The sequence below is a fragment of the Carassius auratus genome, unplaced genomic scaffold (assembly GCF_003368295.1).
Source record: "Carassius auratus strain Wakin unplaced genomic scaffold, ASM336829v1 scaf_tig00216167, whole genome shotgun sequence".
Classification (NCBI taxonomy): domain Eukaryota; kingdom Metazoa; phylum Chordata; class Actinopteri; order Cypriniformes; family Cyprinidae; genus Carassius; species Carassius auratus.
Genome location: NW_020528438.1, coordinates 2,281 through 73,996, shown reverse-complemented (window position 1 = coordinate 73,996; position 71,716 = coordinate 2,281). Strand labels below are relative to the sequence as shown.

General features: G+C 37.1%; 4 protein-coding genes and 1 pseudogene across 9 annotated transcripts; 2 read left to right on the top strand and 3 right to left on the bottom strand.

The window, feature by feature from the left end:
* Window positions 1-35,578, top strand: part of LOC113097267 (collagen alpha-1(XXVII) chain A-like) — a 54,886-nt pseudogene extending 19,308 nt beyond the window's left edge.
* A 3,421-nt stretch (window positions 35,579-38,999) lies between these two features.
* Window positions 39,000-41,187, bottom strand: LOC113097271 (60S ribosomal protein L28-like). The gene is made up of 5 exons (XM_026262502.1): window positions 41,105-41,187; window positions 40,365-40,458; window positions 39,699-39,822; window positions 39,346-39,464; window positions 39,000-39,147 (listed from the first exon to the last, which is right to left on the bottom strand). The coding sequence occupies exons 2-5, from the start codon at window positions 40,446-40,448 to the stop codon at window positions 39,058-39,060; spliced, it is 417 nt and encodes a 138-aa protein (XP_026118287.1). The 5' UTR covers window positions 40,449-40,458; window positions 41,105-41,187; the 3' UTR covers window positions 39,000-39,057.
* A 239-nt stretch (window positions 41,188-41,426) lies between these two features.
* LOC113097270 (polyadenylate-binding protein 4-like) lies at window positions 41,427-43,699 on the top strand. 3 transcript variants are annotated; one of them, XM_026262501.1, is made up of 7 exons: window positions 41,427-41,670; window positions 41,792-41,865; window positions 42,000-42,112; window positions 42,199-42,298; window positions 42,654-42,775; window positions 42,868-42,962; window positions 43,116-43,699. In XM_026262501.1, the coding sequence occupies exons 2-7, from the start codon at window positions 41,792-41,794 to the stop codon at window positions 43,155-43,157; spliced, it is 546 nt and encodes a 181-aa protein (XP_026118286.1). In that variant the 5' UTR covers window positions 41,427-41,670; the 3' UTR covers window positions 43,158-43,699. The 3 variants fall into 3 exon arrangements, with proteins under 3 accessions (XP_026118286.1, XP_026118285.1, XP_026118284.1); XM_026262500.1 differs by having other exon boundaries at window positions 41,754-41,865; window positions 42,654-42,715; XM_026262499.1 differs by having other exon boundaries at window positions 41,754-41,865; window positions 43,116-43,698.
* Window positions 43,700-44,207: 508 nt separating this feature from the next.
* LOC113097269 (protein transport protein Sec16A-like) lies at window positions 44,208-63,619 on the bottom strand. 3 transcript variants are annotated; one of them, XM_026262498.1, is made up of 32 exons: window positions 63,466-63,619; window positions 58,791-61,185; window positions 58,278-58,715; window positions 58,030-58,163; window positions 57,669-57,763; window positions 57,455-57,572; window positions 57,183-57,372; window positions 56,929-57,097; window positions 55,453-55,595; window positions 55,060-55,121; window positions 54,807-54,945; window positions 54,454-54,693; window positions 54,033-54,130; window positions 53,861-53,942; window positions 53,655-53,772; window positions 53,461-53,572; window positions 53,227-53,332; window positions 52,316-52,456; window positions 52,116-52,229; window positions 51,122-51,296; window positions 50,642-51,033; window positions 50,309-50,356; window positions 49,666-49,821; window positions 49,505-49,585; window positions 49,360-49,416; window positions 49,143-49,263; window positions 48,253-48,393; window positions 48,084-48,178; window positions 47,253-47,306; window positions 46,793-46,852; window positions 46,313-46,390; window positions 44,208-45,248 (listed from the first exon to the last, which is right to left on the bottom strand). In XM_026262498.1, exons 2-32 carry the CDS (start codon window positions 61,134-61,136, stop codon window positions 45,189-45,191), a joined length of 6,363 nt encoding a protein of 2,120 aa, XP_026118283.1. In that variant the 5' UTR covers window positions 61,137-61,185; window positions 63,466-63,619; the 3' UTR covers window positions 44,208-45,188. The 3 variants fall into 3 exon arrangements, with proteins under 3 accessions (XP_026118283.1, XP_026118280.1, XP_026118282.1); XM_026262495.1 differs by having other exon boundaries at window positions 58,278-61,185; XM_026262497.1 differs by lacking the exon at window positions 46,793-46,852 and having other exon boundaries at window positions 58,278-61,185.
* Window positions 63,620-64,263: 644 nt separating this feature from the next.
* LOC113097268 (phosducin-like protein) lies at window positions 64,264-71,157 on the bottom strand. Of its 2 annotated transcripts, XM_026262494.1 has the most exons (6): window positions 71,047-71,143; window positions 70,097-70,136; window positions 69,077-69,260; window positions 68,781-68,962; window positions 67,095-67,382; window positions 64,264-64,978 (listed from the first exon to the last, which is right to left on the bottom strand). In XM_026262494.1, the coding sequence occupies exons 3-6, from the start codon at window positions 69,249-69,251 to the stop codon at window positions 64,694-64,696; spliced, it is 930 nt and encodes a 309-aa protein (XP_026118279.1). In that variant the 5' UTR covers window positions 69,252-69,260; window positions 70,097-70,136; window positions 71,047-71,143; the 3' UTR covers window positions 64,264-64,693. The 2 variants fall into 2 exon arrangements, with proteins under 2 accessions (XP_026118279.1, XP_026118278.1); XM_026262493.1 differs by lacking the exon at window positions 70,097-70,136 and having other exon boundaries at window positions 71,047-71,157.
* Window positions 71,158-71,716: the final 559 nt, after the last annotated feature.

Genomic DNA, 71,716 nt, shown 5'->3' with positions numbered 1-71,716 from the left:
GTGGAAAATATGCAATTAATTTAGCAGTACGTTGCCCTGGCATCGATATTGGGTTTTGTTCAGTATAGCTGTGGGCCCATGCGATTTTAAAATCACAACATGCAATTAGGAAATAGGAAAGGATGTATTTGCTCATGTTTTGATATGCTTGTGTTGTTTTCATTGATGGAGTATTGGATTTAATCAGAATAAATCTCCATCCTTTTGAAATATGCATCCAGAACCACAAGCCTTTGGTTTTTAACACATCTTGAGCTCATTGAAGTTGTTTGTACTGAAACATATAAAACGCTTCTTTGGATTACTTAAGTCTGATTGGTCAGGAAATGCATTCTGTGGTAAAATTTCACTTAACTATCTTTTTCTTCTCACATGATAAAACCATTCAAGAAGTCAAATCAATATTTCACATAATGTTATTTAGTCATCATTGCGAATAAACCCATTTTTCCTTTTTATGATCCAACCAAATCAATAAAAAAAGCTCATTTGTCAAACATTTACCCATTTCTATTTTCTGCATGAAGAAAATATATAACCTAAAACTATATAAAACTTTTTAATTAATGAAGTCTATGATAAGACCATTATAAGTTCATCGTGGTTCTTGTTGTTTTGGGCACAACATGCTCTTTGTGTTTTTGGATACTTACTAAAAGAAACAAGCTATTCTTTTTGATTCCATGTTGTCTGTTAAATGATGAGTGTTAATTAAATCTTAAGCCTGTTTTTGAAGCCTCTCTCTCTTTTTCTTCTCTTCCAGGGCTTACCTGGTCCAATAGGGCCTGTTGGGCCAAAAGGGGCTCGGGTGTGTACACGTCTTTTCCCGTTTGATGTGTGATTGCAACTTACAAAGCTGTCATTGTGACATTTGAGCTGTCTGAGTGGGACTATAGTTACCAGGTTATTTGCATTGATCTTTTACAAAGCTAAAAAAGTCGCTTAAGACTTAGAGTTTTAAAGCCAAGTGATTTGACCTCGACTCTATAAGAGAGATTTTTACTACTTCAGCTTCTCTTTTCTTTCGTTCCCCTGGATTCTCCTTTTTCAGTTTTTTTGAGTCAACAGAGACTCAAGCGTGACAAATTTGCTGCTGACAGCTCCCCCGAGCCATAAGTTTGCATTTATGTGCTTTTAGACTCCTACGGTCACATTAATATGTTCACATGTACAGCCACCTTCATTTATATTGCCCTGTCGTCTATTTAATGTACTCAGAAACAATTTATGTTTTATTCTCAATGTGCCACTTTATATAGCGTGCTCACACACCCGCTTTAGCTGTGGTGTTTGTAGTCAAGCTGTATTAAAGGCTCTTTATCAGGCTAGGCTCCGCCCCCATTAGCTGGAATTTCCTGTTTAAAATCAGACTGAGGACCTGCTGTTTTTATTCACCACATATTCACACGTACACATGTCTTCCAATCAGTGCTGTGTAACTGATTACGTGCAATCTGGATTACATAATCAGATTCCAAATATAAAGTACTTAAAGTTAGATTATATTACATTTTAAAATACTCTTAATCATATTACATTCACTTCTTTATGGATTAGAAGATTATTTACACAGTTGCAATAAACTATTCATAATTTATTGATTCACCCCAGTCCTTTTTTCCTGTTCTAAATGAACATTACCACTGAGATACAGTTTGGAAATGTATGTTTAACTGGAGGGCACCCTTGTGCAGAAACTCCAAATATGCCTCACAAAAGGCATCAACAAAATCTTTAATATGGACTGAATAAAAAGAATATAGAAATGCTTTAACTGAGCACACATGAAGACAAGAAACAAAAAACTGTGACAATATATGGTTTATCTGTGTTTTTCAATCCATTTTAGGTATTTTCATAAGAAATAAATTTTGACAACACTAATGTCAGCACGCAAAAGCACCTTGCATGGAATTTTTACTGTATGTGTGTGGGAGTGTTATTGTTGTACCCTTTGCTTGTGCATGTTGTCATCGTTCGTTCCCTGAAGTGAGCGTATGTGCCCTTGGACTACATTGTGGAGGCCAGCACCATGCAGTCCATGGGCATATACACTTACTTCATGGCCTGCATCAACACGAAGACATCCATCCGTTCATCCATCAGTGATCTCTCCATTACTCTGTCCGTCCGTGTGAACAGTTCATACGGTGGACGTCTGCCATTGGATTGCCAGGGATTATATAAGATTAAAGTCTTAAAACATGATTCGTTTTCTTATTCAGGAGATGTAAATATGAACTTGTCTCAGATGTTTCTCCTTAAACTGTCGATGTATGAAAAACACAGATCTATGAAATGAATGTGGATAGCATAATAATCAATCACTTAGAACACCTTAGCAACCACGTAGAACACCCTAGCAACCACTTAGAACACCTTAGCAACTATATACATAGTAGAAGCTACCCAGAACACCTTAGCAACCACCTAGAACACCCTAGCAACCACTTAGAACACCTTAGCAACTATATACATAGAAGCTAATCAGAACACCTTAGCAACCACCTAGAACACCCTAGCAACCACTTAGAACACCTTAGCAACTATATACATAGAAGCTAACCAGAACACCTTAGCAACCACCTAGAACACCCTAGCAACCACGTAGAACACCTTAGCAGCTATATACATAGGAGAAGATACCCAGAACACCTTAGAAACCACATAGAAAACCCTAGCAACCACCTAGAACACCTTAGCAACCATGTAGAACACCCTAGTAACCACGTAGAACACCCTAGCAACCACCTAGAACGTCCTAGTAACCAGATAGAACACCTTAGCAACTATATACATAATAGAAGCTGCCCAGAACACCTTAGCAACCACGTAGAACACCCTAGCAACAACATACATAGTAGAAGCTACCCACAACACCTTAGCAACCATGTAGAACAGCCTAGTAACCACTTAGAACACCTTAGCAACTATATACACAGTAGAAGCTACCCAGAACAGCATAGCAACCACATAGAACACCCTAGCAACCACTTGGAACACCTAAGCAGCTATATACACAGTAGAAGCTACCCAGAACACCTTAGCAACCACGTAGAACACTCTAGCAACCACTTGGAACACCTTAGCAACTATATACATAGTAGAAGCTACCCAGAACACCTTAGCAACCACCTAGAACACCCTAGCAACCACTTAGAACACCTTAGCAACTATATACATAGAAGCTAATCAGAACACCTTAGCAACCACCTAGAACACCCTAGCAACCACTTAGAACACCTTAGCAACTATATACATAGAAGCTAACCAGAACACCTTAGCAACCACCTAGAACACCCTAGCAACCACGTAGAACACCTTAGCAGCTATATACATAGGAGAAGATACCCAGAACACCTTAGAAACCACATAGAAAACCCTAGCAACCACCTAGAACACCTTAGCAACCATGTAGAACACCCTAGTAACCACGTAGAACACCCTAGCAACCACCTAGAACGTCCTAGTAACCAGATAGAACACCTTAGCAACTATATACATAATAGAAGCTGCCCAGAACACCTTAGCAACCACGTAGAACACCCTAGCAACAACATACATAGTAGAAGCTACCCACAACACCTTAGCAACCATGTAGAACAGCCTAGTAACCACTTAGAACACCTTAGCAACTATATACACAGTAGAAGCTACCCAGAACAGCATAGCAACCACATAGAACACCCTAGCAACCACTTAGAACACCTTAGCAACTATATACATAGAAGCTACCCAGAACACCTTAGCAACCACGTAGAACACTCTAGCAACCACTTGGAACACCTTAGCAACTATATACACAGTAGAAGCTACCCAGAACACCTTAGCAACCACGTAGAACACTCTAGCAACCACTTAGAACAACTAAGCAACCATTTACCATGTAGCAGCTACCCAGAACTCTTTAGCAACAACTTAGAATGCCCAAGAAATCGCTTAGCAAATACTAAAACACTTTAAATCACCTAGAACTCCTTAGCAACTATATAGCAACAACTCAGAACAGCCTAGCAATGACTCAGTGACTTAGCAACAGTACAGGAACTATCTAGAACACCTTAGCAAACACGTTAGATGTCCTAGCAACTACTTAAACACCTTAGTAACCATCTAGAACACCCTAGCAACAATATAGCAACAACCCAGAACAGCTTAACAACGACTCAAAACACCCCAGTAACCACATCATGTCAAGTATCCTGAACATCACTATTAAATTATTAAAAAAGTTTCTTTCCTATTTTCTTCTGCTCCATGCATCAATATTTAGCTTCCCTCTGTTTCTCTGTTTCTTCATAGGGTTTTATTGGAATCCCTGGACTCTTTGGTTTACCTGGAGCTGATGGTGAAAGAGTGAGTCTGTTCATGTTATGACTCATTTCTCAGCAGTCATGTGATCATAACAGACTCATCAGTTGGTGAATGTTCCGGCAAATGGCTGTTGTGTAATTCCACTAAAGTACTTAACATGATTGCGTTAAAATTCCCACAGATAATACCTTATTAATGCAGTCACATCATTGACACGATGAACCATAAAATAAGATTTCCTATTCAAAGTGTACTAAACACCAATCAATAATTACTAAAAATATGCAAATAATTCAGACTCCATTTAATCAACTTGCGTAAAGATCAGAAGTTTTGAAAACATAGAATGTTCAGCTTTCAAAATATAAATAACAGCAATGATGTCAATGTGATATTTGGAGACTGAATTTGATTAGATCAAATATGCCTTGAAAATATTTAGCTTTTAATAGCACCGTGACTTCTGCTGTGTCAAAAGCAAAAAAAAAGGCCTCTATCGATTATGCTCTATTATTTTCAATTATTATATAATTAAAAACAAACAAACAAAAACCTTGTGATGTGTAATGCGTTAAGCTAACTGAGACTTGTTATAGCACTTGCATATCATTTCTCTTTTGTTGATTTTGATTGCTTCCACTGTCCTCAATTGTAAGTCCCTTCGGATAAAAGCATCTGCTAAATGACTAAATGTAATGTAATGTAAGTAACCTACCCAGCATTGTACAGTATATATATATATGTAAATACCGATACTTTATTGTTCTTACAAACACAGTGTGTTTCCTGAAGAAGAAAAAAACTAATCTAGTTATCTTTTCCTGTTCTAGTTTTGAGGTTATTAGTATGGAAATAGATTAGTGGTAGATTTTTAAATCAAGTGCTGCCCACTACTGGAAGATGTATGACAGTAGATCCCATCATTAAATACATGTGTGTGTGTGTGTGTGTGTGTGTGTGTGTGTGTGTGTGTGTGAGTGTGTGCTGTAAAAGTGGAAACTACTTCCAGCTGGTTGTGGCGTTCAGCTGAGGGTGTTTGGATGAGTCATATGATAGCGGAGTGTAAACACACACACACACACACACACACACACACACACAAAGAGAGAGATAAACATTGCTTCTTTCTAATGGTATAAGACTTTTAATTATTATTAGCATTTATTTATGTGTCTGTCTCTTTCTCTGTCTTTTTCAGGGTAGTCCTGGTCCACCGGGGAAGAGGGGCAAGATGGGTAGGCCGGTAAAGTTTTGTCTCAACATACTTTATAGATACAGATGTGAATTTTTTAAGCATGTGTATGAAATGTAATGTATTCATTTGAATGTATGGCATGGCCCTGCAGTGTAATAACAAATACAAACATTCATGTAGTTTCTCAACATGAGGCCATTAAAGCACCGGCATAATAATTAGAAAATAATTATTTATTAAATATTACTTATTTTTATCGTGAAATTATTATTTTCCCTTGGGCTTGGTACACAATCGATACACACACACACACACACACACATACATACATATACACACTTACTAAGATGCAGAAGTTGTTTAACCTTGACATCTGACCTCGTAAACCTCTTGTTGAATCAGCAGGGCTCAGTGTGTTATCTGTGTGATGTCATCATTAGGGTTAGTGATTTGAACAATCCACAGTTTGGTGGGAACATGCTGGATTGACACATGCTAAAGACACTCTGAAAACTTAAGCTACCACATACCAATGACCTAGCAACCACTTAGAACATCTTACCAGTGCCCTGGCAACCATCAGAACATCCCAGCATCCACTCACAACCCTCGTGAACACCATAGCAACCATGCCCTGGCAACCACTCACGATGTAGCTTTGTAGAGGCCACTTTTGCTTCTAATAGAAAAATCTAATTGTTTAAATAATCAGAGACTGTGATGGTGATTTGTTGTATTCTCTCTCTCTCTCTCTCTCTCTCTCTCTCTCAGGGTTTTCCTGGTGATTTTGGAGAGAGAGGTCCACCAGGACTGGACGGGGAGCCTGTGAGTTTAACATTTGGTTTTTTAATGCATATTCTTTTGTCTTTTTCTCATAAAGCACATAAAACACTCATAACAGAGTTCATGAGAAATGTGCATGAACACTGTGTTCGCAGGCTTCCAAACAAGCAGTGGAAGTGTGTGTTCAGACTGAATGCCTTCAGTATGCATGTGTGTGTGTGTGTGATATCTGTGTATGTGTGTGTAAACCTCAGCCTTTACTTCCGGTATCTCAGCTGAACACAATTTTCCACTTACCACTTATACCCACACACACACACACACACACACACACACACACACACACACACACACACACAAACACACACACACAAACACACACACACACACACACACACAGACACAACATCAGTGTTGTATCTTCTATACACGTTTCTTTATTTAAGCTGGTATGGAAGACAAATATTATTTGTCAAACACAAACAAGGCTGTGAAGGGTATGCTGTATAGAAATAACTTTTACCAGCATAAGGTAGTCTCCCAGCCTGGTTGTGCTGGTCTGGTTTGATGGTTTTAAAGGGTTTTTGGGCACTTGTAAACTAGTCAGCTTGGGAGACTGCCTCAGACCAGCTAAGACTAGCAAACCATTTTAGGCTGATTTATTTATAGATTAATTTATGTATTAGATTATTATATTTTTATCTATTGGGATTTTTCATTTAATTCATTCGTTCATTCAGTTAATATGGATTTATTTTAGTATTTCAGTGGGGAAAGTGTTAGATTATGTATTTTTGTCCAGTTGAATTTATTTATTTCAGTAGTGAAGGCATTAGAGGCCAATATTACAATAATTCATTATCATTTCCAAAAATGATTGGTTGGAGCAGGTGACGTCATATCAGGAAGTGTTTGAGTCAAGTCTTTTTCACCTGAATGACTTTTAAAACAGGAAGTTGAAAGCCTTCTCATTTCCTGTTCTCCCTTTCCTGAAAAGAGGAGTGAAGTGCTCCTTTCATCCTTTCATCACACCAGGGGAACGAGAGGAAATGGCTCCTGCATGCTGCTACAGAGCCAACAACAAACCATCTCTGTTTCTACAAAAACGCTCACACGTGCTAGCTCTACGACACACGCTCATTTGAACGGCAATATTAATATCTCTGCATATGAAGAGAGTGCATTTACACAACAAATATGATAAATAACTCACATTTAGAGGTGCATGCATTCACTGGCAGTCTGTACTCGTTTCAGAAGGAAGGCGTAACGCTCTCTGTTTCTGTGTTTCTGTGTCAGGGTGTTATAGGAGCTCCTGGTCCTCCTGGTGTACCTGGATTGATTGTAAGTGAAATGGTTTACTTAAATTTATTTCAGAGACAAATTTGTGCCCAGAGGTGTCCTTGAAAAATGCTTCATGCATCATGAATAAGGTTTTTGTAGAGTGACCAGATGACCATAGGGAGAAAAACTGGGGCTGTAGAGGATCAGGGATGTAGAGCTTGAGATTATATGCAGGTGGAATGCAATCTATATTTGTTTACAATTTACAATTGTTTACAATTTTTTTTTTATTAAGAATTAAGAATTTTTAAAGAAATGAATTCCCTTATTCAGCAAGGATGAATTAAATTGTATCAGTAAATTCCCCAAAAATATAAAGCAGCACAGCAGTTTTCAACATTGGTAATAATCAGAAATGTTTTCTTGATCAGCAAATCAGCATGTTAGAATGATTTCTGAAGATCATGTGAAACTGAATAATGGAGTAAGTTCAGGTTTGTCATCATAGGAATAAATTACATTTTAAAATATATTCAAGTAGACAGTTATTTGAATTTTTTTTTTTTTTATTGTATTTTTGATCAGATAAATGCAGCCTTGGTGAGCTGAAGTGTATTTCAGAAACCACAAGCAATCAAATGAAAGTTTTAAATAATCTTCGGTATAAATCACATCTCACCTATAATATTGTCACTGATGTCAGATATGGTTTGTTAGAGTGGGATTTTATCAGGATGTCTGGTCACCCTGTGGTCAGTGTTTCTGTTTTTGTAGTACAGCTGAAATCAGTTTGACCTGAACAGTATGATGTTTAAATAAGATCCACGTTTGCTTTGACAAATGTTGATAGTATTTGTTCTTTCGGTTTGTACTTGGGTGAGTGCCGTGAGATCATGTGCTCCCTAAAGCCACTCTTAGAATGTTTTACTTCAATAAAACTCAGAATATTTATCAGATGAAGTTTTATAAGGAAGATCCTTTTCAAACTGGACATTTAAAAGCACATGCAGCACTCATTCCCGTCTCTTCTCCAGGGTGATATGGGCCCTGTCGGCATAATGGGTTTGCCAGGACCAGATGGACTGAAAGTAAGTCATGCACATATGTACCCAACACATATCTCCATCACTCACAGCCACCTTAGCGTATATATGTGTGTGTGTGTGTGTGTGTGTGTGTGTGTTCCAGGGCGTCCCAGGGAACATGGGCGAGCCCGGACTGAAAGGTGATAAGGTGATCTGAATACTCTGTTATTGGTCTGTTTTACAGCAGCATGCGATGGAAATTCCATCCTGTGTTGCACATGTTTTAAAAGCTCCAGTCTTAAGTAGCATGTAGTCAAAGAGATTTTATTTGGTTAGTCAGACAAAAATAAGAAATTTGGGTAGAGTTCTATTTAAGGTACAAACACTAACAGCTTTAGTCTGTGTTAGTTTAAACAGCTTTAAGGCATAATGTTGATTATAATGGTGAATAATTTTGTTAATAAATAAATACATTTATAATTAATAAACTGTTTTGTTTATTTATTTATTTATTTATGCAAAATATGCTAAATTCTATTGACAGCTTTCATAGCGAAATGTTGATCATAATGGTCAATACGTTTTTTTTATTAATAAACAAAGGCATACATACTGTGCATTTATAATAATAAACTATATTTATTTATTTATTAAAGCAATGTACGTTAAACTCTATCGACAGCTTTTATGACATTATATTACAATTTTTTTTTATTATTTATTTATTTTCAGTAAATATTTTTATTAAATAAATGCACATACATTGGAAGTCTAATGATATTATGATATATTATTGATTATTATGGTCAGTGATTTTGATTTTTAATAAATACACTTTTAATAAATTAACATATATTTAAAGAAAATGTATTTTCAAATAAATAATAATATCAAAAATAAATGCACAGACATTGGAAGTCTATAGGAAGCATTAAAAGTGGAAATGTAAAGCTTGCATTTTTCACTTGCCCTAACTTAACCATCATGCTTCGTCACTTTCTCTGGTCTCTTTTCTGACTGACAACTTGTTTCTCACTTTTTTTCTCTTGAACTTTTTCTCTCTCAGGGTGATGTCGGGTTTCCCGGAGAGCAAGGGGAAACTGGGTTCCCAGGAGACAAGGTATACCTTTCATTTCTCGTCAAATACACATTGGCACACCGGGACGTCCAGTCGTCTGATGTTTTGATTAGATCTGACTTTCTAATTGCCCCAATGTTAGAGCTTTCATAGACAGCTACACAAGCACTCATGCTCTTGAAGGAGCGTTTGTGCTAATATAATTAATATATAATGGTGTGCATTTATATATATTTGTTTCAGGGTGTGCAGGGTTTGCCAGGCTTACCAGGACCTCGTGGAAAACCAGGACCCCAGGTTTGTTTCTTATGTGTTTTGTATTGAATAGCTCACTCAGACTGAAAGTTCTGTCATCATTTAATCTGCTCTTTTAAACATTGTTCCATGGAAGTGTATGACTCACCTAGTTCTGTGTAACACAAAAGCAACAATTCGGCAGAATTGTATCAGTGGCCTTTTTTCTGTGTAATTAGCTCCCATGAGGACTGATGTTTTCTAGCTTCAAAAAAAGACTAAAAAGCACTCTGTCGTTTTCCTTGTTACTTGTGCGCTGTTTTCAAAGTCACTATTTTCTTCTGAGCTCGTATAGAATCACACATGTAGGATGAGCAGTGCGGTGCTGTTTACATCCTTTTTGAAGCATGACAGCCTCATTCTTCATTCAAATGTAATTGCATGTGAAAAAGCAACTTTACATTTATTCGAAAAAATATTTTTATGTTATGGAAGTTGTATTTGGGGAATCTGCAAATGAAAACTGCTGAATTGTTTGTCAGCTTTCTATGATGTTCATAGTGGGTTTTTTAGTTTGCAATTTTGAAAATGTATACTGTAAATGCGTGTTTTTAATACGGGTTTAAAGGCTTTAAAGTTGCACTGATAATGAATTGCATGGTTTTTAACTTCAAACTCACAACCTGTCATTTTGTTGCTAAATATATGTATTTTTTTATTATTTGCTTCCTGGAATAGCATAAAGAAGATTAATCTTTCCTTTAAAATAACATATTTTTTTACCCATAATCATGTATTAAAAAGCTAAATAAAATCCATACAAACTTACAAAAGTGTCATCGAATAACCTTAAATTAAATACAAATTCCAGGATTAACTTTCTTATATGCACAAAATATTAACATTATAACAAAACATTACATATAACACTCCTTGCATCATTTATCTGAGAACACATGCATGTTTTATGTCAGAAATTGTCCAATCATCAACAGTGTATGGGGATCCAGAGTACAATATCTAAGTTTAGTGTAAAAACTCATGATCTGAAGGTTCAGTTTTTTTGATTATGTGTGTATTTGTGTGTTTTGAAGGGCAAGACAGGAGAAAGAGGGCCCAGTGGATTAGCAGGCCCTCCAGGACCCGAGGTATGAATCAACATGTACCACATTACCATAAAACACTGATGATTGCACCAGTTTGTTCTATTGGTGATGTCATCAAATACAACTGATGCTGATTGGCTGATGTTCTCATTGAGGTACGGTTAATCCTTCACAGGGTTTTCCTGGCGACATCGGAAAACCTGGACTCAATGGACCCGAGGGCCCAAAGGTGTGTTATTTATAAGGACAAACAAGTGTTTTTAATATTTGTACACATATATTTGCAACTTCATGCTGTTGACAAATGTTTTCTTCATAGGGTAAGCTTGGAGACAGAGGTCTACCTGGGCCTCGTGGAGCGGCTGGACGAGAGGTGTGTGTGTTTTTGATAAGCTATAAACGTCTTGTGAGAATGCAATGAGTTAATCTTGATTTTCATTTGTAGGGTGATGAGGGTCCTGTCGGACCACCTGGGCCAATAGGACTCGAGGTGAGTTGGGAATCTGCATATGAAATCACGCTGTTTTTTTGCTGGTTGTTTGCTGGCTAGTGTGATTTATGTTTTTATGTTTTATGTATATCGGAAATGTGTGATTTTGATGTTGTATTAGAGGCTTTAAAAGTTGCATCGATGATGGTATTGCATCTGTTAATTTTAGACTGTTGCAAAAGTACATTTTTGGGTGAATGGCTATAAAAAAAAAAAAAATCTATAAATTCTCTTTATGCAAAATGAAATGTATTTTTCTCTTTCTGGTGCAGTCAGTCGTCATCTCATAAAATCTTATAACAAATATAATGTTATATATATTATATATATTTATATTTGTTATATTCATCTTATAACAAATCTTTTATAAAAGGTTTTTTGTTTGCATTTTTTATGTATATTGGAAATGTATGGTTTTGTTTATTCTAGCCTTAAAGTTCCATTGATGATGGTATTGCCTTCGTTAATTTAAAGGTGTAAAGCTACAATAACATTTTTTGTGTGAAGTGACCCTATTAAAAATATGTTCATTTTTATGCAAAATATTTTTTTTATGATTTGTGGTTGAAAAAATGACCAAGAGTCCAATTTAATGTTCTGTTTGAGTAAAATAAAATGTGCATTCACTGACGGACCACAAGGTGGCGCAATGTGAGATTTCAAGTTTGAATAGCTTTAATTATGTTCAATATATCAATGAATTATAGATGCTGGGAATTTCTTTTGTAAAAGACAAAAGGAATGAATAAATCCAGCATCATAAATCAGGGCGCTCAGAATCTGCTGCGATCGCCTCTGTATTACATAACATTCCCGCTCTGTCTCTGTTTTTCCTCTTTTCTTTTCTTTCGTTCCAAATTTTTCTAATTTAACCAAACTCAGTGCTTCTCTGGCACAAACTCAGAACATTTCTGTATGTTCTCCATTATTCTGTCCTCAGACAGGTATCTGTTTTCCTCATCTCTCTCTGTCTCTGTTGTGCGGTCAGTAATTGGAGAAGTCTTGGTGAGACTTTCAGTATGTTCTTGTTTGGGCTCTGACCGCAGAAATATTCATTATTTTCCAAGATTTAAGTCAAAGCGGTATTATAAAACACAACATTGGCTTTAGAAATGTCTGGAAGTAAATTGAACAATAATTCAATCCAGTTAAATAATGGTTTATATATGATATTTTCTGTGTAGCAATAAATAATATTCTAAAATAAGTAAGTGGTTACAGTTATTAATTAGATTATACAATGCATTATAGGTTTATTCTAAGGCAAAATTAATGCATTATGTATAAAGGTTTTAAGTAAGGTTTTACTATTATTTACTTAAATGTCTTACTTTTTTATTGTATTATTGATTTTTAGTCATTTTTTTAAAGCACGTTTTAATTATCACTCTGCATGAAATAATAATTTCATTGTAATGCATTATATATTTTCATTAAAAAGTTAAAATGCATTATATTTCCACATTTCTTTTTACTTATGAAACTGGTTGTTTGTTGTGTGTTTTAATGCATTACATTGTGTAACAATAAATAAGTATTATAATATATTATAAATGTATTATAATTAGACTGAAACAATGCATTGCACGGTGCATTACAAGGCATAATTAATGCATTAAAATAATTTTATAATGCATTATATCTAAAGGCCTGAAGTAAAGGGTTACCATTTTTTTATAGTTTTTTTATTACTACTTTTAATCATTTTGTAAAGCACTTTTTAATTACAAAGTATTAGTATGAAATGTTCTACATATATAATATATAATATATAGAATTGAGATCCGATGGTGTTCTCATTACACAAAAGCTTCTTTCTATTTATGCCAAATGCAGTTTCTTTTTTTTCTTTCTGAAACTGTTTACATGTACAGTCTAGTCTCTCATCATTATTTGTCTCTTTTCTGTCTGTGTTGTTTTTTCAGGGTCTGATGGGCAGTCAGGGTTTCCCAGGGGCTGCTGGACCTGAAGGGGACAAAGTGAGAACATAAGCAGAATATAAACACACACAAATCTCCTCCACACACACGGTCACTCAAACACTCTCTGATGTCTTTCAGGGCGAGCAGGGTGTCACAGGAAAGGCTGGACCCATGGGTGAGAGGGTGAGTACGCAGACAGAGTTATGAGCTTTAACCACACTTTGACCCTCACACTGATGATGTTGTGTTTGTAGGGTCTCGTTGGCTTCATCGGTCCTGCAGGGGAGACTGGACTCGCTGGAGAGAAGGTAAGACACACCTGAGAGTAGCAAGATCTGAAGATCATGTGACACTGAAGACTAGAGGAATGATGCTGAAAATACATCTTTGATCACAGGAATAAATTACATTTTACAATATATATAAATAGAAAACATTTATTTTAAATTGTAATTATATTTCACAGTATTACTGTATTTTTTGTTTAAAAAATAAATGCAGCCTTGGTGACCAGAAGAGACTTCTTTCAAAAACATCAAGAAATTATTTGAGCTGTAATGTAAATGTTCTGTTATGTGATTTATTTAGGGTGATCGTGGAGAGGTGGGATTGCCCGGACCTCCAGGAGAGAAAGGATCTACGGTACGGCACGCATACAACAAAATACTGCACAAAAATTCTCAGCGTGCACTTCCTCCCTTATTCTTGCAAATTATTTAACAGGAAGTTCAGCAGTCCATTATAGAAAAATGGCACACTTCCTTCCAGCTACTCAGCAAATGTCAAATGTTTGGACAAAAGGTTATGGCAAAATGAATTATTCAGAATTTATTATTTAACTTGCAATCTGAGAAATTGGAAATCAGGATTAGGCATAAAATAATGTCTTCAGAATCATTCATGCTTGCGAAAATTGTGAGAATTGAACTAATAGTTGTAATCTGTTCAGATTCAGATAGGAAGTGTATCTGTGTATCAGTTTTCTGCTGATAAAGGAATAAAACAAAACTTCACCTTACAAATGATCGTCAAAAGCAAAAATGATACAAAATCCATAAGATTTTGTGAGAAAGAGTGGCGTGCCTAAGTCAAAACAGACACGATTTTCTAATCAGCAGCCCAAAATTAGTAAGCATCAGTTATTTGATTTCATTCAGCAGATATGATGCAGGGTGGTGTAATTATGCCCTGCTATAGAATATAAACTGTAATCTCTAAATAATTTGTAATATTTTATACAGTACAAAATAAAATCTAATATTTTGAAATGCATTTTATAATATGTTTTACATGTTTCCCATCACTTACAGGGGCACCCAGGAACCCCTGGAGAGAGCGGCCCACCAGGACCACCAGGCAGTCCAGTGAGTCGACAGCAGATACTTCAGATAGTTTGGATGTCAGACGGAAGCTGATGGTTGTATCCCGGGCTTCACCTGCTGTCGTTAGATCACCGTGCTGTCGCTCGGCTGTCAGACACCTCTGTGTAACGTTCTGTGCTTACAGTATAGACGGACAAAACAAACACACACTGTTATAAGCAGTGAGAGAGACAGGAGCCTGTCTGCCTGACATTAATCACAATATTGCACATGTAAATGGTCTCTTTTTTATTTTATAGGGCCAACCTGGATCACGTGGACCTATCGGCATGAGAGGACCTAAAGGAAGACGGGTAAGTCATTTGGGCATCAGAAGTGTGTAAGCATGTGGAATTTAGCTTTTATCTTTAGTAAAAGAGGACAGGGACTGAACCAGTGGCCTTCTGATTACCAACCACCACACAGAACCATTTCTGTTATAGTAACTTGAACTGGTAGGTTAGTTGGTTAAATAGTTAGTAGACTGATAGCCTAGTTAAAGGGTTAGTTAACCCAAAAATAAAAATTAGCCTGTAAATGACTCACCCTCGAGTCATCCTAGGTGTAGATGACTTTATTCTTTCAGACGAATCCATTCGGAGTTATATAAAAAATTGTCTGTGATCTTTCAAGCTGTTTAATGGCACTCGGCAGGTATTGCAGTTCATCTGTCCAAAAGAAGTGAAATAAAAAGTGTTTGGGTGAACTAACCCTTTAAGTTATCTGATTTCTTTAAATAGTATTATAGTTAGTAAAACTGGTAGTTAGTCGTCCAGTAAATCGATTTGTATTAATTTAATTTAATTTAATTTAATTTAATTTAATTTAATTTAATTTAATTTAATTTAATTTAATTCAATTCAATTTAATTTAATTTAATTTAAAGTTTATTTAAAGTTTATTTTAAGTTCAAAAGATAGAGTCTTAGTTAATTAGTTAGACCATCTGATAGATCTTTATTAGTTAGTTAATCTGATAAATAAATTATTCTTAGTTAAACTGGTGGATTAGTTATTAGTTAGCAATTATTTATCAAATAGATAAAGTTTGTTATTTCAAATGTATACACGTGGTAAGTGCACTCATAATATGAGCAACACATTTTTGCCTTGTCATGGCGAGTGCATGTCATGAGATTATCAATAGCAGACGAAACGGGAATGTCATGTGATCGGCCCCTTAGTCAGTTACACTGACAGGCATGTTAGTCATTTGATAGATTCTTTGTTAGTTAATCTGATAGGCTAGTTAGTCGTGCGATAGATAGATTATTTAGAACTAGTTATTTAGTCAGGTAGTTAGTTAAATGGGTAGACTAGTCAAATATATAGATCACACATGGGAAATGTTTTCAATTAACAGACAGAATCAACATGAATTACCGGAGAGAAGACTGAGCAGACGGATGCAAAGGAAACAAACTTAGGAGAGTCTCTGTGCCGCTGTCTGGTCTTAGTTAGAGTCCGTAAATCAAGTTGTTTTCCTGATGATTCGGTGATTCAGTGGTGATGATTTAACCCCGTTTTTTGTTTCCTGCCTTCATCACTGAGAAGTCGAACGGGCCAAAACAGCATAGAGTGAATGTGATGCACTGACAATGACTGAAGAGTCATTATATATCAATGTCTTTATTTAAAACAGATGGAAATATATCTTTCAAAAAACACTTCATACAGGTAAAGGTCAAACTGTAACCAATTCTTTAGTGGTAGAAAAATGCATTTTTTATTAGGCATGCATTATGTATAATATTTTGTGTTGTTTTGTTTTGTTTTAGTTTTTATGCCCTCTTGCAACTTTTCAGTGGTATTTGCAAAAGAAAGTATTACTATTACTGTAGATATCTGAACAAAATCCTAACTCCTTTATTTAAATAAAGTCCCATAGACTTAACTTAAGACTCTCTGAAGGCTAGGCCTGTGATTGTGACCTATTTTCTTGTATATTTAGTGTTCAAGTTCTGTTTAATGTCCATCTGTTTAATGTCCTCAATAGAAAGACATGCACTAAAATTCCTAGTGACTGGATGTTTCTCTGTATTTGAAGCACACAAATGAAACCTGATTTACTCTGGTTAGATAACAACACGTGGTACATGCAGAAAGACACTATTTGTGGCACTAATAGGTGCTGAGAAGTAATGAGCCACTTTATTTTCTATGGTTTATGGATGTATAATGGGATGGCCAGAATATTAATAACAGTAGTAACCCATATGACGTATTACACATATTTTACTGAGTGCCTTCAGCTCCTCCAGTGTGTGTCAAACAGAGAGTGTCTGCCAGCTGGAAGAGACTGTGTGATGATATTGTTTCAACAGTCTGATGATTTTTGGCTGGATGCACACACCATAAATTAGTGTTATTATCAGCGTACACACGCATTCTTTGAGAGGGAGCGAACGAGTGTCTGGTCTTTTGATGAAGTCCTTGTGTTCAGATCTCTTCAGATTTCATAGGTGAGCCAAACCGCTGTTTGTGATAGCGAATATTTGTGTGCAACATAGTTCTGTGTCATGCTTAGACCCTCAAGAGCCTCTTAAACGTTGACCTACATGCACAACCCCAAATATCCCAACATATCCCACAAATCCTAAATCTACAGTATAGCTCCCCCTAGTGTTTAAGGATATACTTCCGGATTTAAAGTGCATGTTTGCATTCTGCCACACAAATCATTTTTGCAGTACAGGGGAACGTCAAACATGCTGGTTGGGATGTCACAAAATGGCTTAGATCATGAATATTATTTAGATTATGCTCAAGTTTTAAAATGATAATTTATTATTTAAAGAAATAGGCATGTAAGTAATACAATGATTCAATGAGTATATCCAAGTGCAATTTCTTTACGATAAAACTCAGTGTCATTTTAGTATCATTTATATACTATAGTATTTATTAATAATTTCAGTTAGATTTAATTTTTTAAGTTTAGTTTTAGTAATTTTGCGCTTTTGTTATTTTTTATTTGAGTTTTAGTTAAGTTGTTTTAGTACTTCAACTTCAACTTATTTTAGTTATTTGCCAAGGTAACATTTTTCAATTTTTGTTTTTCATCTAATATTAATATTTTATATTATTTCAGCTTTATTTAATTTGACACAAGCAATTTTTAATAGTTTTGGTTTTAGTTTAACAATTACAACAATAGAACTATAACAAGTCGAAATCTAAAATGCTAACGAATTAAAACATTTCATCAGGTTTTGTCATAAAAAGTTCTACAACACAGTGATTTGATGGAGCATTCATTCTTGTTGAGCAATTCAGTTTAATTTAATAAAAGTTCTATAATATGATTAAAGACAATGCATTCAACCTGACCATTCAAGTGTGATCAAAAGTGCGCTGTCATGTGATCTCCTTCGTAATTCTAAATATTTAATTATTATTATTATTATTATAATTAATGGTCCTGTAGCTCAAGTGGTAGAGCACTGCTTTGCCAAGCGCAAGGTTGGGGGTTTGAATCCCAGGGAACGCATGTTAGGAAAAATTGTTAGCCTAAATGCAATGTAAGTTGCTTTGGCTAAATGCATACATTTAATTTAATTCAATTTGACTGCCAAAGTTCACAAGAGCTCAGGGTTTTTGTGTGTCCTTTTATGTACTGATTAGCGCCTCTGTTTTAGGGTCCTAGAGGTCCGGACGGTATGCCAGGTGAACTCGGCTCGGAGGGCAAAAAGGTAAAGGCCACTGTCCTTCAGAGCTCACCTAGTGACCAAAAATAAATGCTGTACACGTCTGAATTCATGTCTCCTCACAGGGTCTTGATGGTCCTCCAGGAAAGATCGGTCTCTCGGGACAAGCGGTAAAAACAGTTTTCATATTCTCTGTGTGATTGTGTTTCTACAGTAACTGCTGCCGTGTCTCTCTGATCTTTTCTATCGTAACAGTCTCTATGTCTGTCCAATCACTGCAGGGCAAGATCGGGGAGCCTGGGGAGGCGGGGCCAAAGGGATTCCCGGTTAGTTTCCCTATTGAAATGTACATACTGTATTGTATACTGCATATTTTTAGGACTGTTCCTTAAAAATGTAAGTAATCATTTATGTTAAATGTAGAGCACATGCCATAGATACAATGCAGCTCAATTTGTGTCAAGGGACAAAATATAAATATGTTAAGAAAAAAACTGAACAATAAATTACAAATTAATTATTGATAAAAATGCTAATTTAACAATACTCCTTTTTTTTTAAATGTTAATTTAATATTTGTTATTTATTATCAGATTAATCATTGATTTATTTACCTGTTCTGTAGGGCATTCCAGGGCCATCCGGGGCTACAGGAGACAAAGGAATCGCAGGGGAGCCAGTGAGTGATGCTTTATTTCTGTTCTACACACAGAAACATTTTCCAATGTCTTCTTATTTAAACTGAGAGCTGGAAATCTATTTTACGTCCTCTGGGTGTTGAGCAACTCCAGAAGATGTGTTTTGAGCACTGTGTATTTCTGTCTCGTTCAGCCCTGAAATATATAGAATAATGTGATTTTCATGACCAAGTCATTACTCTTCTTGGCATTTAGTTGTCATATGTCGTTTGTTAAATGTTTGTTATTATGTAGCTGTAAAATGTAAGTAAGATTTGCCTAAATTTTGTAATGCACACACACATCTGCTTCACAGAAATGTGTATGTATTGTTGATAAATGATTTGTTTGTTTGGGACCAGGGACTTCCAGGGCCCCCAGGAACACTTGGGCCTACCGGAAATCCAGGGCCAAAGGTAATAAACTCCACACATACACAAACACACACCCAGGTTTTCTGCTGCTTCTGTCTGTTTAGGTTCCCTTGATTGTGAATGATACTGAGATTAAAATGATTTCCCTGTTTTATCCTGTTTACTCCTCTTTTCATTCTTTTTCATTAATTTTAAGCCATTTATCGATCTGTTCTGAAAACAAAAGACACATGAAATACCGTATTTTCCGGACTATAAGTCACACTTTTTTCATAGTTTGGCTGGTCCTGCGACTTATAGCCAGGAGCGACTTATTTATCAAAATTAATTTGACATGAACCAAGAGAAATGATCCAAGAGAAAACATTACCGTCTCCAGCCACCAGAGGGCGCTCTATGCTGCTCAGTGCTCCTGTAGTCTACACCGAAAACATAGAGCGCCCTCTAGCAGCTGTAGACGGTAATGTTTTCTCTTGGTTCTTGGTTGTAAATAAATGAGACTTCTAGTCCTGTGTGACTTATATATGTTTTTTTCCTCATCATGACGTATTTTTGGACTGGTGCGACTTATACTCAGGTGCGACTTATAGTCAGAAAAATACGGTAAAAAAAAAAAAAGGGTGCTATCTCTTTCTCTCAGGGCCCTGCAGGAAAAGTTGGCGATCCTGGACTTCCAGGAGAACCTGGAGAAAAGGTGGGGAAAGTGCTGGCTCTTTACACTTTGGAGTCTTGTTACCTTAAAAGCATTAAATGCATAAATCCAGTGTCCAAAACGGACAGCATTTATTTGAAACAGAATTCTCATATAATATTATAAATGTCATCACTCTCAGTGTAAATCAGTCGAATGCCTCCTAGCTGAATAAATGTATAAATTTTCCAAACTTTTGAATGTTAGCATATCATGGTTTACACAAAAATATCAATCAGTTAAAACTCTTTTCAACATTAATAATAATCAGAAATGTTTCTTGAGCAGCAAAGCAGCATATCAGAATGATTTCATCTGATGAATGATAACTAGTTAAGTGTTTAAATGATTAACTAACTTCGCTGTTGGAGTCTGGGCTTAGTTATTGTTTATTTATTTTTAAATGACATGAGACTTTGTGATTTCCGTCACTTGCCATACTTCATAGTCATTTTATAATAAATCCAAAAGTAAGAGGTGAGAAAACTAGGGAGTTGAAATGACAAATGAGCAAATGGGTGATCCTCTGCTGCCATCTACTGGATATAATGGTCATCCATGTCATTTTCATTTGAAGTGTTTGTTTTCCATCAAGATGCAATGTCTTCTTCATGAATAAAAGTCAACATTTAAAGGGAATTTTGGCAGAATTAGAAAATAATAAAAGATTTTTTTTTACAAATATAGAGGTTTTTTTGGGGGGGGGATGGGGGTCCCTATTAATCATTCCATACTTATGACTGGTAGTGTGTATATTATTTATATATGCTTATTTATTATGCTTATTTTTTTATTGTCTATTTTATGTGTATTGAACTAAATAGAAAATAACGAATAAAGGTTTTTAAACCACGTCAGATGTTCTTAATTTTAGCAGCAGGGGTTTGGAAAAGTTCCATACAACACTATTAAATAAATCGAAAATAACAGCCCATATGACATTTAGTTTGACTACTGGAGATTGCTAATCAGCAATTTCCTCCTTTTCCTGCCCATTTGTTGGGGAAAACACTACATTTTTAAGAGCTGTAGGCTCTATTTTTTACTCTATTCATGAAAAGAGCCTGAAATTAGTGTTAACCCATTTCCCATGATTTTCTTGCTTGAGGTGCTATTATGCTGCGCTAAATAACTGTTGCTAAATTCTCTTTTTGTTGGCAGTTCAAGGCCCCATTGAGTTTCTGTAATGAGTAACACAGTGCATGTGTCGCAATCGCACTCTGAAGAGGAACCATATGACTTTATTAGTATTGTTAAAGTAAGATAATGTCCGCCTGCGCTTGGCAGACCCAGATGTGCTGTCACACATCATTGGTTATAATTGATGTTTGCCTGACTCGACTTATGTAATTAAATAAAAAGAATGTGAACTTGTAATAAAGAATAAAACAACCTGTGTTTGGACTCTTATTATGTTTTTTATTGCTTTTGCAGGGGTCACTTGGGCCTGCGGGGAACGCTGGGGCAACAGGACTGCTCGGAACAAGGGTGTGTGTTCAGTACGTCTGTGAAACATTGATCTGATGTGTATGAATGCACAAAAACAACACTCATTTTATCATGTTTTTATTTGTTTGATACAGGGAGATCCAGGTTTAGAGGGAGAGGCTGGTCCGGCTGGCCCTGATGGTGCCAAGGTAATAAAATGTTCATAAGTATTCAAAAATACATGATTTAAACCTCTTAAATAATTTAAAGAACACAAAAAAAACATTTTGTACAGGGTGAAAAAGGCGACATGGGTGGAGAGGGCGAGCAGGGTGTCAGAGGTGACCCGGGAATCAAAGGGAAAGAAGGGGCTCCAGGCGACCCTGGGCTTACTGGCGTCAGAGTGAGTGATGCAGGAGTGCACAAACAATATCACACTCAGATTTTCCTTTATACTTCAAAACATGTACTGCATACAAGGCTTTCAGTTAGTAAATAGACGAGAGTAGTAATTATGGGGAGTTTGGGGTTGTCCCATAATAAAGGCATGTATATATTTATATATCAGCTTTGGATTCTGATCAGGAAAAACATTTTTTTTTATATTACATATGTCATCTATCACAAAAAACTGGTGCTTTGTAGAATTTTTTTTGACAGATCTTAACAATTATACCCTAAACATGACCTACAAAACTTTAACCCCTCAAAAAATTACTTAATGGGAAAAAGCTGTTGCTTTTGTTATTAATTATTATATATTTTTTATATATTTCTACTTCACTTTAATTTGTTTTTATTTTAGTTTTAGTAATTCAAGTAACCTTAACTTTGTGCTAAACTGTTTAGATTGCCTAATTTCTTTCTGGGACTTTTCCTGACTCTAACCTTTCCCTGAAAACTGCAGCTGTTAAGCCCCTTCTGAAAAAGAGCAATATTGATAACACCATTCTGAGCAATTATAGACCAATATCTAATTTTTCTTTTATAGGGGAAATTATAGAAAAGGTAGTTTATTATCAATAGAAACAAATACTTAAACTCAAATGGATAGCTGGACAATTTTCAATCTGGTTTCCAACCGCATCACAGCAGAGAGACAGTACTCATTAAGATAATAAATGATATTTGCTTAAATTCTGATTCTGGCAAAATAGCAGTGCTGGTATTACTAGATCTCAGTGCTGTGTTTGACATACTTCTGATACTACTTAACATACTTCTACAGAGACCGGAAAACTGGGTTGGGCTTCTGGGATGGTACTCAAATGGTTCACGTCATACTCAGAAGGGAGAGGCTATTATGTGAGTCTAGGAGAGCATAAGTCTAAGTGTATGTCCATGACATGTGGAGTCCCACAAGGCTCAATTCTCGCACCGCTCTTGTTTAGCCTGTATATGCTCCCACTAAGTCAAATAATGAGAAAGAACCAAATTGCCTATCACAGCAATGCTGATGATACCCAGATTTACCTAGCCTTATCTCCAAATGACTACAGCCCCATTGACTCCCTCTGCCAATGCATTGATGAAATTAATAGTTGGATGCTCCAGAACTTTCTTCAGTTAAACAAGGAAAAAACTGAAGTCATTGCATTTGGAAACAAAGAATGCATACCTTGACTCTAGGGGCCAAACAACTAAAAATCAAGTCAGGAATCTGTTTCAGTAGTCATGTCAAAGCAGTAACTAAATCAGCATACTATCATCTCAAAAACATTGCAAGAATTAGACGTTTTGTTTCCAGACAAGACTTGGAGAAACTAGTTAATGCCTTTATCACCAGCAGGGTGGACTATTGTAATGGTCTCCTCACCGGCCTTTCCAAAAAGACCATTAGACAGCTGCAGCTCATCCAGAACGCTGCTGCCAGGATTCTGACTAGAACCAGAAAATCTGAGCATATCACTCCAGTCCTCAGGTCCTTACACTGGCTTCCAGTTACATTTAGGATTGATTTTAAAGTACTTTTACTCGTATATAAGTCACTAAATGACCTAGGACCAAAATATATTGCAGATATGTTCACTGAATATAAACCTAACAGACCACTCAGATCACTAGGATCAAGTCAGTTAGAAATACCAAGGGTTCACACAAAACAAGGGGAATCTGCTTTTAGTTACTATGCCGCTCGCAGTTGGAATCAGCTTCCAGAAGAGATCAGATGTGCTAAAATATTAGCCACTTTTAAATCTAGACTCAAAACTCATCTGTTTAGCTGTGCATTTATTGAATGAGCACTGTGCAATGTCCGAACTGATTGCACTTTATTTTATTTAAAATCATTTTCTTTTTTTGACTGTCTTAAATTCTTTTTAAGTCAATTTTTTTTATAATTTTTAACATTTTTAGATTCCTTGTTTTATTTTTGTGATTTTTTTTTTCATGATTATTTTACTTTCTTTTATGTAAAGCACTTTAAATTACCATTGTGTACGAAATGTGCTATATAAATAAACTTGCCTAATCTCAACTTTGTTTCAGTTAGCTTCCAAGGCAGGAGGTTCAATATTATAGTTTTTTTCTTATATATTATATTATATAGTAACTATTTGAATAGTTTTGTTATTTTAATTATAATATGTAATTTTTTGTGAAATGATGGTGGCGTTTTTGCATGTGTGTTTGAAGGGTCCTGAAGGAAAACCTGGCAAAATTGGCGAGAGAGGGAAGCCAGGGTTTAAGGTAAGGCATTCGAGTTTAAAATAGCAAGTTATTTATTTCTCTTTAATCAATTGTGCACAGTAACCATATTGACTGCACTTTCCCATTGCCTGCAGGGTGCCAAAGGTAACATCGGCCACCTGGGAGAGACCGGAATCATGGGAAAGATCGGACCAGTCGGAACCACCGGACCAAAGGGCTCTCGAGGAACCATCGGACATGTGGTAAACAGATACATCATCTTGTTAAGTCAGTTTTGTAGTATATCCATCTGACCTTTCCTTTGACCTGTACAAGAAACCTGTCTTTATGTCACTTTTACAGGGCGCTCCCGGGCGTATGGGGATGCAAGGGGATCCGGGCATATCAGGATATGAAGTGAGAGCAAGAAACACGTGCAAATAGCATCACACGATCGTATTAGCACATTAACAATTGTTCATTTCCACATCAGTGCACTGATTTATCAGCTCAAGTCCGCTAGTGCTTGAAAGCTCTTTCCTTCTCTACAGGGTCACAAGGGACCGCAAGGTCCAATAGGACCCCCGGGACCAAAGGGTGCAAAGGTTAACTATATTTATGACTCATCTTGTTCAGAAATGTTTATATATGTGACCTGCACAAATATGTCACCCTTCATGGGTGAATCTATGCTAGAAGTAGACCTAGAATACACAAAGATTAGCTTTAAAATACAAAGAGATTACCTTGTTAAATGAATATAACAGTGAAACCGCATTATAATATGATCATATTTTTTTGTATTTGGCAAACTAATATAGGCACACAAACTACTCTCAGTCAGTTTTCTATAATCATCTGATGTTTTGCATTATGTGTTGTTCTAGGGTGAACAGGGGGATGATGGAAGGTGGAGGGTCCTGCTGGTCCTCCAGGACTCCAAGTGAGTCTCTTATCATCCTGTTTAAATCTGTCCGTGATTTTTTCTAATTTCATTAGCAGTATTTGCAGCTCAATGCAAGTGTCTGTGTATTTTCAGGGTCCAGTTGGAAAGCGAGGAGACAGGGGTGAACCCGGAGATCCAGGATACACGGTGAGATAATAAAGCATGCTGTCGTCTTAATGCATGTGAAGTGCATTAGCTGATTTGTTTATGTGCTGTCGGCGCACACCAACATATGACCATTTCCTATAATAGATAAACAGCGGCCAACTGAGATGCTTTAACGGCGGTTTTATATGCCAGTTGGCTTAACATAAAAAATATGTTATAGATCACATTAAGATTAAAACCATTTCAAGATGGTTTTGATTTAGTTTCTTTTCAAACTAAAATATCCGCCAGCAAAAATATGCTTTGAGTGGAGATGTATGTTTGAATTAGATTATAGAACTTTTGATAGAGACTTTATAAAATATAAGGTCACACTTTATTTTAAGGTCCAATTCTCGATATTAACAAACCATTAACTACTACTTTTGCCTAAATAAACTTCTAATTTGCCATTTATTAATAGCTAGTATAATAGTAGTTAAGTTTAGGTATTGAGTAGGACTGGGGATGTAGAATGTGGACATGCTGAATATGTGCTTTATAAATACTAATAAACAGCTAATAAAGTATTGATAGGTATGCTAATAAACAACTAGTTAATAGTGAAATTTGGTCCATATACTAAAGTGTTACCAAATATAATTAGCAGTGTTTGCTAAGGAAAGCATCACTGTTATCATAAATATTGATCATACTTTAGGCGTTTATACAGATCGAATGGTGAGATTGAACAAACAACACTCTTCAGATTTTCTTCAGATTTTTTTTTAGTTGTCATTAATTGTTAATATATAAAAAATATACATTATTAATTTATTAGTTATTTTAGTTTTTGTTATATATAAATATGTGTGTGTGTAAAATTCATATATAGTTTCATATATAGTTTTATAAAATCAATTTAAATAGGAAATCTAATAATTCATACATTTTTGGCTTTGTAAAATTTTGAAATAAATAGTTTTTTGTATTTTATATGAAGCTCAGTTAAAGTACATCGTATAATAAAAATGTTATTAATGGTGTTAGTTTTAGTTATTAACTATAATAATACTGGTTTGTATGTGCAGGGTCAGCAAGGTGTTGATGGTTTTCGAGGCAAACCGGGTGCTCCTGGTCTACCTGTGAGTAAACAGTAATGTGATTATCAGATCATGATTACAGACACACCTGCACTCAAATACGCAAACAAACACAATTTTGTTTATTTCTTTTAATGCATTTTTAGGGTGATCCTGGTCCACGTGGGATACAAGGCCCTAAAGGATCCAAAGGAGAACGGGTAACTCTATGATTGCAGCTTATATGCGTGTTAGCATGTGTTGTATCTTTTCCAGGATTTCGGTTTTCATTACTTATGTTTTGGAATGGCAGCCATAAACAACATGTGGTTGTGTCTTATCACATACTTCAGCAAAATGGGTTAGATGTATGTGTGTGTTCATGCTGTATACGATTACTTCTGTTCCTATGGTTTTCATCTTGGCATTACTTCTTTTACTCACATTTTGTTATTCTCTGTGTCTTTCTCTGTGCCTCAAAGGGTCAGAAGGGTAAACAGGGTCAGCAGGGAGAGCGCGGCAGCCGAGGCTCATTGGTAAGAGGACACAACGCTTTCATTTTAGCCTAATTTCAACTTAAATTTCAAAGAAATGATCACTGCCAAAGTCATGGGTTTAGTTCCCAAGCAGCACACAGATGCAGATAAAGTGACTTGAATGGACAGTAAGTGGAAGTCACTTTGTATAAAAGCATCTGCCAAATGAAAAAAATTACAATGCTGCATGAAAATTAAGACCCCCCCATCCCCATTCTCATCATTAATAATTTTGTTTTACTAAAATCAGAAAATCAGCACTGAAAAGGCATGCTATATGCAAAACAATACTGAGATGTATAATAACAATTGTACTTAAAAAATGTATATATGAATAATCTACAGTAGTAATCTATTATTACAGTATTTAAAAGGATGAGGGAAATATCTTAATGCAATATAATACATATATTATATAATATATATATTAAACAAATATGTTTTATATTATTTACATATTATATAATTATTTACATATTATTTACATATGCATTATATAATACTTTATTTTTATATAATAATGACCCCAATTTTTTTGACTATTTTTGTGAAATTCAACCAGCATTATCCTTCATAACTAGTACATTTGCTTAAGCTTTTCCCTGTCTTCCTTAATTACTGTTTTCTCTCATCAGGGTGTTGTTGGGTTACCCGGCCCGAGGGGCACCGTGGGTCGAGAAGGACAGGAGGGCGTTCCTGGCATGGATGGAATCCCAGGGAAAGATGGAAGCAGAGGAATACCAGTAAGAATTCATCATCAGATCTGGGATTCCTGATGTATGATCTGTTATCAAGTTCATTAAATGCATCTTTCTCTTACTCTTTCTTGTAGGGTGATCAGGGAGATGATGGAGAGTTTGGTTTGCCTGGTAAACCTGGGGCACCTGGAAAAGTTGGCGTTATCGGTTTACCAGGCCCACAGGGATCATTTGGTCCAAAGGTCAGAGGATAAAATTTTACCATGATTATCACTTATTTATTTATTTGTTTGTATGTTTTGTTTATTTGTTTATTAACATCCTAGAAATAAAAATAAAAAAATAATTGAAGAAAATTTGACTACAGGTATAAAAAAAAAAATATATATATATATATATTTATATATATATATATATATATATATATATATATATATATATATATATATATGTGTGTGTGTGTGTGTGTGTTTGTGTGTGTGTGTTTATCATAATACACAGTCATAATATATTTACATATTTATTTATAATAAAGACCTTTGAAAACAATATAATATTTATTACTTATTTATTTATTTTATTTATAATTAAGATTGAAAATATATATAAAAAAGTATATTCCATATATTATTATGTATCTCGACTGGATCATTTTGATGTATGTATTTGTTCTATTTGTGAATGAACAGGGTGAGAGGGGCCTTCCTGGTCACACTGGCCCTTCAGGAAAGAGAGGTTTTAAGGGAGGAATGGGTCTTCCTGGATCTCAGGGAGACCGGGGTCCTAAAGGTCAACCTGTGAGTGCTACTCCCAGACAAAAATACACTGAAACAGCCCATAAATACTGTTATTCACTCTAAATTCTCCTACTGACTGTATCCTGCTTACAACAAGAATCCTAATAATAGTAATCTTTGATTTAGGGTGACATCGGTGAACCCGGCTTTCCAGGGATGCTGGGAATGTTTGGACCGAAGGTGAGTTTTATCACCCACTGCCAGGTATCCGAATTAGACAGTTCTTCAGGGTGAAAAACAGAATTGTGTTCGTCCATGTACGCCTGCCCAAGAGAAACAAACAGAGATGAGATTTATCCTTTCTGAAAGAGTTCCTTCCTCTGGGAAGCGTGTTTTCATCCACACATCATAATTCACGCTCACACTGATGTGTATTTTTGTCACAGAGCAGGATTTTCTCTGAAAGACACAGCCATGAGCTCAAACAGGACAAGCATCTGTGGTTGATTCATTCATTCACAAAAACTGTGGTCCTGACACGTTTAATAATGTTCCACTCCATAAATGCTCTAGTGCTCCTCATAATACACACACTAGCATTAATGTTGGGTTAGGCACAGCTGTGTGTTTGTGTGTTTGTTCATGTGAGCTTGATGCTTGGCTTGTTCTTTCAGGGGCCTCCAGGAGACTTTGGACTAAAGGGCATTCAGGGGCCAAAAGGGCCGCAGGGCAGCATGGTGAGCACACACACACACACACACACACACACACACACACACTTTCTGTCTGACTTTCTGACTCTCTGTCTGACTGTCTGACTGTCTGTCTGATTGTCTGTCTGTCTGACTTTCTATCTGACTGTCTGTCTGACTTTCTGTCTGTCTGACTTTCTTTCTGTCTGTCTGTCTGACTTTCTGTCTGTCTGACTTTCTATCTGACTGTCTGTCTGTCTGTATGTCTAACTGTCTGTCTGACTTTCTGTCTGTCTGTCTGACTTTTTCTGTCTGACTTTCTGTCTGTCTGACTTTCTGTCTGACTGTCTGTCTGTCTGACTTTCTGTCTGTCTGTCTGTCTGACTGACTGTCTGTCTGACTTTCTGTCTGTCTGACTGTCTGTCTGACTTTCTGTCTGTCTGACTGTCTGTCTGACTTTCTGTCTGTCTGATTTTTCTGTCTGACTGTCTGTCTGACTTTCTGTCTGTCTGTCTGTCTGTCTGACTTTGTCTGACTGACTGTCTGTCTGACTTTCTGTCTGTCTGATTTTTCTGTCTGTCTGTCTGACTTTCTGTCTGTCTGTCTGTCTGTCTGACTTTGTCTGACTGACTGTCTGTCTGACTTTCTGTCTGTCTGACTGTCTGTCTGACTTTCTGTCTGACTTTCTGTCTGACTTTCTGTCTGTCTGATTTTTCTGTCTGACTGTCTGTCTGTCTGTCTGACTGTCTGTCTGTCCGTCCATCCATCCATCCATCCATCCATCCATTTATCCTGTCATACATAAGTATGTACCAATAACTAGTCTGCCAATTTTGGCAGATTTTCTAGTGTTTTTGTTGTAATATTTCCTGTTGTTCTCAGGGTAGAGGGGGTTTAGCTGGACCTGTCGGTGTGTTTGGCCCTATCGGTAGTCCAGTGAGTATAAGTCACTTCAACACACAACTATATTGAATAGTGAGTGTGTTCATACTGCTGTCTGATCCTCAGCTGACCTGTGCTCTCACACTGACGTCTCTGTAGGGCCCGAGAGGAGACCCTGGCAGCAAAGGAGAGATGGTGAGACATGATTTATCCTTTCTCTTCAGATCTTGATGTCACAGGAAATCTTACAGGTTTCTCATAAGCACATTATTTTTTTCACACAGGGTGTTCAGGGACCTCGAGTGAGTCTACAGCCGAAGACACAGCATTTCTCGTCATCAGCTGCTTGTTTATTTAAGGCCACTTGTTTGTTTCTAACTTGTTTATTTGCTTGTTTTTCCAGGGTTCTCCTGGACCCCGTGGACCTCCGGTACAACACACACTTCTTTCTTTTAATAAACTCTATCAGAAACACCCCCTCACACACACATACACACACACATACACACACACACACTTATCTCTACTTTGTTTAAGAAAAGGTCAGTAGAATTCATCATGATAGTTATGATCAATTGTTTTATTATGTCTTTCTCTACAGGGTCCGCCGGGAATCCCACTGGCTTTGGTGAGAATTTTCGCTAACTCTGTTTATGTAGTTTGATTATTTATTCTTTGTTTAATTATTTGTTGATTTATTTATTAATTGATTCTAACAATTAACAATTCTAACAGTTTTAACAACTGTTTATTGAAATTTTCTTCTGGTAACGGTAGTATAAAACAAAAAGCAACTGTGCAAATTTAGAACCCATCCCACCCCCTGGTAGACTTCAAAATAAAGAAGAAAAAAAAACATAAAAAAAAATTTAAACAATAATAATAAAAATATATATTTTAAGATATACTCAGTACATCTGTTTTTTAGTTTGCTTATATGAATGTATGTTTTAGAAACAGGATTTTGGTCTTGGATCGGCCCAGCCAGTTTTTATGGAGACACACACACAGAAAATAGAGGTGAGATCATTCAGACACACACATATATAGATACAGAGGGCACGGCCTGTGTATTTGAAATACTGCACATTTACAATGTTCTAAGAACATTTTTGTAAAATATTCCTATTAAGTAAAAAAAAAAAAAAAAAAACGAAATGCATCCAGTTTTTTTTTTTTTTTTTTTGGTTGTGTGTTTGTGGGGGGATTCTATTTTAGAATTAGTTTTTTCAAACATTATGGGAATGTTACTTTTAAATGTTATCTGAACATTCCGAGACAAAGAAGTAACATTTAAAAAATGTTAGATGAACGTCCAACTGACACCTTTCTGAAAAAAACAAAACATTGCAATTATAATGCAATGTATAAATAATGTGTTTGTACTAATGTTTTGGGAACATTAGTAAAGCCGAGATACATATGAATGAACATTCTATTAACATGACTAGAAGATTTGTTCTGTTGTTAGCTGTGTAAAACGTGTTTTAAAGGAGGTCTCAATACTCTCTCAGGCTCGGGGGCTGATGGACATGCCCATGCTGGATCAGGCTCCAGAGATCCTGCGGACTCTCCATTACCTGAGCTCTTTGGTCCACAACCTGAAGAACCCGCTGGGCACACGAGATCATCCCGCTCGATTCTGCAAAGACCTGCACGGCTGCCGGGACACGCTCTACGATGGTGTGTGCGTGTTGAGTTTCTTTGTAGTGCTAAATCCCACCAATGGCATCTGTAGACAGATGTAATAATTTTTAAATTGCATGTTATGTTTTTGCTACAATGTGTGTTTTGTAATTTTTCAGGCACTTATTGGATCGACCCGAACCTGGGCTGCTCCTCAGATTCTATAGAAGTGACGTGCAATTTCACCGGAGGCGGACGCACCTGCCTCAGGCCCATCACCACAGCCAAGGTTCAGAACGTTCAGCTTTCAGATCATCTGCATTGCTTTGTATTTGATAAATCCTTGTGGCTCGAGGTGATATGTTTAGAAAATAAGTTCATAATCTGTTTATAATCATGCTGCGTCGTCGGCTGGTTGCAGCTGGAGTTCAGTGTCGGACGCGTTCAGATGAACTTCCTCCAGATGCTGAGCGCCGGAGCGGAGCAACGAATCACTATCCACTGCTTGAACGTGACAATCTGGAGCCATGCCCCCTCTGAGCCTCCATCCCAGAATGCAGTTCGGTTTCAGGCATGGACCGGAGAGACGCTGGAGCCGGATGTGTTAGGAGACGACTGCTGGGTGAGTATTGCTTTCAAAAATCTCTCTCTAACTAACCAGAACACATTAGCAACCTTAACTTCAAAACACCCACAGCACCCTTTACAACATGTGCAAGAAACAGACTTGAACATATGGAACTAAGAACAAGGAATGAAAAACAAACACTTTTGATCTGCTTCCAACAAGATCAAAATAAAAAGATATAACATTATATGAAGTTACTTTTTCGCCTGATTATCCAAATGTAAATAAATTATACATTTAAATACATTTGTATTTTAATTGAAATAAATGTAAATAGATTTTAATAATGCATTTTTAAAAACATGATTATTAGATGCTTTCAATAGTTCTTTCCTCCATAAGACTGGCAAAGTTAGCAGGAAACCTCTGCTTTTGAAAACACACACAAACAAAAGTTTTGTTGCAACAATGTGACTTTCAGGTCATTTTTAGGGTTCTTTATTATAATAAATAATAATTAAATAAAACAATAAAAAAAATACATCTCAGCTAAATATATTGCTTACATTATTTTAACCAAAATAATTTAAAAAGGCCACTCAAGTTTAATCTAGTATTATTATAGTAAATAATTATTTCTGAGATGTACTTATGCATGACATCACTGATCATGTGCTTTGTATTACACAGCAACTAAACGGGCGCTGGCAACATGCTGACTTCCTGTTCCGGGTGTCTGACCCCGCCTTACTTCCTGTCGTACGTATAAACAACCTACCAAAGACAACGGCCTCATCACGCTTTCACATCGAAGTCGGACCTGTGTGCTTCCTTTAGTGTGTGTGTGTGTGTGTGTGTGTGTGTGTGAGATTGTGAGTGTGTGTGCACTCATCAAACCCCCCACAGCCTGCCCCCTTCAGCATTCAGCCACTGATTGGACTGCAGAAACAGAAAGAAGTGGTGTGGGCGGGGCTTTGGGGGAGTTAGCACTAGAGATGTCTACAGTCTAAAGGAAATCCTGCCTTTACCTGCCACGGATGTCCAATCAGATTTGACTCCTCTAGAAAACAAGCCAATCATCTCGCAGGGAGGAACACTCAGGACATCCGGGCTGTAGAAACTGTCAAGCTCTCTATCTCTTGTCTTTCTCTCTTCTCTTTCTGTCAGCCTGTTTCTTTGGTGCTTGATTTCTTTCAAATTAATAATAATAATAATAATAAGTTATTATAATACTCCTACTGTTACAATAAGTATCAACAGTTTATTGAAGAGAATTAAGATCATTGGGAGGTATAATATGAACATATACACTTATTGTTTAACTGATATTTTTTATTGTAATTTTGTCACAAGAAAAAGAAAGAAATGCTAACGTGCAATAGGAAAACAAAGAAAAAAAGATTATTGATTATACTATTTAGTGTGTCTCATTAAGGAAGGTTATTCAGGGGTGTTGTCATTCAAACGTGTTATTCTAACACTCCGTCAGACAGGGAAGTGTGTGTGTGTGTGTGTTTGTGTAAATGAGCTTTGAAAGTGACTGTGAATGTGTGTGTGTGTGTGTGTTTATGGGACAGATCAGTGAACTGGTGAAGGTGCATATACACCTGTGAATATCAACATACATGACCCTTGTTTATAAAACAGCCTGTCACTTTAAGGGGGCGTGTCTCAATCAAATGGGTTTGAGTCTTGTTGGAAGGGTTAATAAGGGTGAATCCCTCATGAGAACAGGTCTGGGTCATATTTCACCCAAAATGAGAAGGAAAGCACATTTTGAAGATCTGCATAGTGACATTTTTATGACAAGCACATTTTTACCCCCTGCAAAAAAATTCATTTTGACATATTTCATAGTTACTTTTGTAAACTTGTGTTTTGGTTGTTTTGCTATTAAGATTATTACAGTTATACAGAATTTTTGAATTGCTAAAAAACATTACAGTGTAACAGTCTTATTTAGACGTATTTCAGACAAAAATGTGTTTAATTGTCAAGAAATGCAAGAAGTGGACCCACAAGGCTTTCTTTTGACTATGCAAAATGTACTTTTAATTTCTTTATCTTTTGTAATTTAACTTTTTTTATTGAAGAGAATAATATAAATCACTTTTCGACAAAGGCATTTCTTATTGAAGCTTGTTTCTGATAGAAAATAAATAAATAAATAAAAATAATTGTGACTTTTTATCTTTTTAATGTGCCAAAAAAAAAAAAGAGTCAGAATTGGGAAGATGTTAACTTGAAATTCTGAGTTAAAAAGACAAAATATCGTAATGCTAACACGAAATTGCGACAAAGTTAGAATTCTGAGTTTGTATCTTACAATTTTTGTTGCAGAATAAACAAACAAACAAAAATAATTGCAACTTTTTATCTCAAAATTATTATTTGCAATATCCATAGTTATTACTCTCAAGCACAAAATATCACAGCAGCTTATGTATTTCTTTAACATTTTGGGTAAAATATGACTTTTTTGTGAGATTCACCCATTACAGGTTTATCTTGGTTACAATGGTGCTCATTTGAAGCTGTTGTAAAGTCAATGCTTTTGTTTAGTGCCCGTGTTATTCTGAATTATTTTAGTGTATTTTGTGTACTTGTTGTACTTGTGCTCTCAGAAATACCGGCCGAAATCCATGTTGAATCCAGATGTGGCATTCAGTCTGAGCGTTAGCTGCACATCTGTGCAGACCTGCATGTTGAATGCACTACACAATAAGCGTGTGTCCTCTCCTCTGTGGTACAGAACAGTTTTGTACCTTCACTTCACTAGCCCAAAAATCAACTAATGCCTTTTATAAGGGAAAACATTTCTGTAACTAGAACTGATGTCAGAAAGTGCATTATCATTCGCAAATAATGGTCAAAGCTTTTTTTCATGACCGTGTGTATAAGTCTGCAGGCTTTGATGTATACAGTGGGTCCCTTTTTGCTAATTTAATGTTATTTAAATGTTACAAACGCGCTTTTAACCGAATTCTCTGTTGTGACGGAGTTTCTCTCCAGGTAACTTAATTGTCCGTATGCTAAGTATTCGTACGGTTGATAGTTGATTTATTTTATTTGTAAATTTGGTGTTCCAGAGAACAATATATTGCATTTTTCAATCTGTTTTTTATTTTTCTATCCTGTTTATTTTTGTTTATAGTATTAATGATAATAATCTAAAGTCGTACTGTACCAAGACTATTGTTTTATATTATTTCTAAAGTTCTACGAGGAATTTTAAAACATGTGAACATTCCGTGTCAGAAGGTTGGAATTCTGATTACCTCAATGCTCTGCCATTTCTGTTTGTGAAAATTCACCTCTCAAATTCAAGGGTCAGTAATCTCGTCTCTGTCGGCTTCATCATAATCCGCTTCTTATCTGAACACGTCCTCCGTTTTGCTGTGTTGTTTTTCAGTTTTCCGTACTTGGTTAAAAATGTAGATTCTCAATTGGAATTGTTGCTTACATACCCAATAAAAATGTTCTCACAACAAAATCTGAATTTGGAAAAATTATAATTTCATGCCTTGTATTCATTTGTACATTTATTAAAAACATGCAACATTACCAAACAAAGTTAAATACACATTTAGACTTGATTTTCATTGATTGCATGTGGAATTGTTTAATATAAATTAATATAGAGACAGTCAGTCACTGACAAGACAATGAACAGTTAAAAAGAATTTAATACTAAAACTTCATCAAGAGTTTCAGCCCGATGTGTTGCAACTGCAGCAATCTGAATTAAAAATGAGTTGCATTAAAAACTTCTCTGACAAGAATGTGTAAGGTGAAAAAACACACACACTGGCCTCAAACTATCACCTGATAAACTACTCTGTACTGTCCTTCTTTTTTTGTCCAAAACCAAACTTCAGGATTGACACAGTGTTGATCCACATTGGATTGGATTCATCTGCTCTGAATGATTGTCAAATGTATTTGAATAGTCTCATCTCACTGTAAGTCTGCATACACACTTCATATAAGAAAGTGTGCAAGAACTATAAAAGCCATAATGATTAATGGGGCGTGTCCTGAACTGGAGGGGGCGGAGCCATGGAGGTCATGTCCACAGAGAGCGTGTTCCAACAACAGGTGAGTCTCAGGTGTGATGCCTACAAGAGTTCACATTTCAGTCGATCAATTACTGCACATTTGAACACCTGTTAAGTCATTAACAGAAAAAGCATTTTATTACCTTTGCAACTAACTGAAATAACTACTAAAATGACTAAAATTGCCATGCGTGTATGTATATGTATAGAAATCTAAAAATACAAATTTCAAAAAACATTAAATCACTTAGACAAATGAAAATAAAAAATTAAAGCTAATTCAAAATATGAATAATACTAGTATAAATCATAGTAAAATAGTGATAAATGATAACGGGGGTGTTATGAGATAATTTTAACACAAATTAACATTGCATTACATTTAATGTATTATTATCTTATGTTCATAGGCATCACTGAAGTGAACAGTTTCATGTCCTCTTCAAAAGCCTTAGATCTCTTACACTGCAGTTTTTAAACTCTGGTATTGCAGGACATCCTAAATCTTCTCTGTCACACCTGAATCAACTGGATCACAGATATTTATTATATAATATTTTATGTAATAAAATATTACATAATGAATTACAATTGCTTTAAAATATAATCTGCAACAGCAGAAACAGCATCAACTCAATCTTAAAATCGTATGCAGTAAATGATCATGTTTTTGAAATAAGTCTCTTCTGCATTTAATCGTAAACACAATTTTGTGAAACACAATGCTTTCCTTCAGAAATCATTCTAATATGCAGATTAGCTGCCCAAAAAACATTTCTTCTTATCAGTGTTGAAAACAGTTGTGCCGCTTCATATTTTTGTGGAAACAGATTCATTTCAAGTTCAATAGAACAGCATTTATTCGAAACAGAAATCTTTTGTAACATTATAAATGTCTTTACTGTCACTTTTGCTCACTTTAATGCAGGTAAGTTTATAAACCCCATTCCTCTGGGCTCTGTCAATCAATGATTCCCGCCCTTATATGGTCACAGGAAGTACACGTGCTATTATTGATGAGCAGTGTCCTGTTTCCATCGTTACACAATCAGTCGATATAAAGCAGGGGGACATAAAGAGGGCCAAAACTCTCAAAAATATAAAGATAACTCTTATTCTTATTTTTTATTTAAAGGCAGTTTATTAAAAGCATTTAATAACACATATGAGACTGAAACTCACTGTGCTGTGACCATTCCTCCCAGAGATGCTGAAGTTCCTCATCATGCTCATGAGTGTGATCTGGAGTAAAACACATCAAGAACAACTGTTTAATTACTCTGCACTTCAAAGAGGTAATGCATGAAGTGTTAAGAGAGTAAACACTTGAAAGAGTCCAGTACCGTCGCTGTGCTGGAACAGAAGCTCCCGCAGCTCTCGCAGGGCTCTCGTCAGGTTCTCCAGCTGGTCGTGGAGGTGGATGTTCTCCTCAATCAGAGCATGGATGGTGTCCTGCAGCTCAAACGCTCGACAGCACAAACACAGCAGCACACAGATACACAGACAGCGCAGAGCCAGCGAGCAATGCATCCTGAACACACACACACCTGGACATCAGAACGGCATCTTTACAGAAACACACTCACAGCGGACCTTGTGCAGGCTGAGAGTGACAGAGAGAGAGAAAGAGAGAGAGAGAGAGAGAGAGAGAGGACTGTTCTCTGCTTTATACTGATCAATTCAATCATTAAGTGAGCTCATGAATCAGAGCGCGGTCACAGATTATACTGATGCAACCAGATCAACTCCACAGCTGCACTGCAGTACCACCACAACTCACTCAGAAAACCAGCAATAACACATACTGTGGCTTAAAGGAATAGTTTCACACAAACACACAGATAAACAAACAGAGACACAAACACACACAGATAGACACACAGAAATACAGACACACACACACACACAGAAACACAGACAGACACAAGCAAAAGGCTTATAAGTTGTCCAAATAACTTACATCTTGTTAACTAAAACTATTACAAATTGTTTTTGTCAACTGAATAAAAACTGATATAAAATATAAATATTGGATGAAAAATATAAACTGAAAAAACTAGTTAGAAATGTTGCCTTGGCAACTAACTGAATTTTTTTTTTGATGAAGTAGAAAAATTTAAACAAACCAAAAAAAAATAATAATAAATAAAGCCATTTGGATAAAAATAAAATAATAGAACTTACAAAATTTTTTTAAATGAAAATATTAAGAAATAGTACTTAATTGCTGCTTAAATATCACTGCTAATTGATATCGGAAAAAGATTATGTATTTCTAAGAGGTTTAAAAAAAATGAAATAAAAGAAAAAAGCACATAATACAAACTACACTGAAAATCTAAGTATACAAGCTAAATCAACGTAAATACATACTATAAAACTACAAGAAATACTCTGTTATATTCCAAATGAGATTCAAGAGCTGCAGCAAAGATTCACTGTGAATTACAATTAAATAAGAACATATTGCATGTTTTAAGGACATACAGGTTTAGAATGACATGGGAATAAATAAAGACAGAAATAAGCTTTCTGGTGATTGTGGACTTTAAGACCCCAGTGGATAAAACTTCACATTTAAATTTAGTTATGCAAGATTCTTATATCTTTACTTTAGGAAGGAGAAAAAAAAGTCACTCTGCAATCACTTTAATGCCTGACACAAGCATGTATTAAATGATGATGTAGTGGTGAAAAATCCCCCAAATACTTAAGACATTCATCTGCTTTTTGTGCAGCATTTAGATGCATAAAATTAATAACCAAGCAAACTTTAAACCACCATTTAAGACGATCAAAAATTGATGACAAAAAAAGCATAGTGAGTAGACTCATACAAATGAGACATGGATAGAGAGAAATTTTGACCAAAAGCAATTTATTAAGTCAAAAGTTTTATATGCAACTATTTATGAACTCTTGGGAGCCCTGGAGCGCTTCTTCTTCACCACCACAGGCTTCTGACTCCTCAGGATGGCACTAACGCGTCTCAGAGCAGCCTGGAGGACAGAGACAGAGCAGTCATCTACTGAACAAGAGCATCAACTCCTTACTTGATTTTAAAGAACCTGCATGATTTCAAAACACACTGTCAACTTAAGAGCTGTAAAGCTTTTATGAATTAAATAACTCCAAACTGTAAAATGTGTTTCAGAGGAGGGTTTTGGACCCTGTCAGATCAGCATGTGTGAACTCACCATGCGCAGGTCTTTCCTGTATTTATTTTTGCGGATGATGTTCCTCACGCTGGCGAGGGTGGTGCGAGAGTTCTTGTTGATGGTGATCTTCTCATATGAGGTGGCAGGTTTACACTGACCTGAAACACATGCAACCTTTTAACTTTTAAAGAATGCCAACAGATGTTTAAAAACAGATTGAGAGCAGAGACGTCTAGATTAATGGCTGATTTCAGAAATAAATCACAAGAGACCTACAAAATAGACATGCAACCTTATGGCATCCTAAAAATATGCAACCTAAATTTACTGAGCTTCGATGGTTGTGAAAGTTCGAACCCCTGAACCTCCAAGTGTCCAGTTTGTCCACTCACCAGCACGTTTCTTCAGGATGACGACCACACCTTTACCATCAGCGGCTGGCTCGATGCCAACAGTCTTGCGGTGAATGAGGCCATTGAAGCGGAAAGCATTCCTGGCCTTCAGGTTATTTGGCTCCTGGAAGAGAGGAAGAAAATTTGAGATCATAAAGCGGTAATTATTTAATATGCAGCAAAATGAAAAACACAGGAAATATTAGTAATACAAAAGGGACAACTAAGAAAAGCTCTTAACTAGTTGATCTGGAATCTGTTCTGACAGTCAAAAAAATAAATAATCGCATTGCTCAGATAAAGTGAGACTTTATTTTTACCACGGTTATTTCAGTGAAAATCGGTGTTGCTTTAGTAAATCGTACTTATGCATATTCAAAAGTGTACATTTTCCTCAATATACTGGAACACAGCAGCTCATAAACAGCAACTGTAGCATCTGAGAGAGAAACCTTGAAGCAGATCCACTAGATTATGATCACATACGATTGGAAAATAATGATCATTTTCTGAACGGTGCTTAATCTAAGCCTGCATCCTTTCTCTTGAATTAGTATTTCTGCTTGCAACACCTGGATATACACAACACCAGCTTATTGATGAGTGCATTAAATATAACCCAGGTCTCAGGAGTGTCTTCATTGAAACTGAACAGCAGTGACTCACGGTGCTGTAGGTCTGCTTGTTCCTCTTGATTAGGAAACTGGAGGTGTTCCTGATGACCATCCACTGCAGGTGAGGCGATGCCATGATGACCGTCCTGAACGCACAAAACAAGGCAACAAATATCATTTATACGGATCATAATTCATAACAGTCACATCGAGCGCATATCCACCGAAAACTGCACCTAAATTTATCTATGTGTGTAACTTGCGTCATATATTTGCGTATATAATGAGTTTCACGTTTATTTTGAACTTGCAAAACGTACATTTAAACAAAAAATAAGGAAAATACTGAAAAATAAAGTTGACATTTTATTATATTCTGAAAATAAAATATTAATAGATTTTGTGCCCGTGATCTTGTCACATCACCAACTCAAAGACCCTCATACAAAACCGGAGCTGTAAAATAAAAATAAATAAATAAAAAACCTAGTTATTAACATAAACAACGCTCTGAATGTGAGTAAATCCAAATTTTATTTAACGGTCTAGAGTGTTTTTACCCTATCTAGCATTAGCAGTGTGGTGCTCGTCTCTCACTCACTAAAGGCCTCGCTAAGCAACACCGGCAGCGTTTAGAATGAAATATCCTTTTTATTGTAACTACACCGAGTGGTGTAACTCATAAACAACTTATATCATATTCGACACAGATATATACCCGTTTAATGCTGAAATTTGCGTTATAAAGTGTTTAATCGACCGTTGAACAGCGACACAAGTCGACCACGTTACCTTTTCAGCAGAGGAAAAGCGAAGGAAAGGAATGAGTTCCAGTTCCGGTGTAGCTTTCGTACTTTCTTACGCCTCTGTGATAATTAGTAACTTAGTCATTTCCCTTATTTGTCAGACTGTATGAAATTACGAAGATGTGCTTAAGATACATTTTCAAATAGTTCTCGGAAATGTATTTAGGTATCCTTCGTTAAATATACATTTTAAGCAGGACTATATGTTTGATGTACAGTGCGGAGGGAGACAAACAGTGCAGCAGTCAGTGGTGCAGCTGGTGTACGTCTAGCGCTCAATGTGCTCTACGTCATTTTCATGCGTCCTCTAACCACATCAACACAGCTCTCATGCCTGCTCTAAATACATTATTATGATTCATATTCAACCTCATTGAGAACAGTTATATCATATAATTGACGGCGGAGTATAGACATGTGATACTGTAATACGTATGATTTATTAAGTTAATGCTACAGTGATGGATAATGATGAAGATCTGGAGACTCTGGGAGAGAAACTGTATGATCTGATATATCCTAAATACACTGAGATGACAGCTAAACTTACAGGTGACAGAATCTATCTATCCATCCATCCGTCTGTCTGATATTGTGATGATATTAGTCAAAGTTCATTTTTGTGATGTTTGCAGGCATGCTGCTGGAGTTACCTATTTCTGTTGTATCTCAGATGTTGTATGATGAAGCTCTGCTGAATAAAGCACTGGAAAGAGCACTGACCGCTCTCACGTCATTGGACAGCAGGTATCACACTGATTTTTTTATTTTTAACAAAATTTAACATAAAATGCATAATACTAGACACAAATCTCAGAATAAAGCATTTGATATTGTGTCTTCACAGGACAAAGGAACATTATTATTTATTCTCTTCCCAGTGAACCTGTGTCTCACACTGATGATGCGGCGTCTGTGTCCTCCGACTCTCTGGGTGAACAGCTGTTTGACCTCATTGACCTCTACAACACTGGACACACACAGAAAATAACAGGTACATTTACTGACATGCTGCAAAAACACCGCAGGAAGGAATTCAAAGTCTGTTGGAATTGTTACGTTACTTTGACAACTATACAGGCATGTTATTGGAGCAGAAGAAGGGGGCGGTGATTCAGCTGCTGTCGGATCATTCGCTTCTCGAGGAACAAGTCAAGATCGCCTTAAAAACCTTGCAGGAGTAGGTGCTTTTGGATTTTTTAACAGCTGCATTGAAAAATAAGGATTAAGTATGAAATAATATCTTCTGAATCATTCCTACATGTGAAAATGTGCTGAGAATTGAACAATCAGTTGTAATCTGCTCCGATTCAGATAGGAGTCATGTCTGTTTGCCAGTTGAAGAATAATACGAGGAAAAAAAATGCTACGAAATGCATCATAATTGAGCAATTTTGTTAACGCTTGAGCAAAACAAGCATTATTTTTAAAATCAACCCTTAAAAATTAGTAAGAAACAACAATTGGATTTGTCAGATTTTCTGCAGTGTATTTGGCAAGTGTCAAACGCTCTGCTCTGTTTATCTGCGGCTCAGGCAGGGTGACGAGGCGACAGATGTGAGTGACAGCTCTGATCCAGGGGAAGCGGAATCCATTGGTGAGACGCTTTTCAATATTGTGTGCCAGTTAGACCCCACCCACTGCGCTGACATCACTGGTGAGCTACTCAGCTCATTTGAATAGTCTTCTTGAGATTGTTTTTGTACACACTGTGTGATATGCTGAATGTGTGAACATTTGTGTGTGTAGGGATGCTGCTGGAAATGGATTCTGAAACGCTGAAACAGATTCTGTCTGACCGGAGCATGTTGGAAATCGCAGTTCACAGAGCAAAAAGTGCACTGGTACTTTAACCAAATAAACACACACTTCCAAGGCTTTATTGCAATTTGTGTATTTTCTGATGAAGTATGCATAGAAGAGCAGTGAGTGAACTTTTACTTTTTGAGAAGTGACCAGCTAACACTTTAAATAATTTTTTTTCTTTTTGTCCACAGGAGGGCGCTTTGAAGCCAACACATACAGAAATGTCAGAATGAGGCTTGGAATCTCTGCAGACCACGTGACCGCAAGAAACGTGGGACTTTGAGGTCTAGATTGCTGTATTTTTTACTTTTATACAAGACATTGTTTACATGGATTTTTGCCACTTTTTTTAAATATGTGAAGTGGAGAGAAAGGGGAAACTGTGTCAGAATACATCACCGGCTGGATTCAAACCTCCTTCAACTGCATGAGCACCTCAGCTAAAAGCATCTAGAGCATGTGCATTTACCACTAGGTCATGGCTTTGACATTCCAGAGCTATCCACACATTTTTACGAGCATGTTTGCAATCTTTTCATGATTTGTGCCATAATCCGCCATCACTAATTTTTTTCCATAGTTTAGTTCAGAATAATATATTTGTCTGTAAATAATAAAATTATGAAAAGCTTCACTTTCTAGTTTTGTTTGAGATTCATGTATATTCATAAAGTGTAACATGAAGCCATGGCGATATTAAAGCAAAGATGAATTGGTTTTAAGCACATTTTCAATTAAAATTGTTTATATATTCAGCAAACATGCATTAAATTGATCAAAAGTCACATTATGGTCATTTGTTACAAAAATATTTCAATATCAAATAAATACTTTCTGTCAATGTATTTTTCACAAAAAAAAAAAAAAAAAATCACGAAAAAAAAACTATGATGCAGCACGTTTTCAGCATTAATAATCAATAGTTTCTTCAGCAGTATATTAGAATCATTTCTGAAGGGTCATGCAACACTGAAGACTGGAGTAATGATACTGAAAATACAGGTTCGCGCCAAGAATAAATTACATTTGAAAATATATTAAATTATAAAGAATGTATTATAAATTTTAATATTATTTCACAATATTATTGTTTTTCTGATCAAATCACCTGAGTGAGCATCTTGCCGACCCCAAATTTTTTTTTAACACGGTTAGTTTACATCAATCTGGAATTATTTTAAATAACATGTCGCTAATTCTTTTATAAAATTAGGCATGCAGATAACCTCATATTAAAATTAAGACATTTCATAACTGTACTTTAATAAAAACACTCTAAAGTATTAAAGAGCTCAAAAATATCTTTATTATCATTTTATCAAGAATTGTACAGTCAGCTTCTAAACACATTGGAAAGGTCCGAGCTTCCTTCAAACAGAGCAGACCTTTGGAATTACAAAACCCCGCTGTTACCATGGGAACAAGAACCCCGGAACGAGCGAAGGAATAATGGCGTGCGATTAAGAGACATGAAGACGACCGATCAGAGAGCGAGATGAAGCCAGAGAAATAATAAATGATATTTTATGAGCATAACACAACACATAATGATCACAGGATTTTGGTAAATCATAGAACTGTATGATTCTTCGCTACTGGCAAAATTAAGGATTCGATCAGAAGATGGAAAAACAGATGGGTTTGTTTAGCACGTCATACTATGCGTACACAAACTCATTCTGATGTACAGATCCTGTCTGGCAACAGCGTTTCGACTGTTTCATTTCGACAGGAAGCTTAATAAATATCTAAAACATTCTGGTACACTGCACTGTTCCAATGACAACAGGCCAGACCGCCTTCTAACTCATGCATTGGCTGCCTTCAATCAGCAAGACACGCCCACATCTCCTCCCCACACACACACACACACGTGCTCACATGCACTCGCATTCACCCTGTTGAAGTGAGCAGACTACAAGAGGAAATCAGACTACACAGGGCTAAAAATGGACATATTGCACTTATATTCACACTGCTCAGGTTGAGGAAGTGCCGCCCGGTCCGTACAAACACAGAACAAGAGGATAGCGTAAGACTGTGATGGTACGATGAGTCTAGAAGGAGAAATGAAGAAACCGAGTCTGATCCATTCACTCCGACTTCAGCACAGATGGGAAATCCATGATTAAGACAGCGACAGCATTATTCGGGAGGCTAAGGGCCACATGCCAATGTTTCCAGAAGTCCAGGCAGGAACCAAACTTTAGTCTGATCTGGTCTAGAGCCACAGATTGATCTAGAACTACAGCGATACTGTTATTTCACTGTTTATATCCTCTCTGTGCCAGACGACCAGGTCGAGTGCGGCTTGTGGGAACAGACTGAAAAAGACAGAGAAAGACATTTAGATGTCAGTTTCTAAAGTTTGTTTTATGCACTGGTCAGTTTTCATCCACAACTAGTGAAAAGAAAACATATCAAATACACCTTTAAGTGTTTCTTTTAATAGACTATATCTGTTTGACTCTAGATTTCAATTACAGTACATATCTTTAAAGTCCTAGATGAGTTTTGAGAAATCTCCACTTTAGTAGCACTTTTAGTACCAGACTTTTTATTCCTTTAAATCAATAAGCTTAAGAATTTAATAAAAGTTACATTTCATGAAAAGAAGAAGAAAAAAAAAACTGGTTATATCCAATGTCCAGATTTATTTTTTGAAAATGCATGCAATTTAGTACCTCATTTGCATATGTAACCATAACTTGTAATACAAAACAATTGTCTTAATGTCCTGTGGGACTTACTGATTCATTTTTTTTTACCTCATTAACCTGCCATAAATATTGCCATTTATTATTTACTATGTTTCTTTGTATTCGTCCAAATTAACAAATATCATTCTTCTTCATGTTTACTTAGTATAAAACATGCCTTGATTATTTTCAACTAGATTTTTACCATTATATTAGAAATTTCTTACATTAAACATTTTAATATGTTTGACAATGATCTTTTAGTCTTACTTATATCTTATTATAGTATTCTTTATTTTGAACTAGCTATTTTCATATTTTCAGTTTTCATTTTAAAGTATTTTTTAAATTATTTAATTTAAATCTAATAATACATTTTTATAAATTTAATAAATCTAAGTGCTGTGTAATTTTCTTTTTAATTAATACTGTTAAAATTTTTGTTTAGGCTTTATTTTGTGCTATTTCTAATCAGATTTAATTAATTTTTTCTTTCACTTTTAATTTTAGTCATTTTAGTACTTCAACTTGAATTTATTTCAGTTAGCTGCAAAAATAACATTTCAAATTTTCATGTTTTAATTGAACATTTGTATTTTATTTCAGCTTTATTTCAATTAACAAAAGCGATTTTGTAATAGTTTCAGTTAACAATAACAACACTAGTTTGGCGTCAATGTCGGTCTCACCTGTGCAAACTGGGAGGGGTTATAAAACGTCACGCCTCCTGCAGGTGGAGCTCCTTGTGCTGGCGGCTCCGCGGGAACCTATGAAAACACATTTACAGTTACCACAGAAACAGCAGAGCAACATCACCATGCATCTCCATGGACACAGACTAAATGACTAAATGTAAATATAGACGACCATGCCCACTGGAAGTCATGATTAGCATGCAGCATGTGATTGGTTATTGAATGCGTGCACCAAAAGGACCAGAGCCTCGATCTTCAGCACGCCTCTGAAATCCAAGAGCCCTTCTTATTGGCCGTCAGGGCTGCTGGTGACATATAAAGGTTTCGTGCTGGAGGTGTGGCTACAAGTGTGTGATGTTAGAAGCGTGCAGACAACGTGTGTGCACGTGATTTAGAAAGCACTGTTGTTTTATTATTTGAAGTGTCTGGAAAATGTGTGTGTGTGTGTTTCAGATAAGAACCAGCTGAAAGTACCTGATTTAAATGCTGACTCACTTCTCGAGATAGAGAACTCATTGAGCTAGAACGTGACAGCTAGAACAGCAGGAATAAACCAAACAAACAAACAAACAAATAAAAACACCACAAACCCAAATTAATTCCATGCAGCGCCATCTTAAATCACACATCTCTTGTCAATCATTACAGTAGGATTACATCATGATCAATGCACCTTGCTTTTAAACACACTCACACAATCATGCTCTTTGTGTGATCATAATCAAAGCCAATAATCATAGAATAGAGTGAGAGATGCAAGTTAATGTATGTGTGTGTGAGTGTGTGTGTGTGTTTTTCAGAGGTACCAATTGTACATATGAGCACACGTGCTGTTTTAATTGTGTTAATTCGCATTAATGGGTGAAGGAGCAGGGTGTGACAGGATGAAGTAGCTTTAGAGGAGAACTGGCAAGGTATTAAAGGAGCATCTGACCTCTCCAGACTGGGTTCCCTCCGGGCCAGGAGGCAAAGCATTCGGATTAAACATCTAGAGGGAAAACACACTCATTTAAGTGGATGTGTATTAAAAGCATGTCTACAAAGGATTAGGATAAAAAATAAAATAATTTACTAACTAATGAAATAGCTAATTAATTAATTAACCAAATGCTAGAGAGAAAAAAAACAAACAAAAAAATGGCTCCGATCAGTAAAAAAAAACTTCCTCTGGTGAATAAAATAAATAAAATAAAATAGGACTTATAAATGTTAAATGAATATAAATAAACAAACAAATACCGTATTTTTCGGACTATAAGTCGCACCTAAGTATAAGTCACATCAGTCCAAAAATACGTCATGATGAGGAAAAAAACATAAGTCGCATTTATTTAGAACCAAGAACCAAGAGAAAACATTACCGTCTACAGCTGCTAGAGGGCGCTCTATGTTTTCAGTGTAGACTACAGGAGCACTGAGCAGCATAGAGCGCCCCCTCGCGGCTGGAGACTGTAATGTTTTCTTTTGGTTCATTTCTCTCGGTTCATGCCAAATTAATTTTGATAAATAAGTCGCTCCTGACTATAAGTCGCAGGACACGCCAAACTATGAAAAAAAGTGTGACTTATAGTCCGTAAAATACGGTAAATAAAATATACAAAAGTGCGAATGAGCAAATCAAATTAAAAGAGAAGCCATAAAATGCCAACTGTGTCCTCTAACAACGTTTACCATCAGACATTTAGCTGTTAGACTCAAACTGCCAGTTATGATAGGAACAGAAGTCAAATTGTGGCCACTGTGTGTTGACGTGGATGTTGTGTACCTGTGGCACCGTGGCACTAGTCTGCGCTGGGTTTTCTCCACTGGCTTCTGGAACGCTTCCCTCCATCGGCTGCTGCTGCTGCTGCTCAGCTGGGGCTGGAAACAGCAGTGTTAGACGTCACACACACATACAGTGATGTACATTAACACACTGACGTACACATACACACCTGCAGCTGGTGTGAAGAGGTTGGCTGGCATAGCCATGGGAGCGAGAGGAGCAAACAGGTCAGCAGGAGGCGGTACTGCAGCTGCCGGTTTAGATCCTCCACGACCGGGATTCAACACGTCCACATAACGGCTCTTAGTACCTGAAACACACAAGCAAACTCTCTTACAAAACAGTAGTTATGACAGATTAAAAGACAAAGAGACATTAATAGTGTCTTTTATTTAAACCGCTTTAGCACAACATAGTAATTGATTGGGATTTTCTTGAATTAGTCATTTTGAACTGTCCATTTCAAAGAACTGATTCATCCGTTTGTTTGGCTCATCAAAGTCCCTGTGAGATTTAATTAAAATATAAATAGGTAAATATTGCCATTTACTACTTTGTTTTTTACTACTGGTACCTACAGTATGAACAAATATCATGCCTTCATTATTTTAACTACTGGATTTTTAGTTCTTTCATTTCTTGCAATAACATTTTAATGTATTATTTTAGTATTTATATACTATTTAAGTAATTATTAACATTTTGAACTAGCTTTCATTTTTATATTTTCAATTAAAATTTTCATTGTAGTTAGTTTTAATAAACTAAAGTGCCTTTGTCATTTTTATTTAATTTTTAAAAAAAAATATTTGTATTTATTTTTATTTTAGTTTTAGTCATTTTAATACTTCCAGTGATCTCTTTTTTTGTGTAAATATAACTGATATTTTATTAACTTTATTTAAATTAATGAAAATAATTTTTGGGCAGCCACGACTGGTCAAAACTGTGTGCAATTTTGCATTCCAGAGGAAACACACGTATATCATTTTACTAGAAGATTATTAAATGGACAGACTTCTCATTAGTAAGTAATTAGGAAGAGAAAAGACGACACACCCGCTCTCCTGGAGAACATATTCACAGGTGGCCCCCCTGGAGGACCACCCGCTCCTGGAGGCCTCATCCCTCCCATTGGAGCTTTGGGGAAGCCGGTGGGTGGAGGAGGAGGGGGTTTGCTCTGAAACACATACAAATACCATCATTCACAACGATACATGCACAATACACTACATCTGTACTTTTGTCCATCTGTACTTAAAATCTTGTGCTGTACCTCTTCCTCTGGTTCATCCAGATTCACCCATTTCTGCTTCTTTTCATCCCAGACAATCTGAAAAATCAAAGTTTTCTCTTAATCGATGCTATAAGACAAGACGATCATGAGAGAGAGCAGGATGTTGTTGGAGGTAGGTGCCTACAGATTTGTTCTTGTCGTCGGGCAGATGAGCTTCGTTCTTCCGCTTCGGATACAGCCAGGTCAGCCAGCCACCACTCGCTCCCTGACGAAAAACAAAATTGTGAAAGATTTTCTAGTGCATATCCAGTGGGTCTCAGTATATGTTTATATGCAAGCATGTACTTTTTGGGGAGAGTCTTTCTTGGTCTTCTTGGGTTCGTCCTGTGGCGGAGCCTCTGGGATAGGAGGGGGAGGTGGAGAGCCCTGATTGGCTAGAGAACTGCTGCGCTCCCGTCCAGAATGATTGGACGATTCTGATGTTGTGCGAGACCGAGGACCCTGTTTGTTTAAACACCAAAGTGTGGAGTTTTTTAAAATGCTTTTGAAAGTCACTTACGCTAATAGATGCTGCATTTATTTGATCAAATATAGGAAAACAGTAATATCGTTAAATATTATTAAAACTTAAGGTAACTGTTGTATTTGAATATATTGTGAAATGTAATTTATTGCTGTGATGCGCAGCTGTATTTTCAGCATCAATCCTTCAGAAATCATTCTAATAAGTTGATTTGCTTCTCAATAAACATTTCCTATTATTATTATTATTAATGTTGAAAACAGCTGTGCAGCTTCATATTTTTGTGGAAGGTTCAAAAGCACAGGATTTATTAGAAATAGAAGTATTTTGCAACATCAAAAAAAAAAAGTCTTTACTGTAATTTTTTATTAATTTGACGCACCCTTGTTGAACTTATGTAAAAAATAAAATAAATAAAAGCACTCATTGAATGGTACTATGTGTATGTATATGTATAGACTGTACCATTTGCACAGATGACTGGGAAGTGGTTCTTGATCTTCTGCCAGGGCCCTTAAAAAGTAACAGTTTTTAACAGATTTCATAGAATATAAGTGTTATATTTCATAAAAACGAAATATTAAACAATCTATTCTTTGTAAGAGTAATACAGTGTATTGCATTTAAAAAGCAATATTACCTGACGCTGGTGATAAAAGTAAATATGGAGTAACAGGCAACAAAATCCAAGAAAATATGAATCTAACATAACTTGTGTGTTATATTCCATTAAAAGTAACGATTCTACATTTTATGCAACAATGTAACATGACCTTATTCTAGCTTATTGTAACTCACCATGCGTGCCATTTCATCATAGAAGTCCTTCCCTTGTGGAGGGGGGGCAGAGAACGAGGGAGATGACTGGGGGAACTGCTGAGGAGAGGGAGGGACAGAGCCATGTTCGGACCGAGGCATTGGTGGGGGCATCTGAGGAGGCATTCCTGGCGGCATCTGTGGAGGCCTTTCTGTAGGGCTGTACGTTGGAATTTGTGGGGACATTTGTTGGGGTATTTGTGTGGGTATTTGGGGTGGCATGAGCATGTATTGGTCATGCATTTCAGGTAGGAAAGGTGCTGAAAATTTTGGCTGTGGTGGCCCAGGGGCTACTGGGTAGAACGGAACACTTTCACCAGAAGGCGGAGCCTGCTGCAGAGGGACCGCCCCATCCTGAAGAATAGTGGGAGGAGCTAAAGGAGACAGTAAAATAGATGGTAAATGATTACAGAATCAAAACAGATTCTTCTTCTTAAGTTCACATTCTATAATGAGTCGTACCTGGTGGCATGAGCTGAACACCAGCTGAGGGCATAAGGGAGGTCATGAGAGGATTGTGGGGATCAGGGTTCAGAGTCGAGGGGTCAGGTGGGCTGCAGTGGTCTTCTGAACTGGGTGTACTGCAGTGATAAAGCTGTGGGGTGCTGTGATCCGCACGTAAGGTGATCGCACCATCCTGAATGGGACAATAACATGCACGTGATCGGAACACAGTCTAATGTGAACATACAAGAATATAAGTGCATTACCTTACTGAACAAGTAACTCTGGTATGGCTGCATGATTGGGGGAAAATTGAATTCAGTTTTTTTTTTTAAAAAGCTTCAGAACTACACAATTTGGCCAAAAATGTTGCAACTTTACCAATATAACTATAAAATAATAATAACAATAATAATAATAATATTTATTAAGATTTTGATGATGATGATGACAGTTGTTGTTATTATTATTATTATTAATAAATAAAATATTAAATATAATAAGAAATGTTATAAACCTGATTTTTCCAGATAAAATAATGCAACTAATTAAAAAGTTTTTTGAGCTGTTTACACAACTGCACATTTTGGCCAAAATTTTGCAATTATACATCAATATAATTATGTAAATTATATAAATATCATTATATAAACTAATAAAAGTAATGATGAGGATGATAAAAAAAAAGAAATATTCATATTGTAATAAGAAATTCTTTCCTTAAAATAAGAGTATTTAAAAACGAATATTTTTCAAGCTTTTATTTTGTTGGAAAACCACAAGTTGCTCTTAAGGTTTTTCATTTTTGGTAAGCATTTATAAATGCTTCTTATTACAAAGCCATTATGATTTGATAAAAGACATGATTTGATAAAAGACAACAAGTTCATTTTTATTTCAATTAATCAGCCTTTTCTGGCTTTACGCTTTTAAATTAAAAAATCCTTAATTTACTGGGACTATGCAGGAACAGAGTAATGCATGACTTATGGATAAAAGAAAACACACACACCTTGATCTGCCCATCGAGCTGTCTAAGATGCAGTAACCAGTCAGGCTCTATAAATAACTCCTGCTCTGGTCTCTCCTTCAGCTGAGGGTCAAAGAACCTCAACCTCAGAGACATCTGTAATCACAAACGAGAAGAAAGATTAGACAGAAATGTAAACTCAGAGACAGACAGAATCGTCTGTTGCCTGTTGGTTTAAGGACCTGTATGAGCTGACTGACGAACACAGGTGAGAAGTACTCAGGTAGGCTCAACAGGGTGCGAGAGATGACCTCACAGTAATGTAAGGCCTGAGCGCAGAGTCCCGTCTCCGCCAGTCGACACGCGTAGATGAACTTGAACACCTGCACAGGTCAAAAGGTAAAGGGTCATGGTCTTCCTAGAATTGAGGATTGTTAATATTAGGGCTGCAAGGCATTGAACTATCTTTGAAAGAAATAATCGTTCTAGAATGACTGGGATGATTCTGTTGGGAAGTGCATCTATGTAGGAAAAATACAGTAAAAATACTTTTAAAAAGCAATTCTGAAGACTTCTCTGAGCACAAACCAACCTTTTATTCTTTAACAACATGGGAAAAACCTGGCAAATCTGGGATGTTCACAATTGGGTTTTCTCTAAGAACCAACTCAAATCTCCTTCAGTGCGATAAAGAAAATGGTTTATTTGTCTGCAAATAAATATATGCTCTGATGGTTTCAGAGTGAAGCATGGCACAATGTTAATTTACACGCATACAGCTTGTCATATGCTGTTTCAGCTTCTAAAATTGGTTTGATTTATAGTAAGTGAACCAAGACACTGAAACAGCAGATCAGGAGCTGTACGCTTGTAAAAAAAAAACACAGTGCCACACTTCATTCTGAAACCGGCAATGTGTATATTAATTTAATTATTGCAGCTTTCACAATATGTCTATTGCATTTAGCCATATTGTAATATTGATTTTTATTTTGATACACTGTACAGCCCTAGTAAAGATAGGCTCATAAAATATTGTTTATAAAACTGAATTTATTTATTTTTCTGTTTGACATGCCGCCAAATAATTGGTTGTGAAAACATCCTTAGTAGAGTAATGCAATGTGTGTGTGTGTGTTTGTGTTTGGCTCACCTGGAAGTTTGGCAGAGAGAGAGGCTGTGAGCTAAGAGACTGAGCGTATTCATATGATTCTGTACGCTGAATCGCCTCTGACGAGCAGAACTTCACAAATGGCAAGCTGGGAGAGATCAGAGTGAATGGGTGTTAATGCAAACAACTGCACTGTACAACTGCACATTTTATGTCCTTGATGTGTATAGTTGTGTGAATACATATGTCTAATCAACTGTTTGTGTTATTACACACCTGTGATTGGAGCCAATAAGGACCATCTTGGTGCTTTTCTTGGTGTAAACGCCAAAACCCAACTGAGCCATCAGGTAACAGAAATGGGCTGCATCCACTAGACCTTTAGATGCTGTGAACACATAGGACAGTCTTGACTACAGATCCAATGCTACTATAACATGGGTTTATGCTTTTCATCTACGTTTATATACCTAAAGTGTCCCCCATGGTGGAAATGGTGCGGGTGTCAAGATCTAGAGTGTGTGTGAGGTTGGACAGCACCATGGCCAGATGAGGGCGCCAATCGCCCCATTTCTCATCTCCGCAACACTGTCAGAAAAACAGAAGATGTATGTGAAGACAAGCATTGCGTAAATGACTAAATTAACACATCAAGTGCACAAAAACTCTCCCATACAGTAGCAGCAGCTGGCATCCGTCCTGACATGAGCTGGTACACCGTCTGAAGAGGGTCGTTAATAGGCAGGCTGTTGGCAAATCTGAAAACAACAAATATAAACACAATTTAAGCCTTGTTTGTTGCTTTGAAACTACGCAGCCATAGGTCACTGTAAGTAGATGTGGTCTACCTCGTCATGACACGAGCGTGTGTTCTGTTGTCCATCTTACTGGCCAGTAACAGCGCGTGACCCCACAGGCCTTTCTTCATAGCAGACTCCAGAGCATCCTAACAAACATACACAAACTTCTCAATTGTCTTTCCACTGTTTAGATATATAGCTTTGTCAGTGGGGACAAAGATGTAATCTACATCCACATAAAATAATATGCAGACTGGTTCCCCATGCAATACGACTAGACAATATTATTATTAAAAACATTTAGATTTGTTTAAATGAACATAACCTGCCACAAAATAAAACTGAACAGGATATTCAACCAGTCACAATATGGTCCAGGACTTCATGTTATCCACTGGAACCAATTGGATCATGAAAAGTGGTCTCTATGTGGCTGAAGGGGGAAAGGAATTCATGCATTTTGTCTCGCCTTCTTGCGGCCGAAAAGTAGTAGTTCTCTGAAGCGCTCCGTCTCCTTGCCGACATTCTCTGGCACGCCCATGAAAGTGTCTGACAGAAGGGATATTGGCCCCGCCTCTTTCTCCTCAGCATGCTCTATTGCTTCATTGTTGAAGTCGATGAGATTAGCCTCATTGGGTGATTTTCCCGGCAACCAGACAGAGCGATGCTCCTTCAGTAACAGGTCAGCGATGTCTGTGCCCACTACCGTCTAAAACAAAAACGAAAAACTACTCAGTATACAAAAAAAAGGAACTGGCATCAAACAAGCAATCAAACACAATACACACTCTTAGTTAAGGCTAGGGCTGCACAAACACTCACCCCATTCTGGCGACACAGCAGCACAATGAACTCCCAGATGAGGTAGGCGGAGTCTTTGTCGATGAGGTCATCGTTTCGCAAACACTCTTGGGCTTTGTTCTGAGCAAACTTTATGACATCCACCTTATGAGTCTCCTCTCTGTGGACATACACATGAGACGATGACTGAATTGTTTGTCTGTGTACGTGGCTCTAACAGTGTCAGGGTATTCACACGTACACCTTTATTTAGTAAATAAAGCAAGACTATTACTTGACGAGTGGGCCAGGGAATGAACGCATTTCTGACTGCTCTGGAGAATCCTGCAGAATCATCTGGAATAACATCACAGCCATATTAGATGCAAATAATGTAGTTGTCTAATTATCATGGACCTTTTCATAACCAAATCACAAAAGCAAAATCAAGGGAGCTGAGAATCAAGGGGAAGGCTAAAAGTTGAAAAATATAATTGCAAGGTAACTCAATTAGTTGCAAAGTATAATTTTTTTAAATGGTAAAACTTTTTTACAATGTAGGCAAGTACCTAGGAACATCTGATAAACAAGCTGATTATAGAATTTATTAACTGAAAAAAAAAGATATCGGTGATAACTTGCAATAGATTTATATATCAGGATATTTGCACGTTGATTCAAATGTTACCTCCATACTGTGGATTTCTACAAGTGTAGGCTGGCCAGCAGAGGGCAGGTTGGGTTGGACGAGGATCAGCTGACCAGCCGGACCAAACCGAGCACAGCGATGAGGAACAGAATACTTCTCCGGGGTCAACGGCCTTGGAGGAGCTGAGAAAGAAGAAATAAATTGAGAAAGACACAGGGGAAGATAATTCATGATCATTTTACTTCCCCCACAAAATCAGGAAGCTTTTATTAAAGGGATAAAAATGCAAGGCAACATTACTCATTTTTATTTAGTTTTACTTTAAGTATTAAAATATCTATAATAAAAAATAAAAAATCTAACTACTTTTCTAATCTTTTTGTATTAAATTTTTTCATTTATTATGCAATTTTGTGTGTGTGTGTGTGTGTGTGTGTGTGTGTGTATATATATATATATATATATATATATATCAGTCCCTCCAGAAAAACATAGATTTTTTTTTGTGATTGTTGCGGGCAAAAATCCTTCATTTTGCGGCACGTTTTCTTAAAAAATGCGATGGAATATGCGGGATATTTTTGCAATTTTATGCGATGAAATTGCAAAAACTGCGGTCTGATGAAAAAGAGAAAAAAAGGCGATTTCTCCAACACCTTTTTCTCACTAGGCTACTACCTTAATGTAAAGAGTAATTTCATATTACTTCCTATGATAAGGAGCATACTAAATCACAGAATATTTAAGTTGCAATCTCTTACTGCAACGTAAATTATTTTACATACTACTAATATAATTACAACTGTAAGTTTTTGGTACTGTTCTGTAACAAAAAAGTGCAATCTTACAACTGTAAAGTTGTATCAACTTCTGGATGAAACTACAACGGTGTTAGTAGCCTAGTGTGAAGGGGGTGTTGGGGGAATCACCTTTTTTTCTCTATTTCATCAAACCGCAGTTTTCGCAAGTTCTAGCAATATAATTTGGCTCCACTGTCATGTAACAAATCGGGAAACTGCTTCGCGCATTCTTTTGCGCTTATTTTTGTTGGCAAATAAGAATGATTTGCATGCTTCAAGTCTCACCCTGGTTTCACCGCGGGGGTTTGCAGATGATGTTCACGTCACGCAATTACGTCACTTCGTAAGGTTCCCATGGCAATAGGGGGAAAATGGCGCTTTACTTGTGTGAGGTAAACGCAACATTTTTCAACTTTCTGCTAATATATATGTGAGGTTTTTGCAACGAAAATACAGGGATTATGAAATCTTGCTAGCCCCGCATATTTTGCTTTCTGAAATCGACAATTTATGCGGCGAAAGAGCGGCGTATTTGAAAAAATGCGACCCCGCATAACTATACGGCCTTTGGCTGATTATGCATTAAATCAGGCGATCGCATAATTATGTTTTTCTGGAGGGTCTGATATATATATAGAAGGCTACGGCTCTAAAGAAAATCCCAATGTTAAATGGAACATTATGGTTGACATTGGGCTTTATGTGTAATACTTACGCTGCTCTGGGGCAGTCCAGGTGTTGTCTGTAGAGTAAGGTATCTGACTGTAATCTGTAGTATCTGAAGGGTTAGGATACTGGCTGTAGGTGTAATCCGCTGGAAGAGTTGTCCCAGTGGTATCGTAGACTGCACTGACCAAATCTGGTTGACTTCTATACACTTGACTCTGTATAAGGAAGAAATTTGTTATAGACACAATAAGATCTAAAACACACACAAACACACACACACACACACACACACAAACATACCTGTTGTGATCGTGAGCTGAAGCCACTGTGTTGACTGTGTGATGAATGCACACTGTGTGCTGATTGTTCACTGTGAACCGAACGGCGGTCAAAATCGTCAGCGTACGGATCGCGGCGTCGGTAGTCGTCATCAAAGCTTGAGTCATAACCAGGGTAATATCGCCATTGATCATCATAGCCCTCTCTTCCCCTAGCAACCATTACCATGAAAACTCAGTTAGAGAGGTGTCAGCATGTACAAAAACATTATTTGCACAAGTGTATTTGTGTACCGGTTTTGATATTGTTGGTTGTAGTAGGCATCTCCATAGTACCAGCCATATACTTGATCATAGTAGGCTCTGTAGCGTGGATCATAAGCAGCATTTGGATCATACCACCTGCTCCTGTCTGAAAACACACAAACACACACTCATAAGCAAAAAGCAGAAACCATATTTAGCCCTTGGGTGCATAGAGAACAAGTGTCTGTAGTGCTGTCTTTACCTCCATAGGCATCATTCTGTCTTTTATAGTAGTTTGCATAGTATTCATCATAGGCACTACGGCTGGTTCTAGAAACATCGTCTTGATACCCCTGTCTAAGATAAAAAATTAAAAAACAAGGGAAACATGTTATTGATATTAAAGACAAAAAGTACAAAATCCTCAATCTAAGGATGCTTTGAAACTAGGGCTTCTGATGCTGAAGAGTCACGATCATAAGTGCTGTATAGGAACCATTTTGTGCATGTAAAATTAGGGTGTAAAATAAAAAGTTCTAGGGATAAACAACTAGAAACTCAATCAACAGAAACAAAGTATGAAAACAGACTCAAAGTTTTAGAAAGAGAGTGAATGACCTGACCTGGAGTTGGGTCTGTCTGAGTATTGGCTGGTTCTAGAACTCGGCCTCTCTGGTTGACGTTCAGCCTCCCGGTAGCCAGGATTTTGACTATCATACCAGCCGTATCGAGGATCTCCTCTACGGTAGGGATCGTCCTACAAAATTAAAAACATACATTAAAATTTGAATATTTTATTAAGTCATGTTTTAAGTCTGTCTTTTAGAAGCTTTGATATGTGGAAACATACTAGGTCATTACATCACTGCACCTGATAGTAGCTTTGAGACCTGGGATCCACAGGGTACTGGGGTGGATACGGCAGTCTTCCATTCTGGTACTCAGGGTAGGGTCCCGGGTAGTACCCTGCGTAACCCGGACCAGGTGGCATTGCAGGAGGAGCACCATAACCTGACTGACCACTTAGAGATGAAGGAGGTCTTTGGGGTTCTTGAAGTGGCTGGGGGGCAGCGTTCCCAGACTGGGGTGGGTAAGAGGAAGGTAGGGCAGATCCGGGAGGAACACCAGGTTGTGTTGGAGGGGCCTGTGGAGGAGGCTGGTGTTGAGCTGGAGGTGGATGGGCAGGGTGGGAGACGTGAGCTGGATCTTTGTCAGGTTGGTTGCTGGAGGGTCGTGGGGTGTTAGAGATCTGCTGAAGGGGCAGAGTCTCACTGTCAGACTGCCCACCCTGCTGTGCATCTTTGGTGACCTGCAGGTAAAAGCCAGGTGTGTTATTCACCAAGCCCGCAGGATGGGCAGACTGAGAGACAGCTGGGACCATCACCTGATTCGTGGACTGTGGTTGATGCATGGAAAAATCAAGCAGCTCATAATTTGAAGGTTCACTGTGACTTGTGGCAGGGGCAAAAGTCAGAGCTTGAGAAACAGAAGGCAGAAGACACTGGCTATCACTTCTAAGAGACGGAGCCCTTGAAAGAACGGGTCGGGGTGCTTGAACAGAGGGCTGAACATCTTTTGCCTGAGTGGAAGAAGTGTTAAAGTTTATTGGTGTTTGAGAGAAAAGAGGCTGTGGCTGATTTGTTGGAGGAGAATTCTGAGGCATTTGATTGGCCACAGAAGACTGAGGGTGTGGGTGCACAAGTGTTGCTGTCTCTTGAGGACTTGTCTGATTGGAGGGTTGTAAGAGGATTTGAGAGGAAACCAAACTGGAAGGTGGCGCAATCAAAACAGGCTGGTTCAGGGTCTCTACTGGAGGTGAGGTCACCAGCAAGGAGGCATACCCCAAACTTGTCTGAGATGTGGAATCTGGGGGAATTTCCAGGTTTTCAGAGGCTGGTTGTGGATCTGGGTTCGCTGGATGCAAATCAAGAGGGCCATCCTCTGGTGGCTGGATGACTTCGGATGGATGTGCTGGAACAAATGTTGCAGCCAGCGAGGGTGCTGCAGGGGCTAACAGTATGTTAGCACCAAGACTGGCAGTGTCATTTTGAGCCCAGAGTGTAGTAGCGGGACTCTCGATGGGGCGTCGTGCTCCCTGAGCTCGAGATGAAGGTCGGCGTTCCGGTAAGTAAATGGTCTCCAAGTTATCTGGGGGTTGTTCTAGGTTGCCAGACTGTATGTCACTTCCACCCTTTTCCATGACCACACGTGCACGATCAACCTCAGCAGGTCGAACTCCTACACTGTGTGAGCGGACAGGCTCAAAGGAAGAATTTGCACTCGCTTGGAACACACCAACTGGTTTAGGTGGGCTAGGAGTTGGGAAAGTTGGACTTGCCTCTGCAGCTGGGTTGGAGTCTATCTGTTCAAAGTATCCACCAGTGGAGAGAGGCAAAGCAGGGTGATCTGGTGGGCGGGGACTTTCCTGTTGGATAAATGTTCCCACTACACCTTGCTGTCGCCGAGGGATGTGGGTGCCACTCTGAGGACCATGCCCACTGCTGTGACTGACATTACTGTAGCTGGATGAAACACTTGCAGAGCGGGCCAGATGAGGTCCAGTTTCAGGTGTCTCCAAATTAGGCCCCCCCTCAAAGGCTTGGCTTGGAGGAGGCTCACTAGGCAGCACTTCCTGGTTTGGAACGCATTCCTGATTCTCCACAGAATCACATGGCCCTGCCCCGGCTCGAATGTTACCAGTGTCATTCAGATATGGACCAGAGAACTCAGTCGTCGAATGGAAAGGGTGATGAATCCCATTTACACGTCCCTCCCCTGACAGTGTTTCTTCATTTTCAACATCATTGCCCCGAAAGAACATTGAAAGAGTTCCGGAATCACTGGGAACTTCAGAGTAGGAGACAGGGCAGGCACGCTGAGACGGATCCTGTGGGTTTTGATTGAACCATGGCTCTAAGGGTCCACCTGACTGACTGAAGTAATTTTGAGACGGGAAGTGGGAGTTCAGTTGCTCAGTCGGAGCAGGACCAGTAACATTTGGTTGAGCTGACTGACCTTGATTCTGAGATTGAGCCAATGGTGGGGCTGTGTGGGAAGAGGACACAGGGGGAAGGGCTTGAGCTTGAAAAGGCTGAGATGGCAGATCACTAGTTGGCTGAAAGTAGTTCTGAACAGAAGGTGGGCGGCTTCTGTGGTCAGGCACCCAGTGAGAAGGTAAGGGCGGCATTGGCTGGGACTGAAATGGAGTCTGGGATTGAACTGGAGGTGTTGGGGCAGTGGAGGGTGGATGTGATGAACCAGAACTGAAGGAAGAAACAGGGTTAGGCAATTGTGCTATATAGGGCATAGGTTCTTGGGAATTAAAGTATCCTGGCTCTGCAGGTGGAGGATTGAAGTTTGGTGCAGGCCCTGGGAGAACAGGTTGAGGTGTAAAAATTCTTGGTGGTGGGCCAGGAGAGGCTGTCTGCGCTGCTCCTGGTGGTGGCCCTTGTGCCGGAGTCGTCGGGTTAAACATGGGCAGGGGAGGACCTTGCATAGGAAGTGGGTTGCTGTTTGTTGTTGGAACTTGGCTGCCCACTGCCATGGGTGAAAAACTTTGTCTTCCAAAGGTAAAAGGATCAGTCACTGGATGTGTGGGTGGGGCAGCCGGTGTCATAGCAGCTGCAGCCCCATGCTTGTGAGGTCTGGTTCTTCTGAAGGCATTTGGTCCACCAGAGGGAGGCGGTGGTCCACTAGCTCCAGGAGGGGCTGTCCGAGGAGGGGGCTGCATTGTTTACACTCACAGGTCTCCAAAGTGTTTATACTTACTGGAGATCTCCCTGTAGTGAAAAAACACAGATTTAGGCCTATGTCATTTCTTGGTGCAAAGACTGTATGACCAAGCTTTGCCTGTTATCAACAAGCATCATGTGAACATACATCCAAAGTTCAATGAATACTGCTAATAGCTGCTCAGCTAAAATAACAATGTCTATTTTGCTTTAAACATTATATGGTGAGAATGTCAACATGGGCCGTCTATAAAACTACACACAAAAGTATCTCTAGCGGACACAAACAAAGTGACTCACCCATTCGTGAACAAGACATGCATTGGTTTTATACAGTATGTCAGTCTATTTTTTAAAAAAAGTGAACTGACAGATTTCGTAAGTAGTAGCATACATTTTGACTTTGTTAAAACTAAGTTTCTTCTCTTATACACAAACATTATCACACCATCTGAGATTCATAAGCCTTATTATGAGTGAGTTCTAAGACAGCAGTACTCCACTATGTTGGCATGTGGAAAGTCACCATGATCAGAAACCTGATATCAGGCACACTGCGTGCTGGGTGTAAGAAATGTGCATTACGTTACATTGAACTTTGAAACCAGTCAGACATTTTTTTTTAAAGCAGGGGGCTTTAAGTACATAGTTTAATCTACAACAACAGCACAGACGCAGTTTATCTGAATAAAAAACAGTGTTTATCATTAAACAACAATGTTCACAGTCACACCAGGTGTGACTAAAACAACACCACTGTGACAAATACAGCATTGGTCAAACATTTGGACAAGTTAAACAGAATATAATGTTTCCAATTGTTTTTTTTAAACATTTTGATTCAAATGTTTATGCTTAAATTATTTTCAAGACAAACATACACTACTGTACTATAAAAGTCAGTAAGGTTAATTATTTTTATTTTTTATAAAGATTTAATACAATTAATTAATTAATTCAGCAAGGATACATTGATCATAAGTGACAGAAAAGACATTAAAAATGTTATTAAATATTTCTATCTTAAATAAATGCTGGTCTTTTGAACCTTATATTCATCAAATACAGAAACAATTATTTAAAATTGTAATATTTCAAATTAATAGTGGAAACTAAATCTAAAATGCTCCAAACTTTTGAACTGTAGTGTAATTTAACTTTTTAGAAAGCTCTTTGCAGAACTGTAATCCAGCAAAGGGTGGTAACTTTGAAGAAGCTTAAATATATGTTTTTTGGTCTTTATATTGGTCTTTTAGTATTAACATACAATGGTGTCATTTCAGTCTTGATCTAAAATGCGAGAAATAGAAACAATCAAGAATGAGTAGGAAGGTGTCCGAACAGAAACTTTACTGTACATCCACAGTAATCTCGCCTCTGTTTACACTCTAGCCATTATAAATCACAAAAAAAACCAAGATATAACACTGAATTTGAACCAATTGTAAACAATAATGCAGCCAGACGGAAAGAACATAATAGCATTTCTGGAGCCCAAGGGGATCATAATTCAGTTGAGGTGCCATATAACAGTCTATGCAGTGGGCTATGCTGTCATGTACAGAATTTTGTAATGTCTGCAGAGATTTTGAGCTGAGATGACAAATAACAAATAAAAAAGCATAATATTACATTAAATATTTTAATACAAATATGCAGTGTTCATATTGCAATACATATAATGTATTGGTCCATTAATCTGTGAATGGGGTAACGTCCACAGTGCACAGAGATTCCGTGTTGACAGTAGTGTATCTCAATTTTTTTGTTTATGCTTTTGGAATATTGCAATATACTGCATTATATCAGGCACTTAGGCGGACACATATAGCCCTCCTCATTGGATTTAACCCACTGATGTCACATCCTGGTCTTTAATTTCTGTCTCTTTAACTACAACTGCAAATGTTCCTAAAAGAGGACCTGTATCAATGTACTGAAAACACACAATAATGTCATGCTGTTAATATGGATCATGTTGCTTAGTGCACAAAACTGTCAAAACAAAACATAAACAATAACGTAAATAAACTTACAGCAGTGTAAACCAAGCAGCAAAGTAAAAAAAAAAAAAGCTGTAGCCAAATTACAATATGACTAATCAATGAAGCCTGGAAATTTAACTACACACCCTGAACAGCTAAATCTTTAAATATCACGAGAAGAAACACAAAGGAATCAACATCAGAAATGTAAATAGAGGATGCGGGGAATTACAGTTGACAGCTGACTGGGCCACTAGCCGTTAGCATGCTAAATATTGCAGCTAATCCCTCGAACCACAGAACTGTCAGAACTGAACAGATTGCTCTATACGGGATCTCTTACCCGTTATCTTCCAGTCGAGATGCACAGATACAAACAAAACTCGATACGAGCGCGGCTGGAGTTGAGTTTCTCAGAAAAGTGCAGGACACCGCGGCTGACACTTGTCCGCCATCTTGGCCGAGCGCGTCCTGCTTGGCGACGTGTACATGTGATGTCACGGATCGATCCCGTTTGGCTCCGCCCAATTCACGGCATAAAAATAAACATAAAACATTACATAAACGCCACAATCTGCTGAATGAGAGCTGTAATTTTTGTTAAAATGTAATATGAATAAAATTACTGTATTTTACGTTTGCTGCATTGCTATTATAAAGACAAGCGCTGCACAGACTGTCCTACAGCTAAAATGCGCCCCCTCTTGATCTCGGAGCGTAATTAATTAATTCAATGTTTTGCACGTAAACAAGAGTGAGTGAACGAACCATGGTTTCAGATTTAGAGCTAATTCAACATATTTCTCTAAAATAAGGTCCATAGTGTAAAATAAAGCCATACAGTTTCACAAAATCTTCTCAATATTTTCAGATTACATTAGACTGCCATGACTACCGGTATTTAACTTCGACCTCTGGATTAATAAAGTACATCTAATCTAATATAGATAAAGACATAACATCTTTAATAAAATGGTTACATAATATACTGAGCAAATGAATTAAACGTATTTTTATTTATATATTTGTATGAATTGTTTTATAATTATTCATATAACTTTTTTTTAATGAATTTAAATGTATATTTTCTCAAAATACAGAGAAAATGCACACATATGAAAATAACCACAAAACAAAGGTTAAATCTGAATCATTTGTTTTTATTTTTGCATTTGTCTTGATGGATAGGTTTACAAAATGTATAAAACTAACAGAGGGGTAAAGCAAACCAAGATGTCCAAAAACACACAAATAAACAAACATATAAATCTAAAACTATAATAAATAGTGAAACATCAATGCAGGGTGCTCTGAAGGGTTTTGCATTTTTCTTTGCATAAAGAAACACTCCAGATTCTGGAAGTGTCGGAAATGACACACACATGAATGCATCTAATGATATCTACTGTATTGGTCCAGTAATCGGTGAATGGTGTATTGACAGTAGTGTAGCTCACATTGTTCCGTTGTTTATGCTTTTGTTCACTGTATTGGGTCTCAATCACTGTGTGAACATATACAAGAGTGTATATTCTTCTGGATCTATGTGTTTGTATACAGACATTACGCATTTAGTCTATATCCAGGTCGCTGTCTGACTCGTTAGGGTGAGTGACAGCGGCATTGCGTATAGACGAGTGTGTGTTTGGCTGAATGTATTTCTCTGGAAGAAGCCCGTATTCCTGCAGCAGAGCTTCAACGTCTGTGGCGTAGAAATCATCTCCGAGCTGATCGGAGACACGCACCAGATTCCCCACCAGTTCACCGCCGCGGTACAACAGCAGAGCCGGCAAAGCTGAACTGCGGAAAAGAGCGCTGGTGCCGACCGCAGAGCCCTGGACACGACAGAACTTCACCTGCAGGTCAAGGAGAGGAACAAAGTAAGAAATAACAACTTAATACAAATGAAAAAGAACAGTTAACCCCAAAATTAGAATTTGCTGCAAATTTACTCAGTCCATAAAATTCGTTTCTACATGGGAAGAGAAGTGTAGTATTCCATCACTTGTTGACCAATGGATGCTCTGCAGTGAATGGGTGCCGTCAGAATGAGAGTCCAAACAGCTGATAAAAACGTCACAATAACCCACAAGTAAACCACACCACACCAGTCCATCAGTTAAGTCTTATGAAGTGAAAAGCTTGCGTGTTTGAAAGAAACAACCCAGTCAAGACATTTTTAACTTCAAACCATTACTTCCAACAAAAATACGAGTCCTCTATCCATAATATTGCTTTCTCCATTTAAAAAGTTGCACAGGTGCACTGATCAAGCACCGTGTACAGGTGAAACCGTTCTAAACATATGTGGGTGCAGATATGTGAGAGGACAACAGTGCAGAAAGAGATTTTATGGATAAAGGAAGCAACGATGTGAACTGAACATTTCTTGATGGATTTTCTTCTTACAAACATGCAGCTTTACACTTCAAAAGACATTTACTGATGGACTGGAGTGTGTGGATTATTGTGATGTTTTTATCAGATGTTTGGGCTCTCATTTGGACGGCATCCATTCACTGCAGAGGATCGACTATTGAGTAAGTGATATAAATTTCTCATCTCATCTACATTTTGGATGGCCTGAGGATGATTACATTTTGTGCTGAACTAAGGCTGGGCAATATGGCCTAAAAAAAACAAAAAACAAAAAAAAAAACACACTTAAATTCCATATACAGATGACAAATGATTTTTTTTCAAAACAAGTTTTAACTTTATTTTGTTTTGATTTTATCTTCTGGGATTAATCTGTATTTCTCATTTGGGTTTCAAGTGCAATCAGAAACAACAAGCCATAAAAGACAAGATGGCAGGCGCTGCCATTGTAAACAGTGAAAACATTACATAACAAAATCTAACATAACATTCTTATCATACTGGATACAGTTTGTAAATGTTTGTAAGACTGTAAGAGGTCTTCACTATTTCTTTTTCATGGGAGTATTTTAATGTTTTTTTTGTTTTTTTTACAAAGTATCAAAAGTTACATCTACTGTATTTTTCGGACTATAAGTCGCATCAGTCCAAAAATACGTCATGATGAGGGAAAAAAACATAAGTCGCACTGGACTAGAAGTCTCATTTATTTTATTTATTTTGAACCAAGAACCAAGAGAAAACATTACCGTCTACAGCCGCCAGAGGGCTCTATGCTGCTCAGTGTAGGGCTACAGGAGCATTGAGCAGCATAGAGCGCCCTCTGGCGGCTGGAGACTAATGTTTTCTCTTGGTTCATGCCAAATTAATTTTGATAAATAAGTCGCACCTGACTATAATTCGCAGGACCAGCCAAACTATGAAAAAAAGTGTGACTTATAGTCCGGAAAATACGGTAGTCAAAAATAACATGTCTTTTTTATCAATCTCTCATCCCTGATATGCAATGCAATACAAATGGGGCTTTCATGCTTTATCATTTACCACTCAAATTTGTAACTAAGACCAGACAATTACAAAAATATAAATTATATATATTTCCATATTGTAATGCTGCTGGCTTAGTTTTTTTATTTTTTATTTTATTTATTTTTTTAATATAAATTTGTAAATAGAGCAGACATGGTCTAACTGTGTCCAGTGTAGACAACATCACTGGGTTTTATTGTCTTTTGTCGGATCGCGCTACTTGTGTCTGATGTAGACATGGTGTTCATTTTTAATGAGTTATTGTAATAGCTCTGCTTATAATAAAATATCTGTATTGACTGCATTTTCATATCATAGTATTATTTACTGCCCTGCGAGCCACAAGAGGAAAGTAATAAGTAACACTGATGTAGGTTGCTTTTTTTGGCGGGTGTGTTCATGCTGTCACAGTCTTGTTCATTTCGTAGTGTGAAACATCTTTCTCACTCGACAGCATGTCTCTATACAAACATGTGTGGGAGGGTAACTACACATTCAAATTAATTGATTTTTGCTGAACGATTCTTTTAAAGCCCTAGAATGAAAAAGATTCATCAGTGTTACCATTGGGTACTGCAGTGCGAGGCAGAGCAGACTTCCATCCATGGCCTGGCAGGCGGGCACCTCTGGCTCATAGATGTGGACCAGCACCAGAGTGTTCTTGCCCTCCTCGTCAATGGCACGCAGGAACTCCTCCCCTGAGGAGATGTCAATCACCTTTTCGAAGCGCCGCCCTCCACACAGCTGTCGTCGCATCTCCTCCATGCGCTGCAGACGATACTGCTGGAGGAAGGCTTCATCATCGTCATCATCCTCCTCCTCCTCCTCTTCTTCATCCACACGGAGGTTCATCTGAAGCAAAAAAAAAGAATAAGGGGAATCATTTCTTTGCTGATATTCGGAAATGGGAAGGGCACAATAAGACAGAATAAAAAAAAAAAGTGGAAAATTATATTTCTATTTTTAATAATGAGTTTTTATTTTACGTGAGATTATCTATTTGATTATAAATAGTTAGGGTTATTATCAACAAGAACCTTTAAAAATATTTTCATTGAAATAAATACTTGAAATAAAATAAATAAATTGCAGTAAAAAATAAAAAATCTTATTTGAGGTAGTTGAAGGCAACTTTTTTAATGTTTTATTTATTTTTAAGTACTTAAAGGGACACTAAGTAGGAATTACTCCCATCTAGTGGTGAAATTGTATTTTGCATTCAAACTAATTTTGCTCTCCAGCGCCTCGCTTTTTCAAATGCGCATTGCATCTACGGTAGGCGATATGTGCCAAAAAGCTTTGACAGGATGTCTTCTAATAGCACTTCATCGAGTTTTCCTTCAGGTGAACAGGTGTGTTATTTCAAACAAACTGCAACATGACAACTAACAAACGAATGTTACAGTATGAATTACTGACTGTGGAAAACATGAAATATTGTAATTAGTAGTTATGTCTTCTTTATTCGTTATTTTTCTGAATTATGTGCATTGTTAGATATAAAAAAATATATTATAATATAGACTTACCTGTCGAGAAGAAAACTGGCCACTTCAGCGTCTCTTTTGAAATCTTTATCCAGCATTAGCTCTTTCCACCTAGAAAAAGCTTCCCCGACATTAACTCTTGTTTTCTGTAATCTATGGTCACGTTTCCTTTTACGTTCTATTTTTGACTGTTTTGGCGACAATGTTTGCTTCTCCTGTGGTGCGGCATATGTATGGTCCATAATAAGAATGCAATCCAGACTTTTAAACTTGCCGGTGCAGTTTCAAGCGCCTCTCACTGCTCTGCACTTGGGTTTCTGGCTCTGACCGAAAACGCGCTGTGGAAACGCGTTGGCTTAGTACTTCTTGTCCCTCTCTGCTATTATAGTTTTGCAAGATGGCGGAACTACATGGAAGCCTCCGTCGACCTACCCGTCACATGTATATAAAGATAATAAATTCTTCATTTACAAGGATTAGTTTAAACATTGGCATAGGTATTTGTACACCATTGAGGGCATATTTATGAATAAAAATATTGATTTTAGATAATAAAATACCTAAAAAGTTACTTATTGTCCCTTTAACTAAAAATTAAATGATGTCAAAAAAAAAAAGACATTTAAAAAAAATCTGAAAAACTAAATCACGATAACAAAAACCCATTTAAAAATACCAGTAAAAACTATAATAGGCGATAACCGCTGTATCGTGATATTCAGTGTCATTCAGTATGTTGACTAGTGTATAGAGTGTTTCTCACTTTGCCTGCGATCTTATCCTGCAGCTCTTTCTGTTTCTGTCTGTCGGCTTCTTCCTCTTGGTGTGACTTGCAGGTCATGCTGAGTTTCTTGATGAGTCGCTCCATCTCTTTCTGCTGCTCCACGCGCTGCTCGTTCTCCAGCTGCTTGTATTTACGCCAGTCATTGATCACTCCCTTCGGCCCTGTGGGAGAAACACACAGTCAGTCTCACAGACGTATAGATGCAGCATCTTTTAATCAGAGGCTGTGAGAGACAGAAGTACAAATGTGTGTTCATATTTCACGCTTAACCGTACCAGTGTTGACCGAACTGCCATCTGCACTGTAGCTGAGTTCCACATCCAGCACCTCCTGGTCGCGGATGGTTTTAGATGCGCTCTCTTCTTCCTCATGGTCGCTCTCTTCACCCTCACTGCTGCTGTAGTAATACTGCAGCTTCTCCCCAAGAAGCTTATCATCAAGAGTCGTCATGATGGCACACTGAGATAGATGTGAAAGACAGAAAACATTCAACCATCACGCCGAGAACAAGAAGCATCCCGATCTGCAGTTAAGCAGACAGCAACTTAAAAAGTTATTAAAAAGGTAACACAAGTCACAAGTTTAATTTCTTTTCATGTTTCTTTTAATTCTGTATTATACATCATTTTTAGGTTTTATTTTTGCATAAATCATTTATAAAGTGTACACTAAGGTACATACACTGTTGTAAAAATATTTATAAATGTATATTAGGTTCTAGATTACTTCTAACCAAAGCCATAATTACAACAGATGGGAGATGAAGGATTATTTTCCATTTTATGTAAAAAAAAAAAGATTCTGAGATAATTTGATGGTGGAACTGGCTTGTCCACAATTTTGAGCGCTGCATGACAGAATAGATCATGATGTCATTGAGGGTCTTGAGCTTATTACCATCTAAAATAAACATTTTAAAACACATTTCTATCACCAATGATAATTCTAAAAGAGCACGTCACGAGCATAGATCAGCGGCTGAGAGCACATCTGATTGACAGATAAAACATGAACTCTATCAGTCATTAATGTTCTGGTTATTTTGTTTCAGTGTACGGTTTGTTAATATTGTTCAAAGTATACGAAGTAAACTTCATCATTCAGCTGAACTGTGCACATTTATTTTAGACACTTCATGTCTTATTTGATTCATGTGATAAACGCATGTCCCTGCGGAGCTGGGCTAGGACTAATTTCAAGGACAAAGCTGACAAAATTACCATATTCATATCATCAATTTATTTATTTTTTTTACAAACAAAGCTTCATATTATAGGAAGGATGCATTATACGACCTATCCTGCGGTCATCATGTTGAGATTAGGTTCCTTCAATCTAAAAAAAAAAAAAAGAATTGGAAAAGAATCGAAAACAACAGTGAGGAATTAATTCCCATCAATTCCAGGATCAGGAATTGGAATTGATTCCAAAAATTGTGGAATCAAACAGCCCTAAATAAAACAATCAATATGCTGTCACACCAATATAATATCTAAGCATGTTAGGTTAAAAAAAAAAAGCTGATTTTTCTTTTATAAATACATTAGTTAGTGTAATAGCATTACAGTTTTTAAATCAATGAGTGTTTACAAAGACTGGGTTACCCCTCTCTAATGGTTTAGATAATTTAACTCAAAACACTCCACAACTCGTGCACTAACACTATGCTTTTGCAGTCCATTATAAAGTGCTGTTATTCAGGAAATGCAAATCTAGTTCAAAGATGATACCTCAAGGGAAAATCAAACTGGGGCTGGTAAGAAATCCAATTAGCTCTCATCCCCTCTGGACATGAAATCTAGACTAATGACTAAAGTCTTACAAAACATATTTTTAACACATGTCACCTTCAGTGTAAACGCATACAATCATACATTTCGTAAGAGAAGCTTATGGAGCATTTAGTATTAGCTAATCCGTAAATACACTAACTACACTAAATACACCAGATAATATTTGAGAAACAAACTTCCTAACTAAAACTGAAAAAGCAATACTGTTCACTTAAAAAGGCGTCTGATTTTCATATAAAGATATTTTAACTATAAAATTAAATTGTAAATATAAATTCCCTAGGAGTATTTGCTAGAATGCTAAGTTAACATGCTAAAATGTAAGCTAGTAGATAACGTAACGTAAACGCACCAGAACACGACACTACTAATAAAATAGGGTATATATAAACAATCAACAAAATGTGTGATCATTAAAACATTTATAATCTGGTAACCCGACTGAATCTTACCAATATATGTCTCCTTTATCGCAGTTAATCGCCGAAACAGCCTCTTCAGATCCTAGGCTAAGCTTGCATGGCTTGTAAGCCAAACACACTTATTGACCAATGACAGTGCTGAAAAGATGATTGACATGAGTATCCGCCAATAGGGATAAGAAGCGATTTACAGAAGGCGTTTCAAATATGTTTTGGTGTTTGTTTGTTTTTTACAGTAAAGTGTTGCCAAGTCTTAAAACTAGCCAATAACACACACACACACACACACACACACACACACACACACACACACACACACATATACATATATATATATATATATATATATATATATATATATATATATATATATAAAATGTTTTTATTTTATTTATTTTTATTTTACAAATGTAGAAAATGCATTAAAACATTAATATCGGCATGACACTTAAGCTATATAAACCATCAACAGCGGATTCTCCAAAAAATGCCAATTATTGGACAGGGTTGCACAGAAACATTAAGAGCTGTGTAAAAAAAAAAGAAAACCAGAAATAATTCAGTTTAAGACAGGTGTAAAATGTATGATCTGCTGGACAGTGAACATCTGTTGCACCGATGATCTATTGCATCTTTTGTTAAAGAAATTTTTTTTTTTTTTTTTTTTCAATTTTGCTTTTGTGAAATTATTTCTGCAAAC

What these genes read in the sequence shown, in the direction of transcription:
- LOC113097270 (XM_026262499.1), top strand. Translation starts at nt 41,580, where the DNA reads ATGGATAATGATGAAGATCTGGAGACTCTGGGAGAGAAACTGTATGAT. An exon ending in GATGACAGCTAAACTTACAG is followed by an intron (nt 41,671 to 41,753) that starts GTGACAGAATCT and finishes TGATGTTTGCAG; the next exon opens with GCATGCTGCTGGAGTTACCT. An exon ending in ACAGAGCAAAAAGTGCACTG is followed by an intron (nt 42,963 to 43,115) that starts GTACTTTAACCA and finishes TTTTGTCCACAG; the next exon opens with GAGGGCGCTTTGAAGCCAAC.
- LOC113097268 (XM_026262493.1), bottom strand. Translation starts at nt 69,251, where the DNA reads ATGACGACTCTTGATGATAAGCTTCTTGGGGAGAAGCTGCAGTATTAC. An exon ending in AGGATAAGATCGCAGGCAAA is followed by an intron (nt 67,383 to 68,780) that starts GTGAGAAACACT and finishes TTTTTGCTTCAG; the next exon opens with ATGAACCTCCGTGTGGATGA. An exon ending in TCGCACTGCAGTACCCAATG is followed by an intron (nt 64,979 to 67,094) that starts GTAACACTGATG and finishes CTTGACCTGCAG; the next exon opens with GTGAAGTTCTGTCGTGTCCA.
- LOC113097269 (XM_026262495.1), bottom strand. Translation starts at nt 61,136, where the DNA reads ATGCAGCCCCCTCCTCGGACAGCCCCTCCTGGAGCTAGTGGACCACCG. An exon ending in GGATGCCAGCTGCTGCTACT is followed by an intron (nt 53,773 to 53,860) that starts GTATGGGAGAGT and finishes TTTTTCTGACAG; the next exon opens with TGTTGCGGAGATGAGAAATG. An exon ending in TGGATGAACCAGAGGAAGAG is followed by an intron (nt 49,264 to 49,359) that starts GTACAGCACAAG and finishes TATGTGTTTCAG; the next exon opens with AGCAAACCCCCTCCTCCTCC.
- LOC113097271 (XM_026262502.1), bottom strand. Translation starts at nt 40,448, where the DNA reads ATGGCATCGCCTCACCTGCAGTGGATGGTCATCAGGAACACCTCCAGT. An exon ending in ACAAGCAGACCTACAGCACC is followed by an intron (nt 39,823 to 40,364) that starts GTGAGTCACTGC and finishes CCTCTCTTCCAG; the next exon opens with GAGCCAAATAACCTGAAGGC. An exon ending in ACAGGAAAGACCTGCGCATG is followed by an intron (nt 39,148 to 39,345) that starts GTGAGTTCACAC and finishes TCTGTCCTCCAG; the next exon opens with GCTGCTCTGAGACGCGTTAG.